This window comes from Euleptes europaea, chromosome 10, assembly GCF_029931775.1.
Source record: "Euleptes europaea isolate rEulEur1 chromosome 10, rEulEur1.hap1, whole genome shotgun sequence".
NCBI lineage: Eukaryota > Metazoa > Chordata > Lepidosauria > Squamata > Sphaerodactylidae > Euleptes > Euleptes europaea.
The window spans coordinates 7795621-7856568 of record NC_079321.1 but is presented as its reverse complement, the minus strand read 5'-3'; the positions used below and the strand labels follow the sequence as shown (position 1 = coordinate 7856568).

Here is a 60948-nt window from a genome sequence, read left to right as displayed (position 1 = left end):
TTGCGGTGAAATTAAATGTCTGGTGATTTTCACATGCCGTTTGACCCTTGGGTCGGAGGAACGCGAATATAGAAACTTCAGGGAAGGGACTCCGATAGATGGCATCCTGCCAGCTGGCCGCCTTTTGTCTTGGGTGGGTGGGATGCCCTGTCCAACGTGGAGGGAAAGGCGCCCTCTCCGAAGCATGGAGAGAAACTCAGCCCCTGCTCCGATGTCGCGACACCGTTACACTGCATCATAGTTCTGTTATTTGGAGGCTGCGTAAGCCCTGTCCAACATGGAGGGAAACTGTCAATAGCACTAGAAAAGAGCAAGAGTCTAGTAGCACCTTAAAGGCTCACAAAACGTCCGGCAGGGTATGAGCTATCTGAAGAAGTGAGCTGTGGCTCACGAAAGCTCCTACCCTGCCAGAATTTTTTTTAGTCTTTAAGATGCTACTGGACTCTTGCTCTTTTCTAGTGCTATTTTCTAGTTGGTCACTAGATGGCAGAAGTAGGCAGATTATGGATACAAAGTCCAGGCTTTAGGATGCTCAGGAACATTAACTCTTTAATGTTCTACGCAGGAGTTCGATTTGATCTAGACCAGGGTTTCAAGTATCCAGCCCAAGGGTCATACCTGGCCCACCACATGCATGTATCTGACCCTGGGGACCCCTACAGCCTTTAGCCTATCAGGAGCTGGAGCCATGGCTACGCACTGTGACTGCATTTTAAAAATCTTTAGGCACCATCCCTAGCCAACTGCATTCTTTCAGGTTCTCGGATTGGTTACTGCGGGCCAATCTGTGACTGTAGAGTTGCCAGCCTCCAGGTGGGGCCTGGAGATCTCCCGCTATTACATCTGATCTCCAGACTGCAGAGATCAGTTGCCCTGGAGAAAATGGCTGCTTTGGAGGGTGGAGCCTATGGCATTACACCCCACTGAGGTCCCTCCCCTCTCCAAACCCCATCCTCCCCAGGCTCCACCCCCAGCTCTCCAGGAATTTCCCAACCCAGAGCTGGCAGTAGGGTTGCCAGGTCCCTCTTCGCCACCAGTGGGAGATTTTGGGGCAGAGTCTGAGGAGGACGGGGTTTGAGGAGGGGAGGGACTTCAATGCCATAGAGATAGGGTTGCCAGGTCCCTCTTCGCCACCAGCGGGAGGTTTTTGTGGCGGAGCCTGAAGAGGGCAGGGTTTGGGGAGGGGAGGGACTTTGATGCCATAGAGTCCAATTGCCAAAGCAGCCATTTTCTCCAGGCGAACTTGTCTCTGTCGGCTGGAGATCAGTTGTAATAGCAGGAGATCTCCAGCTAGTACCTGGGGGTTGGCAACCCTAGCTGGAGGATAAGTTGTAATAGTGGGAGATCTCCAGCCACCACCTGGGGGTTGGCAACCCTAGGTGACCCCTCTCTGCCATCATAGCCATTTTCAAACTCCAACTTTATGCCACAGCAAATTGCACAAGGCGAGTGGAGAGGTTGTTTGGTACAGTCTCCCAGAGGTCCGTGGTAGGTCACCCAGCCTGAGGGGACAAGAACCACTTCCCTTTGGGCAGAAGTGATAACCTGACCACTTGGACCCAGAGGCTCCGACTGACTTGCTTCTCCAGCCCTTTCTCTTAGTACTGGGTGAGGTTGCTTAAACTCCATCCTTTGGCCCAGTTCCTGGCTCCTTTCTGAATGAGCTCCAGAGCCCTTGGGTTGCTGATGCCCCAGCCTGGCCTCTACGGGCGCCTCCATCCAGCCTTTCTTAGCGAGGGAGGAGAAACATCCTCTCAACCAGATCCCCCCAGCCATGGTGCAGATCCACTGCCTCTTGCTCATGTGCATCCTTTGTGAGTGATCGGCAACTCCACTCTCTTGGGGCCACCACAGCAAAGACCTACCTCTTCGATTCACCTGGTGGGCTTTCTCTCTGGGTAGTCATAGGGTCCCCAGGCAGGTGAGGTGAGTGAATGCCAGCCCCTTCACCCCGTCCCTCCTTGCTTCTCCCCCCCATACCTTGCTCTTTCTTTTCCCTTCCCAGTGCTTTCTACTCCCACCACTCAAAGCCCATTCATTCTCCATTCTCCTTCTTCCTCCGCAATCCACACCCCATTTCTTTCTCCCACCCCATTTCTTTTCCCTTCCCAGTGTTTTGTTCTCCCACCACTCAAATCCCATTCCATCTCCCTTCTCCTCCTCCGCCATCCACACCCCCATTTCTTTCTCCCACCCCATTTCATTTCCCTTCCAAGTGTTTTCTTCTCCCACCGCTCAAAACCCACTCCTTCTCCCTTCTCCCTCTTCCTCCACCATCCACACCTCATTTCATTCTCCCACCCACACCCCATTCTTTCTTCTCTCCCCTCTCCCTCTCCCTCTCCCTCCATCTCCTTTTCTCCTTTTCTTTCTTGTTAGGGGGACATTTGGAGTAGGGTCACCAACCTCCGGGTGGGGATTGGAGTTCTCCCATAATTATGGCCGATCTCCATACCACACGATCAGTTATCCAAAAGAAAATGGCGGCTTCAGAGGGTTGACTCTATGGAATCACATCCCTGCTGGACTCCTTTCCCTCCAAAACTCTGCCTTCCCCTGGCTCAACCCCCAAATCTCCAGGAATTTCCCTACCTGGAATTGGCAATCCTAATTTGGGGGTACTTTGTTTTTTTTGTTTTTTTTTAAGTTTTATTTTATTTTTTTATTACAGAAATGGGGTAGAGGGAAGGAAAAAGGGGAAGAGTAAAACAGTCTGTCTGCAACAGACGAGCATTCTTATTGGTCACTGATATACATTTCACAAACATTTTACATTTTCCTGTAGCTAATTACATCATCTAATTTCGTATATTACGTTTATCAAAGAGTTATTACTTGAAAAAAGCAAATAAAAAGAAAAAAACTTGTCTGTATGTTAGTTAATGTATGAATATAAAACGGCTGCCATTTCTAAAATTCATTCTAGCCATATTTACATATTCAAACAATCCGTCTGCAATAGACGAGCATTAGTGTATGTATCAAAGACATTGTATCTTTTCATATAGCTAGATGCATTATCTGACTTCTTATACTGAATTTACTAGAAGGTTATTACTAAAAAAAAAGGAAAAGAAAAGAGTTTATCTATGCATTGGTTGTTATATAGGTATGAAACGGCTGCCATTTCTCATTGAATTGTTCCAGAGACTCAGTATCAGTTATATATATATATTCGAACATCTTGTCTTTCCATTCGTCTACATCAGGTATAGGAGCTCCAGGGCGCAGAGTGGTAAGCTGCAATATTGGAGTCCAAGCTCAGCTCACGACCTGAGTTTGATCCCGATGGAAGTCGGTTTCAGGTAGCCGGCTCAAGGTTGACTCAGCCTCCCATCCTTCCGAGGTTGCTAAAATGAGTACCCAGCTTGCTGGGGGTAAAGGGAAGACGACTGGGGAAGGCACTGGCAAACCACCCCGTAAACAAAGTGTGCCTAGTAAATGTCGGGATGTGACGTCACCCCATGGGTCAGGAATGACCCGGTGCTTGCACAGGGGACCTTTACCTTTACCTTTTTACATCAGATATAGTCGTTTGTTTCCAGCTTCTTGCTAAGACAACTCTCGCTGCTGTTGTAGCATATTTAAACAAGTCTGTAAGTCTCTCAAGTAGATCTACCGGACAGACCTAATTTGGGGGTACTTTGGGCTGATGTCAGATGGTGCAACTAGATATTGCCCAGTGATTTCAGGGGGCAGAGTCTGGGGAGGGAGTTATGACATGGGAGACAAGGGATGGGGTGAAAGGGCGGCCCCTCATCATCTGTTGCGTAGGGAGCTTGGCCAGTCACCCATTTGAGATGGACACCCCAGATCTATGGGGTGTGGTTAAAATGCTTAAGGCTGTTTAGCTTGGAAGGAATGCGGTTAAGGGGAAACATGATAGAGGTCTATAAAATTATGCATGGTATGGAGAGAATGGACAGGGAGAAGCCTCTCTCTCTCTCTCTCTCTCTCTCTCTCTTTCTCTCTCTCTCTCATTATACCAGAACACAGGGTCATCTGCTGAAGCTAGAGGGTGAGAGATTCAAAACAGATAAAAGGAAGTATTTCTTCACACAACACATACTTAGATTGCGGAACTCCCTGCCCCAGGATGTGGTGATGGCTCCCAACTTGGAAGGCTTTAAGAGGGGAGTGGACATGTTTATGGAAGAGTGGGGTATCCATGGCTACTAGTCAAAAAGGATACTAGTGGTGATGCATACCTATTATCTCCAGGATCAGAGGAGCATGCCTATTATCTTGGGTGCTGTGGAACACAGGCAGGTCACTGCTGCTGCAGTCGTCTTGTCTGTGGGCTTCCTAGAGGCACCTGGTTGTCCACTGTGTGCACAGACTGCTGGACTTGATGGGCCTTGGTCTGATCCAGCGTGGCTTTTCTTATGTTCTTATGGTACACTTTCTAAATTCCCAAATTCCTAAGGATGTAGGAATCAGTCTGCAAATACCACTGAGATCTTGGGCTCCTGTCCTCTCCCACCCATCTGGACGTTATTTCTCTGCTTTCAGCCATCTTTCACAGTTCAGATCTTTCACAGTAGTGCGGGCGAAAACGCACGGTTGCTTTAGCCTCCTTTATTCCCTGTTTCAGCCAGGATTCAGCCAAGATCGAATGCACGTTCGGCGAAACACATGCGTTCGATCCTGGGGAAATCCTGGCTGAAACAGGGAATAAAGGAGGCTAAAGCCACCGTGTGTTTTTGCCCCAGATGTGTTTTCCGACCTCACTCAACCTCGTTTTCAGTTCAGCCAAGAAGCCTCATAGGTCAGCTTCATCTGATCAGTCTGTCTCTACTGATTCCGTCATGGCTAGGAGGAGGAGGAGAAGAAGAAGAAGAAAAAGAAAAAGAAAAAGAAGAAGAAAAAGAAGAAGGTTTTTATATGGAGACTTTCTCTACCACTTAAGGCAGAATCAAACCGGCTTACAATCACCTTCCCTTCCCCTCCCTACAACACCTCGTGAGGTAGGTGAGGCGAGAGAGCTCTAAGAGAGCCGTGACTAGCTCAAGGTCACCCAGCTGGCTTCATGTGGAGGAGTGGGGAAACCAGCCGGGCTCACCAGGTGTCGGAGGCTGCCTGACAACAGATTCAGACTCTGACGGAGACCAGATCCAGGGACAGAGTCCTCCTTCCCCACCCACACTGACAGAGAAAACAGCTGATGACGATGTATTGCCAAGACATACCTTAAAGTCACCGGCTACAGAGCAGCCGAAAGAAGACCAGACGCCGGCCATCCCAGGAACATCAAGGAAGCTGCCCAGGGAGCCGGGAGACCATGAGGAACAGATGTCTCCTGGGACTCGTCGAAGGAAAATGGGCCAGGTCCTGGCAGAACAACGCCGGCGTTCAGCCAGGTTGGAACAACAAAGAAGGAACCGGGACAGCCATGAAGATAGTGAGTGAGTCTTTACAGAAGCTGCCTCCCCCAGACAGCTGCAAGAGGGCTGAGTCAGCAGAAGCTGTGGAAGCAACGCGTGGCGAACCTGCGGCACTCCACTCTGGCTGACGCTGTATCGACTCGGACTGCTTTCTCGACCCTGAATTCTTCTGGACTCCCTGCCTGACCTTGGACCGGCCCGACCCTGACTCTGCCTTTCGCTCTGACGGATTGCCTTTCACCCTGACTGACCTTGGACTGTTACTGGACTGCGTTATTACTCCCATTCCCAATTAATACAGCTGCCAGCTGTAGAAGCCTCGGCTTCAGAAACCCCAGCCTGTTGCCCTGCCTGCTGCAGGCCTCTTCAGAGCACCGTGCTGCTACAGGAGCACCCCGCCCTAGTGGGCCAGCACACCAGGTTAGTGTCCACCGCTCATGTGGAGGAGTGGGGAATCGAACCCAGTTCTCCAGATCAGAGTCCACCGCATTAAATGTCTTCACATTCATTAAGTGTCTTCATATTCATATAATCGTGAACACATAGACACCACTTGTCTTGAACAAAAGAAAAGGGCTTTACTCAGCAGGCGTAACTCACTCATATTCTGGAATGAGACTGAAGCCTAACCAACACAGGCAGGATGGTGCTGCTGCAGTCATCTGGTTTGTGGGCTTCCTAGAGGCACCTGGTTGGCCACTGTGTGAATGGACTGCTGGACTTGGTGGGCCTGGGTCTGATCCAGCATGACCTTTCTTATGTTCCTATGTAAGAGGGGAGTGGACATGTTCAAGGGGGAGAGGGCTATTCATGGCTACTAGTCAAAGTGGATACTAGTCATGATGCATACGTATTCATGATGCCTATTATATTAGGTACTGTGGAATACAGGCAGGATGGTGCTGCTGCAGTCATCTTGTTTGTGGGCTTCCTGGAGGCACCTGGTTGGCCACTGTGTGAACAGACTGCAGGACTTGATGGACCTTGGTCTGATCCAGCAGGGCTTTTCTTATGTTCTTATGTTCTCCCCCTAGTGGCTGTTTATACACTTTACAACAACATCCTTCAAGTAACTGAGAAAAAAAGTTGTCGATGGCCATACTGGCCCCAACAAAATCCAAAACAAACCAAATTAGGGTTGCCAGGTTTCCCCTGGCCACCAGTGGGAGATGGAGGGGTGCAGGGTTGCCGGATCCAGGTTGGGGAATTTCTGGAGATGTAGGGATGGAGCCTGGGGAGGACAGGGAATTCAGTAGGGTACAATGCCATAGAGTCCACCCTCCAAAGCATTCATTTTCTAAAGCGGAATTCATCTCTGTAGGCTGGAGATGAGCTGTAATACCAGGGAATCCCTAGGTCCCACCAGGAGGCTGGCATCCCTAAACCATGTGATGCCAGCATGGTGTAGTTGTTAAGAGTGGTGGTTTGGAGTAGTGGACTCTGATCTGGAGAACCAGGTTTGATTCCCCACTCCTCCACATGAGCGGCAAAGGCTAATCTGGTGAACTGGATTGGTAGAGAAAGTCAGCATACAAAAACCAACTCTTCTTCTTCTTTCATTAGGGCCAACCAAAATGACACAGACTGTGGTGCCAGCTTACAGGTTCAACAGTACTCTTTATGAGGCAGATGATGAAGTGTGAGGAGAGAAGGGAGGAAAACAGGGGCTGGTAGAAGCTTAGAAAAGACAGGAAGTTGTGATGGGGAGGAAAGGGGGGAAATTGGAAACAGGATGAGATTCCCTTCCCGTAAGGTTGCCAACCACCAGTACTAGCTGGAGATCTCCTGCTATTACAACAGGTTTCCAGCCAATAGAGATCAGTTCCCCTGGAGAAAATTGGCTGCTTACCGTTCCTGTAATTAAGGGAGGTGGCAACACCTGTGCTAGTTCACACCCCTAATTAAATTCACACGGCGATTCCTGGCACTCTCCACTACTTCCTTGACTGACCCTCCTTTCCCATCTAGCCTCCATTGTCCTCACAGGGCCACTGCCAGGTAGGGTTGCCAACCTCCAGGTACTAGCTGGAGATCTCCCACTAATACAACTGATCTCCAGCCAACAGAGATCAATTCTCCTGGAGAAAATGGCCACTTTGGCAATTGGACTCTATGGCATTGAAGTCCCTCCCCTCCCCAAATCTGCCCTCCTGAGGCTCTGCCCCAAAAACCTCCTGCTGGTAGCGAAGAGGGACTTGGCAACTCTACCTTCCCCTGTGAATCTCACGGGTCCCCTATTGTATAATTCTAATGCAGGACCTATCAGAATATCTAAAAGGTTTTAGAAAATTTGGTGGCTAACCCATCCAGGCCTAGATTTTTATTCAAAGATAATATTATTTGCCTAATTGCCCACATACCAAAAGGGACCTTTATTAATTCTCTATCTTCCTTGCCTACCTGTTAGATATTGTGTGTTTGTAAATTGCCATCAGGTTGCAGCTGACTTACAGTGACTTAGAGTTGCCAACCTCCAGGTACTAGTTGGAGATCTCCCGCTATGACAACTGAGCTCCAGCCAATAGAGATCAGTTCATCTGGAGAAAATGGCCACTGGCAATTGGACTCTATGGCATTGAGGTCCCTCCCCACAAAACCCTGCCCTCCTCAGGCCCTGCCCCCAAAATTTCCAGGTATTTCCCAACCCGGACCTGGCAACCCTACCCCCTGCTTTTAAAACCATTTTGGATGTCAAAACATGTTGATGGACCAAAAGTAAGGGGTTGGTATTTCAGGCTGGTTTTTCAAGCTGGTTTTTCAGGTTTTTCGCGTTGATCTTGGAAGCTAAGCAGGGTGGGCCCTGGTTAGTACTTCGATGGGAGACCACCAAGCAAGACCTGAGTGGCTATGCAGAAGAAGCCAATGGCAAACTACCTCTGAGGTCTCTTGCCTTGAAAATCCCACAATTGGCAATTGGACTCAATGGCATTGAAGTCTCTCCCCTCTCCAACCCTGCCCTCCTCAGACTCCACCCCCAAAATCTCCAGGTATTTCCCAACCCAGCGCTGGCAAACCTACTCCCCCATGAGAGATTAATATAAGGGAAAGAAAAACTAATGGTCTTTTCATCAAGTAAATTTCAGTACTAAATAGGCTGACCCTACGTTTTTTTATTGCAACAAGAGATTAAATTTATACACCTCTTTTAAACATTAACCCCTTCAGGTTTAAACACGGATTTTGATCTATCCTGTTATTTACAAAAGTTTATACATAGTTATAAGAATATCTATGAGTGCTGTATCTCCCTAGACTTATTAGGATACTGCACCTTTAATCAACTCAGTTTGCAGATTCAGTCACTCATACCCAAGATAATGAGTTCCACCTGGGATTTAGGTCCATGATCTATTTACAAGAAGGTTGTAGGTGTATTTGGATTAAGCTAAACTGTCACGCAGCAAATGAAATTAAGGTAAATACATTTCATGATGCTTAAGTACTTACATTATTGCGTGTTTGCATATTTGGTATTTTAACTTTTGTATAAACATATTGCTAGTCAGTTTTGTTATTTGGGCACTTTAGGCTGAAGAAGCCATTATTGGTGAAAGTGTCTATGACCTGGAAGACATTTCCGTTGTTTGTGCCAGCTTGGTCCTCGTTTGAAACTCCTCGCAACACCTTCGGTTTGCGGCTTACAGCGTCTGTTCATTGTCACAGACCCATGATGAAGATTTCTTTTCTACTTCCGAGGACCTGCTCTTACAAGGACTTTTGAAATACTTTTGAAATACACGGAAAGTCTTATGGACTTATAGGGAAACTTTTGACATAGATTTCTGTACATAGTTATATAGTTGTTCTTGCTGTTTTCGCAATTGTTTCTCTGCTTGATGTCTGTTCACTTGTAGATATTGTTGCACTGTCTTGTGAGTAATTCAGTCTCTCCATACATTATATGTTTTGAATACGAGCTGAGTGCTGATTCCTGGTTGATAACCTAACCTTATTGCACTAGGGATTTGTTCTGTAGTACCTGGCGGTTGGAAACCCTACCTGGCAGTGGCCCTGTGAGGACAATGGAGGCTAGACGGGAAAGGAATCTGAAGAGGGTCGGTCAAGGAAGTAGTGGAGAGTGCCAGGAATTGCCGTGTGAATTTAACTAGGGGTGTGAACTAGCACAGGTGTTGCCACCTCCCTTAATTACAGGACCGGTAAGGGGATTACCAAGAAAGTAAACCGGCTTGCCAAATGCCCAGTGAAGGAGCCCTATTAAGAAGAGAAGAAGAGGAAGAGTTGGTTTTTATATGCCGACTTTCTCTACCACTTACAAAAAATCACAAAATCTCACAAGGTTGGAAGAGACCACAAGGGCCATCCAGTCCAACCCCCTGCCATGCAGGATCCCACAATCAAAGCGCTCCTGACAGATGACCAACCTCTGCTTAAAGACCTCCAAAGACGGGGACTACACACACACACACCCACACACGAGGCAGGGCATTCCACCTTCGAACCGCCCTCACTCTCAGAAAGTTCTTCCTAATGTTTAGCTGGAATTGCTTTTCTCTTAGTTTAAATCCATTACTCCAAGTTCTAGTCTCTGAAGCAACAGAGAACAAGTTAGCTCCCTCATTAACATGGCATCCTTTCAAATATTTAAACATGGCTATCATGTCATCCCTTAACCTTCTCTTCTCCAGACTAAACAAACCCAGCTCCTTAAGTCTCTCCTCATAGGGCATAGATTCCAGACCTCTGACCATTCTGGTCGCCCTCCTCTGGACCCGCTCCAACTTGTCAACATCCTTCTTAAATTGTGGAGCCCAAAACTGGACACAGTATTCCAAGTGAGGTCTGACCAATGCAGAATACAGTGGTAGCATTACTTCCCTTGATCTAGACACAATACTCCTATTGATGCAGCCCAGAATTGCATTGGCCTTCTTAGCCACCATATCACACTGTTGACTCATATTCAGTTTGTGGTCCACTAAGACCCCCAGATCTCTTTCACATGTACTGTTGTCAAGCCAACTATCCCCTATCCTGTACCTGTGCCTTAAGTTGTTTCTGCCTAGGTGAAGTACCTTACACTTCTCCCTATTGAAATCCATTTTATTGTTTATGGCCCAGCTCTCCAGTCTATCAAGGTCATTCTGAACTCTGACCCTGTCCTCTGGGGTATTAACTGCCCCTCCCAACTTGGTCGATTCTGCAAATTTAATTATCATGTCCTCTATTCCATCCTCCAAGTCATTTATAAAAATGTTAAATAGCACCGGTCCCAAGACAGACCCCTGTGGCACTCCACTGGTCACTCCTCTCCAGGATGAAGTTGTGCCGTTAATGAGCAACCTTTGGGTTCAGTTGGTCAACCAATTACCAATCCACCTGACAGTAGCAGTGTCCAGCCCACATTTTACTAGCTTTGCTTCAAGACGATCATGGGTGACTTTATCAAAGGCTTTACTGAAATCAAGGTACACTACATCTACAGCATTCCCTTCACCTACCATACTTCTCTATCCAAAAAAGATATGAGATTAGTTTGGCATGACCTGTTTTTGAGAAACCCATGTTGACTGTCAGTGATCACTGCATTTCTCTCTAAGTGCTTACGGACCATCTGTTTAATTATCTGCTCTAGTATCGTACCTGGTATTGATGTCAAGTTGACTGGGCGATAATTGTATGGGATTTCTTTTTCCCCCTTTTTAAAGATGGGGACCACATTTGCCTCCCCTTTTGTTGCTACCGTATATACTCGGGTATAAGCCGACCCGAGTATAAGCCGACCCCCCAAATTTGAGGCCAGAAAAGGGAATTTCTTATTGACCCGCGTATAAGCCGAAGGTCAATAAGAAATTCCCTTTACCGGTAATGCTGCACTCTAAAATGGCGGCCGCCATTTTAGAGCGCAGGGACGATCTCGCCTCTGCCCCGGGTCGCCCTCCCGCTGGCCTCCTGGGCCCTCCAGACCCACCCCGACCCCAGTGCCATCCAAGGGGGGAGGGGGAAGAGTCCCTGAACCCCCTACTCACTGGGAGAGGGGGCGAATCGGCGCTCTAAAATGGCGGCCGCCATTTTAGAGTGGGAGGAAGAGGCCCGGAGGAGGCCTGCGGATCAGCTGGAGGCCCGCGGATCAGCTGTAGAGCGGGAGGACCAGCCCGGGTAAGGTGGGGGGGTGGGGGGGAAGAAACTGCCGCTGCCACCGCACAGCAGAAGGCGCGGTGCGGTAGGGGTGGGCGGGAGAGAATCAGCTGGCTGGCGGGAGCGCATTGGGGGGGTTGGGGGTATCAGCTGGCCGGCGGGAGCGCGATTCAGGAGGCTCCGAAGGAGAAACTGCCCAATTACAGTATTCACCCGTGTATAAGCTGAGTTGGGATTTTTCAGCCTTTTTTTGGGCTGAAAAACTCGGCTTATACACGAGTATATACGGTATATTTTTAACTCAAAACAAATTCATAACACATTCATAACAACTGTTCCATCCACCATCATGTGTTTTAACTGTGTCTTTGTGGTGTTTAATTGTTGGTTTTTAATTGTCTTTATATCCTATATTTAGGGCTGCCAACGCTGGCTCTCCTGTGTCATTGAAGTCCCACCCCTCCCCAAACCCCGCCCTCCTCAAACTGCACCCCCAAAATCTCCAGGTATTTCCCAACCCGGAGCTGGCAACCCTATAAACGGCCCATGTGCATGCTTCTGTTTGCTGGTTTTCGGGATCGCTAACATGTCATATTCAGGGAAGGCAAAAAACAAGGTGCTTAGCACTTTCTAAAACTGAAAAATTACAAGCAGAAAACCCACAAGGAAGCCACAATGCCCCCCGTATCCCCTTCTCCACACAATGCTTTCTCTCTTCCTGGCAGCCCCCATATCCTTCCCTTTCCCTGCTTCTTTCTCTCTTCCACACTCACCAACCTATCTTTCTTTTATCTGCCCCCTTCAGCTTTGTTTGTTAGTTATTTCATTTATACCCCACTAAGGTTGCCAGGCCCCTCTTTGCCACCGGCGGAAGGTTTTTGGGGTGGAGCCTGAGGAGGGTGGGGTTTGGGGAGGGGAGGGGCTTCAATGCCATAGAGTCCAATTGCCAAAGCGGCCATTTTCTGATGAACTGATCTCTGCAGATCAGTTGTAATAGCAGGAGTTCTCCAACTAGTACCTGGAAGTTGGCATCCCTATACCCCATTTTCCCCCCAATGAGGACCTAAAACAGCTTACATCATTATCCTCTCCTCCATTTTATCCTCATAACAACCCTGTGTGGTAGATTAGGCTGAGAATGAGTGGTCCAAGGTCACCCAGCAAGCTTCCAGGACTGAGTGGGGATTTGAACCTGGGCCTCCCAGCCCCTACTCTAATGCTCTAACCACTACACCAACGTGGCTGTCAGCTTTTCTTCCTTCCTTCCCTCCCCTCCTTCCCCCTGGCAGCCTCTCCTTGGGAAAAGTCTGGCTAAGCTGAAAAAGTCATATGATAGCAAGTAGCCCAGGTGAGTTGTGCGGTGGCCACTCCCAAGTCCAGCCAAGTCACACAAGTCATCCAGTCATAGCCATCACTGTGCCTGGGTGAGTGGTGCAAATTGAATGGTAACCACATGCCCAGTGGTTGCTGCTGGGCCTGGCCCCAATGAGTCTTCCCTCCAGGACAGGAGGAAGAAGATCTGGGGTGGACAGGGAAGCCCAAATAGCCCTGAGAACAGTCCACCACTACCCAGCCTTTTACCAACAGAAACCAAGGTCTAAAGGTTAGCAATACTGTTGTGGGTTACCTAGAAACCCCCACAATGGCCATTGAAATCTCAGAGGACATCTGTTTCTTAAAGGTATAGGCAACACCAGTGGTGGACTGGGTCTAAAAATATTGGTTGCCAGGAGACAAAGGGGCCCCACCCACAACTATAAGGCTATCATTTTTAAGATATTGTGTAATGCTTAAGGGGGCCCACTTCATTAGGGGCCCACAGGGCCCTTTTGCCATCGGGCAAGCTGACACAATGGCCAGTCCGCCACTGGGCAACGCTTCTCTCTTTTTTTTTTTCTCTTTTTTTTTTGAGGGTTTTAATTCAGACAGACAGACAGACAGACAGACAGACAGATATTGGTGACAAGTTACAGCTGACTTATGGCAACCCCTCAGGGGTTTCTCAAGGCAAGAGACGTTCAGAGGTGGTTTGCCATTGCCTGCCCTCACATCTTGACCATTGTATTCATAAGAACATAAGAAAAGCCGTGCTGGATCAGACCCAGGCCCATCACGTCCAGCAGTCTGTTCACACAGTGGCCAACCAGGCGCCTCTAGGAAGCCCACAAGCAAGACTACTGCAGCAGCATTGTCCTGCCTGTGTCCCACAGCACCTAATATTAATAGGCATGCTCCTCTGATCCTGGAGTAGGGCTGTATACAAGTTGTTGATTTTGTCTGGAATACATTCATTATATATAATTACAGAAGAACATTCACACCTAGCTTTGGCCCTCAGGTAGGCTTGTTCTTGACCTCGGGGTACTTGATTCTGGAGTTTTTAGGGTTAAGATTTTTTTCCCTGTTTCGCTGTTGGCATATAAGATTAGACACACCTTTCAGCATTTTGGATGACTGGAGGCGTTTGTTTTTCTAAGCAGGACAGCTCATAATGCACCAGAGATGACTTTTTCACAGCATGTCAGGGACAGTCACTGTTCTTTTGTTACAAATCCTCATCCACCAAGAAATGCCTCCTCTGCGTAAGCAGACAATGGAAGCACATGCAAGAGAGGGCGCGTGAAGCAACTGCTGCCTTATCCTTCTGCTTATTGAGCATAAACAATACCTGAAGCTTAGTGTGCCGGTTCGTGACATCACATCCCCTCTGGAAATGAATCAAGAGACAGAGACTATGAGGAGTCAGCCAGAGGGAGGAAGAAAAGGCTTCAAAAATCAAAAGTCCACCTGTCCCTTCAGCGTCTGGAAGGAAAAACTAATATCTCTCCTTATTTAAAAATATAGATTCAACCATGGAAGGAACCTCTCAAGCGCCTCTTCTAGAGTTGCCATCCTCCAGGCGGGGTCTGGAGATCTCCTAGAATTTCAACTAAACTCCAGACTGCAGAGATCAGTTTCCCTGGAGGCAAATGGCAGCTTTGGAAGGTGGACTCCGTAGAATTACATCTCTGCCAAGTTCCCTCCCCACCCCAAACCCCCACCCTCCCCAGGCTCCAACCCCAAATATCCGGGAATTTCTTAACTTGGAGTTGGCAACCCTAGCCTCTTTACATAGTACAAGATATTTATATTGGTTGTAAGGTTGCCTACCTCCAGGTGGTGGCTGGAGATCACCCGCTATTACAACTGATCTCCAGCCGAACGGTTCCCAAAACCTTCAGGTATTTCCCATCCCGGACCTGGCAACCCTAATTGGTGGACTAGTATGCAAGGACTTTGAATCAGGCATTCGGGGGGGGGGTTGTGCCTCCCGAATGTCTAGGGTTGCCAGCTCCGGGTTGGGAAATAGCTGGAGATTTTGGGGGGTGGAGCCTAAGGAGGGTGAGGTTTGGGGAGGGGAGGGACTTCAATTGGGTATAATGCCATAGAGTCCACCTTCCAAAGCGGCCATTTTCTTCAGGTGAACTGATCTCTGTCACCTGGAGATCAGTAGTAATAACGGGAGATCTCCAGCCAACACCTGGAGGTTGGCAATCCTATGAATGCCCACAGGGCCCTTTCCTTCTCATGACCAGGCTGCGTGGGCAGAAGGGGTTGCTGCCCTCCCCACTGTGCCACTCTTCAATCCATTTACAAAAGCGTGTTACTTAAATGCAATGTATTGCAATGGATTCAACAAGAACGTGTCCAGAGAAGGGCAACAAAGATGGTGAGGGGTTTGGAGACCAAGTCCTATGAGGAAAGGTTGAAGGAGCTGGGTATGTTTAGCCTGAAAAGGAGAAGACTGAGAAGGGACGTGATAACCATGTTCAAGTACTTGAGGGGCTGTCATATAGAGAAGGGTGCCAAGTTGTTTTCTGTTGCTCAGGAAGGTCAGACCAGAACCAACGGGTTGAAATTAAATCAAAAGAGTTTCCGTCTAGACATTAGGAAGAATTTTCTAACAGTGAGAGCGGTTCCTCAGTGGAAGAGGCTTCCTTGGGAGGTGGTGAGCTCTCCTTCCCTGGAGGTTTTTAAGAAGAGGTTAGATGGCCATCTGTCAGCAATGCTGATTCTGTGACCTTAGGCAGATGATGAGAGAGAGGGCATCTTGGCCATCTTCTGGTCACTAGGGGTGTGGAGGGGGGAGGTAGTTGTGAATTTCCTGCATTGTGCAGGGGGTTGGACTTGATGGCCCTGGTGGTCCCTTCCAACTCTATGATTCTATGATTCTAAGAGCGGAGCTCCGGGGCTGATGAAGGAGCAGGAAGCAGCGTGGAGGAAACATTGGCTGCCGCTTCTGCCCCTGTTTCCCGGCTGTGAGGAGAAAAAAGCATAGGAGTCCTGAGAGGGAGCTCTGGTTCCAGGTTTGGAGGGGCCCTGGGCATCGGTAGGGAGGCCAGCCTCCAGGTGGGACCTGGGGATCCCCCAGAATTACAGCTCATCTCCAGACTACACAGCTCAGTTCCCCTGGAGAAAAGGGATGCTTTGGAGGGTGGACTCTGCGGCATTGTGCCCCACTGAGGTCCCTGTCCCCCACAGGCTCCAGCCCTAAATCTCCAGAAATTTCCCAGCCTGGATTCTCCCTACCCATGTCATCCTCTGCTGGTGGCCGGGGGGGTGGGTGGAGAAGAAGAAGAAGAGGAGGAGGAGGAGGAGGAGGAGGAGTTGGGTTTTATGTGCCGACTTTCTCTACCTTTTTTCAGGAGAATCAAAGCAGCTTACAATCTCCTTCCCTTCCTCTCGCCACAACAGATGCCTTCTGAGGTAGGTGAGGCTGAGAGAGCTCTAAGAGAACTGTGACTGGCCCAAGGTCACCCAGCAGGCTTCATGGGGAATCAAACCCGGTTCTCCAGATTAGAGTCCACTGCTTCTAACCGCTACACCACACTGGCTCTCTAGGCATAGAGACCCTAGGCATAGAGTTCCCAGGGGGCCCCCTCCCCTCTTCAGTCCACCAGGCCCCCACACATGCTCCCTTCCCCCACCTGCATACTTTCCACCTGCCTGTGTGTCCTCACACTGCCCATGCTCAATACTGCCTCCAGCCCTTTTCCCAGTGGCACTGGGTAATAGCTGGCAGCACAGTGGAGTGCTGCCCATAAGTGTGTGGGGGATTCAACAGCAGTGGACCCTACCAGAAACCGAGGGCCCTGGCAGCTGCCCCACATAAGTGTATGCAGATGTCAGCCCTGCCAGGAAGCACAAAACTCCCATTGAAGGCCCAGTCAAATGTCTTTGTGTGATTGCCCAACTCGACGATGTAGCAATGTGTAAATACTGAGCACAGCAGATAGCAACCTTTCATCACAATTTAAACAAGGGTTTTGTTACACCTCCAGGTGGGGGGGGAGGAGGAGGAGGAGGAGGAGGAGGAGGAGGAGGAGAAGAAGAAGAAGAAGAAGAAGAAGAAGAAGAAGAAGAAGAAGAAGAAGAAGAAGAAGAAGAGTTGGTTTTTATATGCCGACTTTCTCTACCACTTAAGGGAGACTCAAACTGGCTTACAATCACCTTCCCTTCCCCTACCCACAGCAGACACCCTGTGAGGGAGGTGGGGCTGAGAGAGCTCTAAGAGAGCTGTGACTGGCCCAAGGTCACCCACTTGGCTACATGTGGAGGAGCAGGGAAACCAACCCAGTTCATCAGATTAGCTTCCACCGCTCATGTGGAGGAGTTGGGAATCAAACCCAGTTCTTCAGATCAGAGTCCACCGCTCCAAACCACTGCTCTTAACCACTACACAATGCTGCCAATGCTGCAAATGCAATGCTAAATACAAAAAAGCAGCTTGGGGGTTCAATATACAAATTCACTGTAAAAACCAGCATTTGAGTTTGACATGTATTTGTTTGCAGATACTGCAACATCGTTTACAGCATTTTCATGCATGTTCTTCATCAGTGAAGATCTACCTACCATCATATGGCAAGCTGAAGAATGACCGAAATGCGTAACTATCCGGAATTCGTGTTCTTGCCGGATCCTGCTCTGCCAGATCCTGCAGGGATCCCTTTCTGCTGTAGGGTTGCCAACCTCCAGGTAGTTGGACAAGGAGAAAACATTGTAATCCGTCTCAATTGGATATTGCTTAGTATTTCCATGGCATTGTAGTTGATATGTCTTGTTGCACTTAGTTGTGTATAGTTTGTTTCTATAAATAGCATTGTTTTTTCTTAAACTTAGAGCTTGTGCGGTTTTCTCCTTGCCCAATTGCTGTTGTTACAGCACTATTCTACTTTTTGTACTAACCTCCAGGATTCCATGCCAATTATTGTACATATCTGAACAGGACTGAGGGACAATACGGATAATAGTTAGGGTTGCCAGCTCCAGGTTTGGTGAAGGGAGGGACTTCAATGCTGTAGAGTCCAATTGCCAAAGCAGCCATTCTTTCCAAGTGAACTGATCTCTATCGGCTGGAGGTTGGCAACCCTATTAGGGTTGGGAGACCACTAAGGAAGCCCAAGGTTGCTATGCAGAAAAGCAATAGCAAATTACCTCCATTCATCGCTTGCCTTGAAAAACCCGAGGGGTCTCCATAAATGACTTGATGGCACTTAATTATTATATTATTCTTACACCTCAGTGTAGGATAAACCACTGGCAGGAAGGTCAGTCTGTTACTTCTGTAAATGAATTTTGGCTACCCTCCATTAATACATGAATAGTTTTGTTTCTATGCTTGAATTTATTGGGAAACGCCAGGAAATAATCTAATTTTTTTAAAGGACCCATGACAAATCGGTCTGGTCCCAGGGGCAGGAATGTAAGCCACTGTTGGACGCTGACTCATTTTGCAATCCAGGAAACAGAGGAGGTATATATACATGCTAAAACCACCAGACTTCCAGCACCTACTTAGAGATACTAAGCACCAGCCCTCTTCGAAATAAGAAGGTAAGAATTGCTTCTTCTTTTGCCATTGTGTGCAGCTTGATATGCAAAGATATATGCATTGTGTGCAAATATGCATTGTGTGCAGCCTGATATGCAAAGAGATGGTTAGCAGTTCTTACTTTCAGAAGGTAGGTTGGTCTGCAGTAGAAGAGCTGGATTCGAGTCCTGGAGCCCCTCGGAGACCAACAAGATTTCTGAGGTATAGGCTTTTAAGAGGAGAAACGCCTGTCGTCAGCTGAACTTAGCATTTCATGGCAGTGATACAACTGCCACGCGATACAAATTGTAATATTGCTAAGGCTATAGGGTCAATGAGGAGGGAAAGCAGCTTGGTATAGCCCGCTCATCAGATCTCGGAAGCTAAGCAGGGTCAGCCCTGGTTAGTCTTTGGAAGGGAGAGCACCAAGGAAGACCAGGGTTGCTATGCAGAGGAAAGCACTGGCAAACCACCTCTATTGGTCTCTTACCTTGAAAACCCCATAAGGGATCGCCATAAGTCGGCTGCGACTTGATGGCACCTTTACACATACACACACACACACACACACACATAGGGTCAATACCATTAGAAAGAACCACAAACACACTTGCCTCCGACACCAGTGTTGACCGCCTCTCCTTGCTCAGATGCTTGGAGATGGCTTTAAAGTTGAATGACTGGGAGCCAGCATGGTGTAGTGGTTAAGACATAGGAGACAGAGTCCACTGCTTCTAAGAAGCGGTGGACTCTGATCTGGACAACCGGGTTTGATTCCCCACTCCTCCATGTGAGCGACTGCAGCAGCATTGTCCTGCCTGTGTGCCAAAGTACCTAATATAATAGGCATGCCCCTCCGATCCTAGAGAGAATAGGCATGCATCATTACTAGTATCCATTTTGACTAGTAGCCATGAATAGCCCTCTCCTCCATGAACATGCCGACTCCCTTCTTAAAGCCTTCCAAGTTGGCAGCCATCGCCTGGGGCAGGGAGTTCCACAATTTAACTATGCATTTTGTGAAGAAATACTTCCTTTTATCTGTTTTGAATCTCTCACCCTCCAGCTTCAGCAGATGACCCCACGTTCTAGTATTACGAGAGAGGGAGAAAAACTTCTCCCTGTCCACTCTTTCCATACCATGCATATTTTTATAGACCTTGACCCTGTCTCCCTTTAACTGCCATGTCTCTCCCCTTAACTGACTCACATTCTAACTGCATCTGAAGAAGTGAGCTGTAAATCACAAAAGCTCATACCCTGCCAGCAATGTTGTTAGTCTTTAAGGTGCTATTGGACTCTTGCTCTTTTCTACCCTCTCTCTAAGTGAGTGAAAAGCAAGCCACACTGTAAATGCCACTTGGACGTCCACAGTCAAGGCTGAATCTAAAAGCCGCTTTCCCCAGCCCCTGAGCTGCAAAACTGGTCATTCCAGAGAAGTGTGACCCAGTCTGTCATTAGCTGAACCCCACCTCCTCCAACAGGCAAACCCCACCACGAGAAAACCTCTATTTTGTCCAGACTGACTTTCAGTTTGTTTGCTCTCATCCAGCCCGCTTGCATGACCAGACCCCAATTCAGGCTTCCTCCATACCATCTGAATTTAAGTTGACAGAAGAAGAAGAAGAAGAAGAAGAAGAAGAAGAAGAAGAAGAAGGAGGAGGAGGAGGAGGGGGAGGGGGAGGAGGGGGAGGGGAGGGGAGTTGGTTTTTATATGCTGACTTCCTCTACCACTTAAGGCAGAATCAAACCGGCTTACAATCACCTTCCCTTCCCAAGGTCACCCAGCTGGCTTCGTGTGTAGGAGTGGGGAAACAATCCAGTTCACCCGATTAGCCTCCACAAACCCGGTTCTCCAGATCAGAATCCACTGCTCCAAACCACAGCTCTTAACCACTACACCACGTTGGCTCTAGAGAGACCGAATGACTGAATACTGACAGCAATGCAATATGTTTTAATATTTTAGATGTTCTGTGATATTTATATGTATGTATTCTGTTTTAAGTGGTAGAGAAAGTCAGCATATAAAAACCAACTCTTCTTCTTCATTCCTGTCAATGCTTTGCACACAGAGCAGTTTTTGAAAACTATCTGGAAATTCCCCTGCCTTCATTTTTTTTACTTAGAAACTACCAACTAGCTTTGATGAGCCAAGATAACCGAACAAGCCTTCCCCTGCAGGGAAATTTTCCTTGCTTCCTACATCTCCACACTTTTTCAGTGTGAGCTAATCCACCCGACTGAAGTAGGTAAACTTTAAAGCTTGCCCCGAGTTTCGCCGTCATGAACTCAGTCACTCCTGTCGGGGACAAGGGAAGGGATGCTTGCCAGAGCGTGGAGGAGCAGTCACCTTGGCAACCATTTATGGAGCCTTGTGGATGACGTGGGCAATTGATGATACCCTGTCGGCCCATCACAGATGCCAAAAGACAGAATGTGCTAGGCTTCTGCCAGACTTTACGAAGGGAAACACCAAGTATACTAAGGTGTCTTTGAATACAGTGACAAGGGAGAGTATCTATCAGGAGCCACTGGGACAGAATACAGTTTTGAAGGCTAAGTTGTAGAGAAGTTGGCACTGGAGAATGTAAGTTTTACCTGCTCGAGGAGCTGAGGAAGGTGAGATCCATGTAGAGGTGAGGTCTAGGTGAGGTCCATATGAGGTCCAGGTGCTATGGAACACAGGCAGGACAGTGCTGCTGTGGTCGTCTTGTTTGTGGGCTTCCTGGAAGCAGCTGGTTGGCCACTATGTGAACAGACTGCTGGACATGATGGGCCTTGGTCTGATCCAGCAGGGCTTTCCTTATGTTCTTATGTTCGTGTTAGGGAAAGGGAAGGTTCCGGAGAGAGATCCAGGGGAAATATGGCTGGGGGGCCATCTTGAGAACTCAAACCACAACTTATAATGGCAGCGCCGGGTTTCAACTGGACAATTCTATAAACAGCAAAAATAAGAGAAAAGGCTTTTTGTTTTCAGAGATGGCTGTGACCGTTGTGTTGATGATAAGTCTTGCGGCCGTACTGCAACCATCTGCCGGACAGGTAAGTCACTCGACTTCTGTAGAGTTCTATGGCTGGTTAAAGCTTATTAAATCTTTCACATTTAAATCAACAGGGTTTGTAGAAGTGCTTAACTCTGGCTAGAATTATGTCTTTCTTTTCCCTCCTGTTCTTAGACCGAGGTCTTGAACAATAAAATCATAAAACTTAAACGAGACCCATCTCTAAAAACACCTCCCTTCGTCTCTTCTCTGCAGCCTCCAGAAAACGAGCAACAAAATAAGTATGCTGAGGGTCAGAGTCCTCTAAGAGGAACTGAACCTTTTGCTCCAAAGTTGCTCGAGGAGATGTAGACCCTTTGTTAAAACATGGTATAATCCATTTTAGCCTAAGTTGGTATATGTAAGGACAGTGCAAAAGGATATGTACCAAGGAGTACACTGACTGAAGAGGGGAGGGTCACAGTCAGTCTGAAAAAGGGATCCTTTGCATACGGCCCAGCAAAACCATTCAAAAAAGGCAATTAAATCTTGAACGCATAAAGATTCTACATAACTTTAGACCAGTGGTTCCCAACCTTTTTTTGACCAGGGACCACTAGGATTTTTTTGCTCGGTGCAGGGACCCCAAGGTTCAAAATAAAAATTCAGAGAATTTGAAAATAAACTTTAATCATAAGTGTTATTAAACTTAGAATAATATTTGAAATTTTTTTTATAATAGAGAACTTTTAATTGAAAATATTAATTTATTATGGGTTTATAACTTTGTTTCACGGACCTTCATTTAGTTCTCGCGGACCCCTGGGGGTCCACGGACCCCCGGTTGGGAACCAGTGCTTTAGACTAACCAGAGATAACAGGCCCAGGGCAAGTGGAGAACATGTCCTCCGAGCATCAAAATGAGTGTAACTCTTATCTCTAGCAGCTAGAATTATGTCTTACATTTTTAAAGATTAGAGTTTGGTCATCCTGAGTCACCAAATGCATTGCATTGCTGTGACCCTCCCTGAACCCACTAAGAGGGAAGAAAAATCCCACCCAAGTGCTGCAAAATGGTTCCCGCAAGCATCTCGTTCTACCGTGGCGGGTGTAGAATTTACATAGATGGCCCAGGTCCGAATCCACCAGATTCTGATGAGGATTTCCCCTCCCCATTAACACCTGGACTTGCCATTTGCCTGGTGTCAGTGAGCAATCTCCCGTTAGAATAATTCAGATCCAGGCAGGGATCACGCTACTTACCTTCACATTGTACCTCGGTAAACATGAAGTGATCGGCTTTTATCCGGGGCATCCAAAAGAACAATCCAAATAAGTATTAGAAAAACAAAAGTTTTTCTAAACTTTTCTAAAACATGGTGAAAGCGTACTAGAGGGCATGAGAAAACAACACTCCAGGTTCAGAATTTTTATAATGAGACACAATACAAATATTAAGACAATCTCGTCAGACCTCCATAGCTAAGCAAGGTTGGCCCTGGTTAGTATTTGGATAGGAGGTCCAGTGTTGTTACACGTAGGGTTGCCATCTCCAGGTTGGGAAATATCTGGAGATTTTGGGACTGGAGTCTGAGGAAGGCAGGGTTTGGAGAGGGGAGGGACTTCGGTGACATAGAATCGAATTGCCAAAGTGGCCAGTTTCTCCAGGGGAACTGGTTTCTATCGCCTGGAGATCAGCTGTAATAGCAGGAGATCTCCAGCCACCACCTGGAGATTGGCAACCCTATGCTGCACAGAGGCAGGCAATGGAAAACCACATCCGATAGTCTCTTGCCTTGAGAACCCTTCGGGGTCACCATAAATCGCCTGCGACTGGACGGCCCTTTCCACCAGCAGCAGCTAGCAAACACCTGTTTTAAAAACAGATTCTTCTTCAGAAAATTTGCTGGCTATTGACTGTAATCTTGGTTATATGCCTTTTTTCAAAAGACCTCGGTCACTGCAAATTCCTGTGGCTGACAAGAGCAAGACATGACACGGTGTTTGCTAGCTACCTGCGGTTATGTCATTATATAATTATATTTGTATTGGATCTCGTTATAAAAATTACAGACTTTCACTTTGTTTCTCATTCTCTCTAGTGTGTTTTTGTGCCCCTTTTTTAATGTGGGGCGAGACAGACCACCATAACACCAATTTCAGGGGGTAGGGAAATGTGAACTTTACGGTGATATGAAGACACTGGTAGGGTTGCCAGGTCCCTCTTCTCAACCGGCGTGAGATTTGGGGGGCAGAGCCTGAAGAGGGCGGGGTTGGGGAGGGGAGGGGCGTCAATGCCATAGAGTCCCATTGCCAAAGCGGCCATTTTTCTCCAGGTGATCTGATCTCTATCGGCTGGAGATCAGTTGAATTAGCAGGAGATCTCCTGCTACTACCTGGCAGTTAAGCAACCAAAATAAACACCTCTGTACTACTACCACAGGTAAGGAACTAAGTACAGGAAAGGCTGATGATATTCAATCAATCAATCACAAGTTTACAAAAACAAGGTGTATTAAGTGCAGTGAATGACATACAACACACAAATCTATATACAATCCTATGTTAACAGTCCTAAAGGGTACAAGTCTCAAAAGTTCCACTATGAGTAATCTTCATAGAAGAATGGCGAGGGAATTTGGTATAAACAGTCCCATACAGGTACAAGTATCCAACAATGAACTGCAACAAATCTTCATAGAAGAGTAGCAAGGGGGACGATCGTTTCTGTTCTTCCTCAGCCCCGTTTCTGCATGCAAAAATCCATTTATAACTTTTTATAACTTAATTTCCTTATAGGTACACCATTTCATAATGAATAGCATTTCATAATGAATAGCAAAAATCCATTTATAACTTTTTATAACTTAATTTCCTTATAGGTACATCATTTCATAATGAATAGCAAGATAGTACATTACTTACAGTCAAAGCCAATTTGTATGCATTCAAAATTCTCATATTATTTCCTTTCTCCCATAGGGATGAAAAAAGCAGCTATGCCAAATAGCATACGTAGGGTTTCCAGCTCCAAGTTGGGAAATACCTGGAGATTTTGGGGGTGGAGCCTGAGGAGGGCGGGGTTTGGGGAGGGGAGGGACCTCCACAGGATGCATTACCATACACTCCAAAGAGGCCATTTTCTCCAGGGAAACTGATCTCTGTCACCTGGAAATGAGCTGTAATCCCTGGAGATTGTCAGCCACCACCTGGAGGTTATGGAAATCCCTATACAGGAAAATTATTTTTCAGTACACAACCACTAATCACTCTAAATATTCTTTTTCAAACTGTATTACACTTTATACATATCAACGTATGATGAATTATTACAGTAAGACCTGTAAAATACCTGTAGCAGGAAAGAGAGGGCCATCCTAGATGGTTCAAATTGGCAGCCAGTCTTGCCACAGGTCCAATGATCCCAAGCGTATTTTCCTTTTCATTGACAAAGCGCTCTCTCTTACCTTGTTCAACACTGGAAAAGCTGTTTGGGTCCAACCCGTTGGCTACTAAAAGAGAACACATATAGTTAAGTGAAAATTGTAACAACTACTGAGTCAAAGAAAACAACGTGAGTAATAATGAGCAAATACTCTGTCCCTGAACTAAACTTAGCTCCATCTGCTATTCGATGAAGAGGCAGCGAGAACGCAAAGGACCCCCTCAAGAAGTGTAAGTATGCTTCAGTCATTGCATTGGATCCTATGCAGCCCAAATTTTATTTATTTAGACGGTTTCTAACAGCTCATTCCTGAGCGGAACGCCTGTGCTGGGCTTAGGAGGCAACCCAGCAGAGTTGCCTCCTAAGGATGTACCGGCAACACCGTAACCTCTGCCCAGCGCCAAAAACCCATGCAACCCTATGAGGTGGCGCATCTTGCCAGAAAAAAGGGGGTGTGGAGCCTGAGGAGGGTGGGGTTTGGGGAGGGGAGGGACCTCCACAGGATGCATTACCATACACTCCAAAGCGGCCATTTTCTCCAGGAAAACTGATCTCTGTCACCTGGAGATGAGCTGTAATCCCTGGAGATTGTCAGCCACCACCTGGAGGTTATGGAAATCCCTATACAGGAAAATTATTTTTCAGTACACAACCACTAATCACTCTAAATATTCTTTTTCAAACTGTATTACACTTTATACATATCAACGTATGATGAATTATTACAGTAAGACCTGTAAAATACCTGTAGCAGGAAAGAGAGGGCCATCCTAGATGGTTCAAATTGGCAGCCAGTCTTGCCACAGGTCCAATGATCCCCAGCGTATTTTCCTTTTCATTGACAAAGCACTCTCTCTTACCTTGTTCAACACTGGAAAAGCTGTTTGGGTCCAACCCGTTGGCTACTAAAAGAGAACACATATAGTTAAGTGAAAATTGTAACAACTACTGAGTCAAAGAAAACAACATGAGTAATAATGAGCAAATACTCTGTCCCTGGACTAAACTTAGCTCCATCTGCTATTCGATGAAGAGGCAGCGAGAACGCAAAGGACCCCCTCAAGAAGTGTAAGTATGCTTCAGTCATTGCATTGGATCCTATGCAGCCCAAATTTTACTTATTTAGACGGTTTCTAACAGCTCATTCCTGAGCAGAACGCCTGTGCTGGGCTTAGGAGGCAACCCAGCAGAGTTGCCTCCTAAGGATGTACCGGCAACACCGTAACCTCTGCCCAGCGCCAAAAACCCATGCAACCCTATGAGGTGGCGCATCTTGCCAGAAAAAAGGGGGCGTGGAGCCTGAGGAGGGTGGGGTTTGGGGAGGGGAGGGATCTCCACAGGATGCATTACCATACGCTCCAAGGAAACTGATCTCTGTCACCTGGAGATGCGCTGTAATCCCTGGAGATTTCCAGCCACCACCTGGAGGTTGGCAACCCTAAATACATGTATAGAAACAATTCAAAAACGACAATTAAACACAACATAGACAAAGTTAAAACACATGCTGGTGGATGGAGCGGTTGTTACAAATGTGATATGCATTGGGGGTTTTTAATAAAACAACAACAACAAATGTGATATGCATTGGTTTTGCGTTAAAAATATAACAAAAAGGGGGGGAGGGGAAAAGAAAGAAAAGGGAGACACCAAAGTGATGGACAAAAATAGAATGGATTTCAAAGTAAACGGGATAGGGAACATTTGTTCATCTCTCGTGGTGAGCAAGGAACTGGGAGATAAAAGGCAAGTGTTGAAATGTCACAACGCAATGTATTCGAAGACATGATAAAGCATGAACGTGGAAAAAAATAAAATGTAACTGTTACTTGAAATGAGTTTTGGGAAAGGTTCTGGGATAGCGGTAATAAATAGAATTGATGTGAAATGCCTAATAAACAGCAGATAATCAACGTGAAATGCCTAATGCAAATTTTGTGACGTTTATAGTTAGTTTCCTAACTCAAGTGAATGGACATCAGCTTGTTTGGTGCGTGCAATAAATGTTTCACAAACATTCTTTTTTTAAAAAATCATGGGGGTGAAATTATGGGTCTCCTCTTGCCCACTGCAGCCTTCCATGCACTTTGAAATTATGCTTCTGTGGGTCCCTGGATCCCCCCCTCCACACACAAAAACCCATGTAGGAGACAGCGTGAGAATCTGCAAGAGGACAGAGAAATGGCCAGAATTGCCAACAGAAATGCCGTTCTATTGGGGGAAGGGCTGTTGTGCTTACAGAGCGGCACCCCAGTTTTTCTGGATTCTGGAAGCTTCAGAAAACTCCCTTAAAAGTAGGGTTGCCAGCTCCGGGGTTGGAAATACCTCGAAATTTTGAGGGTGGAGCCTGAGGAGGGCAGGTTTGGTGAGGGGATGGATTTCAGTGGGGTATGATGCCATAGAGTCCACCTTCCAAAGCTGCCATTTTCTCCAGGTGAACTGATCTCTGTCACCGAGAGGTCAGTTTTAATCCTAGGAGATCTCCAGTCACCACCTGGAGTTTGGCAACCCTAAGGTGGAGCCTGGGAAGGGCAGGATTTGAGGGAGGAACCTCAGCAGAGTATAATGCCATACATTCCACCTTCCAAGCCAGCCATTTTCTCCAGACTGATCTCTGTCACCTGGAGATCAGTTTTAATCCCAGGTGATCTCCAGCCACCACCTGGAGACTGGCAACCCAACTTAAAAGTGATTTCCCATTGATTTCCCCTAGATTTCAGAGCCGTTTCAGTAACCCTTGAAACGCAAATGGCTAAAAAACTCAATTAACTCTACTTTTGCTCTCTGGTGAGCTCTATTTCCTCCATTGTGAGAAGGCTACTGTTTTCAGTTATTTATTTAAAAGCATTTATTAGCCACCTTTTTATCTTACACAACTCAAGGTGGCTTAGAATAGAAATAAAAATACTAAAAAACAGAATTTAAAACCAAAATTTAAGACTGCCACCAAATTAATCAAACGCTGTCCTAAATAAAACCATCTTCGACTTCAGCCGACTTAGATTATGCTCTTTCAGTTAATCATCTCCATTCGTATCTGAAAAAAAACTACAAAGTGCTTTTTTTCACCTTGGCTACAGTTCTAAGACAGGCGGAAATGAAATCAGATCATGCTAGGGTTCACCACCGGTGGGATGTTTTTTGGGACGGGATTTGGGGTGGGGAGGGACTTCAATGTCATAGAGTCCAGTTGACAAAGCAGCCATTTGCTCCAGGTGAACTGACCTCTATCAGCTGGAGATCAGTTGTAATAGCAGGAGATCTTCTGCCACCACCTGGAGGTTGGCAACCCTAGATCATATGCATTTGATTAAAGCGCACAATGGAAATATTTTTGGAACCATATCATCAGATGCAAAAAGAAATATTTACATAATGCTCTCTCATTTTAGGGGCCTATCGCTTCCTTGTCGACTGATCGTGCTGATCAGCAAAAGGAGATTACTAACAAGCATAATGCTCTCCGGAGAAGCGTGAAGCCAAGTGCCAGCAACATGTTGAGAATGGTAAGATGGAAGAAGCTCAAGTAATAGAGGATGGGTCTGTGTGTTGACACATGCTAGAACCTCTCTCTTTGACTGCAGGAAACATGTGCACCATGTTTTTTTAATGTATTGTAAATTGTTTGGAGTTTCTATCACCCCCAAAAGTGGTGCGGTCCAGGGGGCAGAGTATTAAGCTTTGATCCAGAAACTGTGATTGCGGTATCTTTGAGAGCCAGCGTAGTGTAGTGGTTAAGAGTGGTGGACTCTAATCTGGAGAACAGGGTTTGATTCCCCACTAGGGTTGCCAGGTTCCTCTTCACCACCGGCGGGAGGTTTTTGGGGCGGAGCCTGGATGGCAGGGATGGGGAGGGATTTCAGTGCCATAGAGTCCAATTGCCAAAGCGGCCGTTTTCTCCAGGCGAACTGATCTCTATCAGCTGGAGATCATTTGTAATAGCAGGAGATCTCCAGCCAGTACCTGGAGATTGGCAACCCTATTCCCCACTCCTTCACATGAAGCCAGCTGGGTGGCCTTGGGCTAGTCACAGTTATCTCCGAACTCTCTCAGCCTCACCTACCTCACAAGGTGCCTGTTGGGGGGAGAGGAAGGGAAAAGCCTGATTGTCCACACACACACAACAAGGCACCTTGTGAGGTAGGTGAGGCTGAGTGAGTTTGGAGCGAACTGTGACTGGCCCAAGGTCACCCAGCAGGCTTCATTTGGAGGAGTTGGGAGACCAACCCAGTTCTCCAGATTACAGTCCACCGCTCCTAAACACCAAGAAAGTCCAGGGTCACTATGCAGAGGTAGGTGATGGCTAGGGACCAGTACTGGAACAAATGTGGAGTTTAAATCACCCGTTCCCCAGTACTCATGTTGAATGTACCTTGAAAATGATTCAATGCACACATCAATAAGTCTGAAGTGTACATTGTACATGGGTTTTTTGTGTGTTCACTGTCAACTGAGAACAGGAGTACTGGTAGAAGACAACTTCGTGTGTTTGTATGACTGTGCGTATTAAGTGCCGTCAAGACCCTATGAATGAATGTCCTCCAAAATGTCCTATCGTTAGCAGCCTTGCTCAGATCTTGTAGACTGAAGGCAATGGCTTCCTTTGTTGAGTTGATTCATCTCATGTTGGGCCTTCCCAGCATGAGAGCCAGCATGGTATAGTGGTTAAGAGTGGTGGTTAAGAGCTGTGGACTCTAATCAGGAGAACTGGGTTTGATTCCCCACTCCTCCTCATGAGCTGTGGACGCTAATCTGGCGAACCGGGTTGGTTTCCCCACTCCTCCTCATGAAGGCAGCTGGGTGACCTTGGGCCAGTCCGTTCTTTCCGAACTCTCTCAGCCCCACCTACCTCACAAGGTGTCTGTTGTGGGGAGGGAAGGGGATTGTAAGCCAGTTTGATTCTCCTTAAAAGGGAGAGAAAGTCGGCATATAAAAACCAACTCTTCTTCCTCCTCTTTTCCTGCTGCCTTCAACTTTTCCTCCATTTCTCATTTTATGATTTCAAGCTTACCTGGATTCACACTTATCACGTTCCATGTTCCTATTATATGTGTCGAACAGCTTTGGGCTTTCCTTGGGCATCCATTCCTGACAACAAGCCCTTTTATGCTGAGATCCTTGGTATGCTGAGCTAGTTTATGCAACAAACATCCTCTTGACTTCGCTAGTTTATGCAACCAACATCCTCATGACTTCTCTTGTACTGACAGCTAATGATAGCAAAGAATGTTGTCCATTAAGAGAGTGATGTATATTCATGAAGTAACTGGCACAGAGGCAGAGGCTGTGCCATCCTACGCGAGCATTTCCCATCAGTGGGAAGGGAGGTTGTTCAATCGTAGGCTTGTGATGTAAGAGTCAATAATACGCTTGTTACGCAAAAGTCGGGTTGGTTGGGCAAATTCGCTTTAAGCCAGCAAGGCTCGGATTAATAAGAGGCAGTGGGGATTCAGGGATGAAGTTGGCTCGAAACAGAACGATACACTTCCTCACTGCTTGGACAAATAAACCTCAAATCCCATACCCTTGTTTTCAACACTGAGGGAGAAAGGGGCTACAGAAAGAACTCCAATGTTTTCCCATCCTCTGTCTATGCACGTAGGAAGAGGAGCGATTAAATATAAGCGTACTAATATCATTTGAGGAGACAATCTTGACCAAAATGAGAAGACAGAGTTTGCAGTGCGCCTACGAGCCCTGGTTAACGGGGGAACCAGGCTGGCTCCGATAACCGGGGTTAGCATTCAGCAAATGCAAGGATCTCCAGGGTCAGAGGAGCATGCCTAATATACTGGGTGCTGTGGAACACAGGCAGGACAATGCTGCTGCAGTCGTCTTGTTTGTGGGCTTTCCTGGAGGGACCTGGTTGGCCATTGTGGGAAACAGACTGCTGGACTTGATGGGCCTCGGTCTGATCCAGCAGGGCTTTCCTTATGTTCTTATGGAGGAAAGGGCTATCCATGGCTACTAGTCCAAGTGGATACTAGTCATGATGCATACCTATTCAGGATCACAGCACCATTACCTTAGGTGCTGTGAAACACAGGAAGGATGGTGCTGCTGCAGTCATCTTGTTTGTGGGCTTCCTTGAGGCACCTGGTTGGCCACTGTGTGAACAGACTGCTGGACTTGATGGGCCTGGGTCTGATCCAGCAGGGCTTTTCTTATGTTCTTATGTCCCCAACATTTTTCAGCCTGTGAGTGCCTTCAACATCACCCACTTTAAGATTTTACTGTCTGCTCTTTTGGAAGGGAGATATACATGTCTCCCTTATTCTCAACATGTTTGCCCATGCCAAATAGACAGTTGAAATAGCCCACCATGTGTTTGTTTGTTTGTTTGTTTGTTTGTTTTATTCGATTTCTAACCCACCCACCCCGGCAAAGGCTGGGCTCGGGGAAACAACATTAAAAATCAACATATAAAGTTTATAAACAGTATTACATACATATAAATATCACACAACATCTAAAATATTAAAACATATTGCATTGTCCTCAGTATTCGGTCACTCGGTCTCTCTAGAGCCAGCGTGGTGTAGTGGTTAAGATTGGTGGTTTGGAGTGATGGATTCTGATCTGAAGACGTTTGATTCCCCACTCTTCCACGTGAGTGGCGGAGGCTAATCTGGTGAACTGGATTTGTTTCCCCACTCCTACACACAAAGCCAGCTGGGTGACGTTGGGCTAGTCGCTGAATTCAAGGTCAGGTTCTGTTCCCAGGTCAGGGCAGCAGAGGTCGAGGAGTCCAGAGAACTAGGAAGTTGGGTCATCTGCTGAAGCTGGAGGACGAGAGATTCAAAACAGATAAAAGGAAGTATTTCTTCACACAACACGTAGTTAAATTGTGGGACTCCCTGCCCTAGGATGTGGAGATGGCTGCCAATTTGGAAGGCTTTAAGAGGGGAGTGGACATGTTCATGGAGGAGAGGGGTATCCATGGCTACTAGTAAAAAATGGATACTAGTCAGGATGCATCCCTATCCTCTCCAGGATTAGAGGAGCATGCCCATTATTTTGGGTGCGGTGCAACACAGGCAGGATGGTGCTGCTGCAGTTGTCTTTCTTGTGGGCTTCTTAGAGGTACCTGGTTGTCCACTGTGTGAACGGACTGCTGGACTTGGTGGGCCTTGGTCTGATCCAGCAGGGGGTTTCTTATGTTCTTAAGACTCTGCAGAGGCAGGCAATGGCAAACCACCCCTGAATGTCTCTTGCCTTGAAAACCCCACCAGGGGTCACCATAAGTCAGCTGTGACTTGACACCAAAAAATATATATGTTCAACAAGAAAGCAGCTGGTTAAGTCTTTTTTATTAATTATGTCTGTCCTATTGAAGTCAACCTGTTTTGTGCCTTTGACATTTTATTGTATGTCATTGCGCTGACCACCACTCAGTCTGTGTGTCAATCTTGGCTGATCGGTGATCGTCGCAAAGGAAGACTGAAAGTACGTGGGCAGATGATCTTGTGCATTTTTACCTTCTGCTTTCAGAACAGGTTGTGGATGTGTTTTTTGCTTTTGTTTTTCTTCATTCAGGAATGGTCTCCGGCCGCTGCTGAGAATGCTAAACGCTGGGCACAGCAATGCAACCAAAATCACAGCCCATCAGATAAAAGAACCGTCAGTAAGTAAAGCTGCCTGTCACAAACAACTATGCACATGCATAACCATCTTAGTATTTATGTAGCCACTTGATTCTATCTTTCTTTCTTTTATTGTCTGATCTTATGTCTACAGTCTTGAGCACTAACAATTCTAACAACAAAGTAACAATAAAAAGAGAGTAATAACCAAAACAATAAATATACCTGTAATAACTAGGGCGTCAGGTTGTCCAGATCTAACTAACTATTAGATTTGATTACATAGGGGGAAAGAACTTGGCAACTGCCAGGGTATTATTATGATCACTTCCAGCCAAAAGGGTCTGTAGCTTACAATGGACTCCTCCACATGAAGCCAGCTGGGTGACCTTGGGCCAGTCACAGTTCTCTCCGAACTCTCTCAGCCCCACCTACCTCACAAGGTATCTGTTGTGGGGAGAGTAATGTAAGCCACTTTGAGACTCCTTAAGGTAGAGAAAATTGGGGTATAAAAACCAGTTCTTCTTCTTCCGCGTTTAAGGGTTTGTACTGTTGATTTAAGTTTTTGTAAACATTTTCCTTTCTTCCAGATGGAATAGGATGCGGTGAAAATCTCTACATGTCAACTGCACCTAATTCATGGTCTAAAGCGATCGATGCTTGGTTCAGCGAGGTGAAAGATTTCCGTTATGGTCAAGGAAGTGTAACAGGCGCTCAAACGGGCCATTACACACAGGTAGCCCAAATGCTGCTTTTATCTTATATTTATTAATTTAGTAATCAAAATATTTATACCCTACTGTGTTGGCTAGGATGAGCACGGCCTTGTCAAAGTGGCGTGTTTCAACTGGCTGATCCATAAAACTGTACTTGGGGATATTTTTAAAAGAGATTGTGTCCGAAAAGTGCCAACAAGTCGGAACCGATTTATAGTGACCGCTGGTGGGGTATTCAAGGCAAGCGGTTTAAACAGATGTGGTTTGACATCGCCTTCTTCTGCAGGGTCTTGCTTCGTGGTCTCCCTTCCAAGTATGGACCTTGCTTAGCTTCCAAGATCTGATTAGATCAGGCTATACCAGGCTGCCTCTCCTCTACTTATGTAAGTTAAATAGGAGCAGCCAGTGTGATGCAGCGACAAAAAAAGCTAATGCGATCTAGGAGTGCATCAACAGAGGCATAACATCCAAATCGCAAGATGTCATAGTTCTGCTGTACACTGCATTGATCAGGCCGCACCTGGAGTACTGTGTGCAGTTCTGGAGGCCTCACTTAAAAAAGGATGTGGACAGAATGGAGCAGGTGCAGAGGAGAGCGACAAAGATGATCAGGGGCCTGGAGACCAAGCCCTATGTGGAAAGGCTGAGGGACTTGGGGATGCTCAGTCTGGAGAAGAGGAGGCTGAGGGGGAACATGATTGCTCTCCTTAAGTATTTGAAGGGCTGTCACTTAGAGGAGGGCAGGGAGCTGTTCCTGTTGGCAGCAGAGGAGAGGACTCACAATAATGGGTTTAAATTGAGGGCGGAAAGGTACCGGCTGGATATTAGAAAAACATTTTTTAAAGTTAGAGTTGTTCGACAGTGGAATCAGCTACTTAGGGAGGTGGGTGAGCTCCCCCTCACTGGCGGTCTTTAAGCAGAGGCTGGGCAAGCACTTGTCAGGGATGCTCTAGGCTAATCCCGCATTGAGCAGGGGGTTGGACTAGATGGCCTGTATGGCCCCCTTCCAACTGTATGATTCTATATGTGCTATCAAGTCACAACCGACTTATGGTGACCCCAGCAAAGGGCTCCAAAGGAAAGTGAGCAGCAGAGGGGGGTTGCCATTACCTTCCTCTGCAAAGTCCAAGTACTGACCCTGCTTAGCTTCCGAGATCTGACGTGATCGGGCAATACTAATACCATTCCACATCCCAAAAAGAGATTAGGTCAGTCTTTTTCAGTTGCAGGGGCCATTTCTACAACAGCAAGTCTTCTGGTATGTAAAACTAAGCAAGACTCTCAAGCTATGTATGGTATCCCAATAAGAACAGTATCCTTAGGGGAGGCGGCTGTGGCTCAGTGGTAGAGCATCTGTTTGGCATGCAGAAGGCCCCAGGTTCAATCGCAGGCATCTCCAGTAAAAAGGATCAGGCAACAGGGGATGTGAAAACCTCTTGGTGGATGGTGTAGTGGTTAGGAGCAGTGGTTTGGAGCGGTGGACTCTGATCTGGAGGACTGGGTTTGATTCCCCACTCCTTCACATGAGCGGCAGGCGCTAGTCTGGTGAACTGGATTTGTTTCTCCACTCCTCCACATGAAGCCAGCTGGGTGACCTTGGGCTAGTCACACCTCTCTCAGCGCCACCTACCTCACAGAGTGTCTGTTGTGGGGAAGGGAAGGTGATTGTAAGTCGGTTTGATTCTTCCTTAAGTGGTAGAGAAAGTCGGCATCTAAAAACCAACTCTTCTTATTCTTCTCTGCCTGACCCCCTGGAGAGCCGTTGCCAGTATGAATAGACAATACTGACTGACGGGCCAAGGGTCTGATTCAGTAGAAGGCAGCTTCATGCATTCATCATCACTTTCCCAGTGTTTTTTTTCCCCTCCTCGGACTTGCAAAAACAGTTGTCAAATACCACAATGTAAGGGGGTGGGGTGGTGCCTTCAGTTAAGTATGTTGCACAGCATACTTCTGAGGATGGTGGAGGAGAGAACAGTGTTGTAACCCACTTTGGGTACTCATTGGTGGGGGGGAAGCAGGGTATAAATATCTGAGTCAGTAATAAAAGAGAAGTCATTCCCCAGTCCTGGATCCCACCAAATATGTCTACAGATGGAAGGTTTTCCTCCAGTGTGGCATGGCCTCCCTGTATCCCCCTTCATGGTATAACCTAAAATGCCCCCAAAATGTTGATCTTATGGTATAGGAGACCCCCAACAACAGCAAGAAAGGGGAGTCAGAAGTAGGGTTGAGGTAGGTTCTGTAGTAGCCAGGGGAGATCAGGAGAAAATTGTCCTTATTTTGCTGACATAAATGCCCTTCAACTGGCCAAAGATGCTGGATCAACCCAGTACATTTAATGCCATTTTTCTGGCATGTGTTACAGGTAGGGTTGCCAGCTCTGGGTTGGGAAATGCATGGAGATTTAGGGGGTGGAGCCCGAGGAGGGTAGGGTTTGGAGAGGGGAGGGACTTCAGTGCCATAGAGTCCAATTGCCAATGTTGTAAGCCACATAGAGTCCACCTTCCAAAACGGCCATTTTCCCCAGGTGAACTGATCTCTATTGCCTGGAGATCAGTTGTAATAGCGGGTGATCTCCAGCCACCACCTGGAGGGTGGCAATACTAGTTGGAGGTCAACCATGGGAGAGGGAATCAGCAGAAATCACCTGTCTTGCAAAGTGTGGAAATGGTAGGAGGGATCCAACCCACAGTCTAGAGACGGCACATACATTTCACATAGGGACATGTGCTTTCATTTTTAAAGCCAGGAGATAGAGCTTCACCAATTCTGATTTTCTCTGCTTCAGCAATTTCTCCAGACACTCCTGGTCTCACAACTAGCTCGAATGCCTGTCAATTGGCTTTTCCCAGAGGAGGGTTGCCAACCTCCAGGTACTAGTTGGAGAGAGCAAGCGTGATGTAGTGGTTAAGAGCGGTGGTTTGGAGCGGTGGAGTCTGATCTGGAGAACCGGGTTTAATTCCCCACTCCTCCACATGAGAGGCGGAGGCTAATCTGGTGAACTGGATTTGTTTCCCCCCTCCTCCACACGAAGCCAGCTGGGTGACCTTGGGCCAGTCATACTCTCGCAGCCCCACCTACCTCACAGGGTATCTGTTGGGGGGCGGAAGGGAAGGGGATTGTAAGCCGGTTCGATTTTTCCTTAAGTGGTGGAGAAAGTCAGCATATAAAAACCAAGTCTTCTTCATCATCATCATCATCATCTCCTGCTCTTACAACTGATCTCCAGCTGATAGAGATCAGTTCCCCTGGAGAAAATGTCCACTTTGGCAATTGGACTCTATGGCCTTGAAGTCCCTCCCCTCCCCAAACCCTGCCCTCCTCAGGCTCCGCCCCAGAAACCTCCCGCCAGTGGTGAAGAGGGACCTGGCAACCCTTTCCCAGAGGAAGAAAAACCTCTTGCATTGCTGTCGTTGCCATTTGTCACAGGTACACTTCCATGGCACAATGGTAGATGCTCGGTCCCATTGTAATCGGTTGTTTATATTCTTTTTCACCTGCAGCTGACTTGGTACCGGTCCTACTTGCTTGGCTGCGCGGTCGCCCACTGTCCTCGGAGCAGATTCGCTTACTACTTCGTTTGCCACTACTGCCCGGCGTATGTATCAGTTCTGGATTTCGGGGTTTATTTGTTGCGGTGAGGAAGCAACTAACTGGGGAGGGGAACAACTTGGCCATTCTGCTTTCGCTTTCAGGTCAGTTGTGAGAACAGCAGAAGGAAAGGCAGGGGCCGTTTATGTGGGGCTGTGTCCCTGCTGTCACCCCCACTGCCTGCTTCAGGGCTTAATTTTGAATATGCCTGCCTTTCACGACCGTCAGAGGTCACCGTGCGCTCCCTGGGCGTTTCTGCATGCTTTGCCCGCATTTTCTGCATTCTGGCTAAAACAGCATCCAGAAAACATGGGTGTGATGCGGGGAGAGAGCGAGGAGACCTCTGACAGGTTGGGAGAGGCTTGCGTCATCAAAAGGAAGCCCCGAAGCAGTTGGCGGGGGATGACCCTGGGGAAACATTCCTGCATAAATGGCCAGGGTTATTTGGGGGAAGCCTTCTTCTTGTTGGCCTCCTCTTTCATTATTATTTTTTTACCTTTATACCTTTATTGAATGCACAGTTATTTTTCTGTGCCAAGCTCCATCACTGAACCTGGCAGAGATCACTGTGTCCAACCGTTTGCTTTGAGAGCCAGCATGGAGCTGTGGTTAAGAGCGGTGGACTCTAATCTGGAGAACCGGGTTGGATTCCCCACACCTACACGTGAAGCCAGCAGGCTGACCTTGGGCTAGTCACACTCTCTCAGCCCCACCTACCTTAAGGGGTGTCTGTTGTGGGGAGGGGAAGGGAAGATGATTGTAAGCCGGCTCGATCCTTAAGTGGTAGAGAAAGTCTGCATATAAAAACCAGCTCTTCTTCTTCTTCCTTCCCCTTCTTCTGCTTCCTTCTTCTGCTTCTTAGACTCCCTAGCTTGATCTCCAGGCCTTCTGTGGTCCACCCCACCCCCAATACACCATAAAAGGTTTATTTTAAGAGTTGTCAACATTGGCTGTTACAGAACTTGCCTTGAGCAGCTTGGAGATGGGGTCAACTCACCAACTATCCTCCCCTCCCCCACCCATACACATCATAATTCTTGACATCTGTCATTCCAGAGGAAATATCATAGGCTCAATCAATAAGCCATACAAATCGGGAAGGCCTTGCGCGGACTGCCCAAACGCTTGTGACAACGGACTCTGCAGTAAGTACCCAGATACCAAAATGACAGCATTAGACTAATGCTCTAAGAGTCTCTGGTTCAATCCCAGACTTTGGCAGGGGTGGTATTCTCTAATACAGCCACAGTCTGGATCCAATGATGGGAAAGGAAAGCAACAGGGGAGGGGCTGTGGCTCAGTGGTAGAGCATCTGCTTGGCATGCAGAAGGTCCCAGGTTCAATCCCCAGCATCTCCAGTTAAAGGGACTGGGCAAGTAGGTGATGTGAAAGACCTCTGCCTGAGACCCTGGAGAGCCGCTGCCAGTCTGAGTAGACAATACTGACTTTGATGGACCAAGGGTCTGATTCAGTATAAGGCAGCTTCCATGTGTCCATGTGAAAATGTAGTTAGCACAGTTCCACTTGAAGAGCAAGCACAATGGCAGCGGCAAAGCAAACAATTTTGCATCCTGGGTTAGTCCTGGATTTTGAGGCCTGCCTCATTTGGAGATTCAGAGTGAGAGTCCTTGGCCTTTAAGGACTCTTTAACGCTTGCCCTTCGGCACCTGCCTCTGACTACCACTGAGAGGAGGAAAAGAAGTCCAGTCACCCTGGAGGGACCTTCTCAGAAAAGCTGCTCCCAAATCTGGAAGTCATCGTGACAGTAAAGGAATGTGATCTTTAGGGCTGCCAACTCCACGTTTGAAAATACCTGGAGATTTGAAGGTGGAGCCAAAGAGGGTGGACATTCGGGAGGGAAGTTCTCCAGATCAGAGTCTGCCGGTGCAAACCACCGCTCTTAACCACTACACCACACTGTAATAGTACAGGATTAAGATTAATAGCCGTGTTAGTCTATCTGTAGCAGTAGAAAAGAGATCAGTTCCCCTGGAGAAAATGGCCGCTTTGGCAATTGGACTCTATGGCATTGAAGTCCCTCCCCTACCCAAACCTCCTGCCAGTGGCGAAGAGGGACCTGGCAATCCTACCAGTGTGGGAGGTATTAACTAACCCTCTCCAACCGCTTATTATCATCCCCAAATCCCCTTTATCCCGACTGGGAACATACATGGTAAAATTGTGCACCTCTTCCTTCAGATGATGAACTGACCTCTATATCATGCAGCATTGCAACTCTTACAACCTTGAATCACAAAACCTTTACAACAGTATCAGTTATCTTATGTGGTAGCTTAGTTCAGTTATCTGTAGCCACCTGGAACACTAAAAAATATTTTGCTGTAATAAACTTTCTGAATTCTTTTACCATATGCAAAAAACTGCATTGCATTAAGTGACACCCTGGTATAACATTCTCAACGAACCTAGATCTACTAACAGACAACCATTGAGAGGTAGAAATGATAGATATGACAGTGAAACCTCCAACTCCAGCAGGGCTTCCAGTAGGGAATACAATTTGAGATTTAGACAGGGAAGAGGGCGAGGTAACTCCCGCCCCACACCCCTCACCAGGCAGGCAGGAACCGCAAAACTTAGTTGTTAATTTATCAAAACGCAGACTTACTCAGCAAGAAAACAAAGTTTTACAATTAGGTTTAGGATATGTTCCCGCACCTCAATATTCTTCACTTCAGACCAGAATTGATATATTTAAACTCACCCATTTATTGAAATTAAAAGAACAATTTGGCAATGATAGCAATCCAACCACCCGAGAAAAGTTCAAACCGAAATCCAAATATGTCCCAAATACTACGAACCACTTAATAACAACATTCAATGAGGTGGTTCTATGGGACATTGAATGCATGGAAAAACGTAAAATTTATAAACAGCATAATTTTACATCTCAAGATTGGGAAACTTTAAAAGCTTTATCTGAATATCAGGATATTGTAGTGAAACCGGCTGATAAAGACGGCTCTACCGTAATTCTCAGTAAAGAGGACTATTTAAACAAGGCATTACGACAACTGAATGATAGACAGTATTACCGTAAACTATCTCACGATACTATGGAAGAAGTCCAACTGATTCTTAGAACAGTAATTAATGATGCCTTATCTCTTGACTACATTACAGCAGAAACGGCTGAATATTTATGTAATAAACATCCCAAAATGCCTATATTCTATGTTCTCCCAAAGGTGCATAAGGGACAAATTCCCCCACCTGGGAGATCAATAATTTCCGGGATAAATTCATTACTGGATCCCATAGCAAAATATTTGGAGTCCTTTTTACACACATATGTCCTAAGAACTGACTCTTATATTAAAGATACCAGCCATGTAATAACCACAATAGAAGGAATGAAGATCCCCAATCACTCTGTGCTAGGTACTTTAGATGTCAATGCACTCTATACAAATGTGCCCACAGACAGAGTAAGGCATGCAGAGATCCATTCTCCTGGAGAAAATGGCCACTTTGGAAGGTGGACTCTATTACATTATGCCCCATTGAAGCCCCTCCCCTCTCCAAACCCTGCACTCCTCAGGCACCACCTAGGGTTGCCAACCTCCTGGTACTAGCTGGAGTTCTCCTGCTATTACAACTGCTCTCCAGCAGAGATCAGTTCCCCTGGAGAAAATGGCCACTTTGGCAATGGGACTCTATGGCATTGAAGTCCCTCCCCAAGCCCTTTCCAAACCCCGCCCTCCTCAGGATCCAAAAACCTCCCACCGGTGGCAAAGAGGGACCTGGCAACCCTAGCTCCACCTCTAAAATCTCTAGGTGTTTCCCAACCCAGAGCTGACAACCCAATGCAAAGAACTGCATTATATTAAGTGACTCCTATTTGGAAGCTGTATTTATTAAAAGTGGTAAAGGCTTCATATGGACGCCCCATACATTTAGGATTCAAGGAACCAGGAACTTGCTTGAAGTGGTCACTGGGAGTTGTTTTGCTTTGATTAATGCCTGACCTTTCCTTTCCAGCAAATCCTTGCAAACATGATGATAAGTACAGCAACTGTGCTGATTTAAAAAGATCTCCTGGATGCAACAATGCACAAGTGAAGGAGTGGTGCCCTGCTTCTTGCCAATGCACCACGGAAATCAAATAGCACACCAACTCTACAGAAACTCTCTCCTTTGCTGAAGAACATCTTGTTACAGGCTTTGACATATTTGAGCACATGAACTATGGAATTAGTGTTGTACATATGCAGAAATATTCAATGTAAAACCAAACTACACATACGAACTACAAACTATATAGCAGAGGCTTAAATTTCCTTTTAAAAGGAAAGAGAGCCTGGATATTCTTTGCCAGAGGCTGATGTTTCTGAATCACCCTGTCAAAGATTTCAGTATCAGTGCAGATTTGCTAGCTGCACTTTCCCCCCTTTTTCTATGACCTTTCCCAGCCTTTTCAATGGCTAGAGAGAAAAGCCTTTGCAACATTTCCTGCATTCTTTAAGCTACAGGACAGAGTGCTAACTTCCTGCCTTTCCAATGACTTCAAGTGCTGAAATGCTCTCCATTCCAAGGGTATTCTGTGCTAACTAAGATGTAATGATGTAATGTAAACAATATATTGTATTTTAAGATTTAAACATGAAAACATGATGCTAGAAATTAATGAATAGGTTCAATCTCAACGTATTTTTCTGGAGATGAGAATGATGGTAAAATTGAAAATATAGAGATGTGCGTGTGTGTGTGTGTGTGTGTGTGTGTGTGTGTGTGTGTGTTAAGTGCCGTCAAGTCGCTTCCAACTCATGGCGACCCTATGAATGAAAGTCCTCCAAAATGTCCTATCTTTGATAGAGAGATAACAAAACTCAAAACTGACTGTTTAAGGTTTAGCAAAATACCCTGGTGGAAGAGGAAGTCCTTATTTGGTAATCTAAAGAGAAGCCACTGAGCATGTGCAATACAACTGTCTCCTGCTCGACCTCTAGTTTCAAGCTCATTGAAGGTGACTGAAACAGTATAAATACAGGCAGGGAGAGGGCTAGAACTTCAGACCTCTAAGGGAGGCTCAGAAGATAGTATTGGTATGTATGACTTTACAAATATATTATTCTAGAATGTGAATTAGATACTTTGAACTAAATCAGACTTCAACTGTTATATTTTAAGTGTTGGGTTTTAAAACTGAATAGTATGTAGAACTTGCTTGCTTTACTGTATACATTGTTACTGAATTTTAAGACTTCGTAATACTTGCATATACACACATATATATATACATAATTACATTGGAACACATCAGTAAAAAGAGTTATTTTTTTAAGTGAGCAGTTGAGTCCTGCTTAGTAGGTGACTAACTGAATAAGATACCACTTCTCAGGAAGGGGTCGATTCTAAGAGCATAGTCACTCGAAAGGCACTGACCCTCTTCAGTCTTCTCACTAAAAACCATGCCACCCTTCTGTGCATTGCAGGAGAAACGGACGGTTAAACACAACTGAAATGTGGTAAACGGGTTTCCAAAACTGAAAAGTCTTGGATTTCTTAGTACGGATGTATTTTCATCCGATTGCGACAGAGAGAGAGAGAGAGAGAGAGAGAGAGAGAGAGGAGAGAGAGAGAGAGAGAGAGAGAGGAGAGAGAGAGAGAGAGAGAGAGAGACCATTTTTCGGGTGGGAAAAGTAACTCTAAAAGTGTAATGGTGACTAGAGAAATAACACAGATACCCAGAGACATCCCAAGAAAGACAACTCTGCAACAGCGAGAGAATCCACAACCAACGTAGCAACTTTGATAGACATACCCCAGGTAATTCCATGGCACCCACCCTCCAGGGGGTTACGGACCAATATCACCAGACCGCTCATGTAAAAAAAGCACCCTCTCCAAACAGTGGTCTGTGCCCTAGCTCTCCAGTAAGCAAAGTTTCTAGACTTCCTCCAACAAAACTGCCACTTAGGCTGGAGCAAGGCTCTTTCAGGTGGAGGAACTTAGCATCATAGAGTTGGAAGGGGCCATAGAGACCATCTAGTCCAACCCCCTGCTCAGTGCAGGATCGGCCTGGCACATCCCTGACGAGTGTTCGTCCAGCCGCTGCTTGAAGATTGCCAGAGAAGGGGAGTTCACCACCTCCCTAGGTAGCCGATTCCACTGCTGAACTACTCTTACTGTACAAAATATTTCCTTAATACCCAGCCAGTTTTTTTCCGCTCGTAATTCATACCCATTATTGTGAGTCCTAGCCTCTGCTGACAACAGGAACAGCTCCCTGCCCTCCTCTAAGTGATGGCTTTTCAAATGGGTAAACAGAGCAGGCTAGCCTGATCTCGTCAGATCTCAGAAGCTAAGCAGGGTCAGCCCTGGTTAGTATTTGGATGGAAGACCACCAAGGAATACCAGGTTTGCTGTGCAGAGGAAGGCACTGGCAAACCACCTCTGTTAGTCTCTTTCTATGAAAACCCCAAAAGGGGTCAGCATAAGTTGGCTGCGACTTGACGGCACTTTACACACACACAAAGAGAGCAATTGTGTCCCCCCCCTCGACCTCCTCTTCTCCAGACTGAACATTCCCAACTCCCTCAGCCTTTCCTCACAGGGCTTGGTCTCCAGGCCCCTGATCATCCTCGTCGCCCTCTTCCATACCTGCTCCATTCTGTCCGCATCCTTTTTGAAGTGAGGCCTCCAAAACTGCACACAGTACTCCACGTGTGGCCTGGCCAATGCACTGTACAGTGCGACTATGACATCTTGAGATCTGGATGTCATGCCTCTGTTGATACACCCAGAGACCGCACTAGCCTTTTTTGCATCACACCGACCACTCATATTTAGCTTACGGGCCACCCATACCACAGGATCTTGTTCACTCATGTTGCTGCCCAGAAGTGTCTCCCCCATCCAGTATGCACGCTTCTCATTTTTGTGACCCAGAACTGGGCAATTATCCTTGTTAAACGCGCTCCAGCTGAAGGCAGGATTCTGACCAACAATGGCAGAATGAGCCCATGATGTGAACCGATCCGTTCCTCCTGCAACACCCCCCCTGGCAAACAGAATCATCACTGCATGAACTGTTCTGGATGCCTACTGGAATGTATTAAGTTTCCAAGTGGCCACTGCCGAATACTGAAGCCAGGCCAATGGGTAAGAGAATATGAAATAGATGCCAACTGATTGCTGTTGTCTTTGTTGTGATTTTATTCTTAAAAGGTTGGGTTTGGGAAATAAAGAGAAATGGATAGTCTCCTAAAGCACTTTGTTTAAATGGATGTTAAACTTCTTTGGGAATCCATAAATAAGAGAATTTGGTCTGGATTCTTTTTTTTTCTTTTCTTTTTTTGCCATGATTTTACTAACTGCAGTTTCTGTAACGGTGATTGTGGTGAATGTGAATTCCCATTGGATTTGTGATTAAGGAAGAAGAAGAGTTGGTTTTTATATGCCGACTTTCTCTACCACTTAAGGAAGAATCAAACCGGCTTACAATCGCCTTCCCTTCCCCTCCCCACAACAGACACCCTGTGAGGTAGGTGGGGCTGAGAGAGCTGTGACTAGCCCGAGGTCACCCAGCTGACTTCATGCATCCAACAGTATCTCTTGCCAGCATCCTACAATCATATGCTTATTCATAAGCAGTTCTTGTAATCTCCCCAAAATACAATTGCTAATTAATGCCTCTGCAGACACTCTTGATAATATATGGTGGATCTGGCTATATAATCCAGAGGTGGGGCAGGCACAGTCTGCACATGTGGAATTGGATGAGTAGGCAAAACGGCATCTACCGAGACACTACGCAGTACAGGGTTTCACAATTCAGGTGTCATTTTGTGTCTTAGATAATCCCTTAGACAAGGCAAAGTTTATCATCAGAGAATCTGCCTGTTTAGCTCTCTGTGGGGAATGCCGGACTGGACTGAAACGTGGAAATATGGAAAGTACACAAAATATGGAAAGAATACAAAGAAGGCAACAGTGGCCGCGTGCCCACAAATGAAGCTGCTATTTCATGAAAGAATTATATAAACACATGCATATGAGGAGAAAGTGGGTCTCTGGCTCCTTTCCTGTCTTAATAACTGATTTTATTCACGGAATATTTGCACGGGAGACCACATGCTCTGAAATACTGACGTTCAACCATAAAGAAACCTCCCCTGCCCCAAAAGAAGAAATATTCGCTTTGAACGCAGTGAGATCTTCAGTGTGTCTAAAACGAGCCTTGGAGTGATTCCAAGCACATGTGTGTATATATTTCTTTTGACCAATAAAGCTATCTCAGCACTAACCCTGGTTTGTTAAGCAGTTAGGGAGTTAGGTAAGAGTACAGCGCAGTAGCATGGTACACCTGGTAGAATTATTGGTTTGAGTCCCCCCCCCAAAAAAAAAAATCTCATGTAATGCTTTCACAAGGAAATCTGCCACGTGCCGCTGCAGGTTGTTATTCAAGAAACACAAATCCAAATTCTTAGAGAACTAGTTCCTCATGGGCAGATGACTCACCTGGGTCCGTAGGACCATCTGTCCTCTCCCCGGTTCTCCGGTAGTCAGCTTGAGTAGTATTTCAAGGACCTAATCTGCTTGTAATTTGGTCCAATTTATTGTACATCTTCTGTATCATTTTCACCAATTAAAAAGGTTTGCAAAGCTAAAAATCTGTAGTAATTTTGGGAAGTGAGTCATCAGTTTAGCCTGTGTGTTTTGCAGTATCTGGAGAGGGAACATGGCTTAAGTCCATGATTGAATTCTGCCTCCCCTGTTCATGCTGCAAAGTCTATTTTTAACAGAAAAAACATTTAATTTTTTTTTTCCAGTTTACATTGCTTACTTTGTTTTGTTAGGGAATCCTCTTGGTCACTGAATGGATATTGCCTCTTTTTGCTCAAAGTTTCTTGAAATGCTTTTGCGTCCAGAAAGCAAAGTAGAGGTCAGCTAATTACCACTTGAGATTCCTTATCTTCATATCAGCCTCTCTTGCCAAAGAAAAGAGCAGTGAAACATGAGCTTCTTGGAAGGAATTCTTCTCAGGACGCAATGTGCTTGTTTTCTTTCTGCATAAAGGTTTTCTCTCTCCCAGAAAACAAATCAGAAAACTGAAAGAATTAAAACAAATAGATAAGAAATAAGAGCACACTGCTGACAACGCCCAGTCGGACAATGGAACAGTAGAAGAAGAAGGAAGAATCTGGAAGAAGGAGGAGGAGGAGACGTTTTCTCCCTCTCCCATAATACTAGAACGCAGGGTCATCTGCTGAAGCTGGAAGGTGAGAGATTCAAAACAGATAAAAGTATTTTTTCACACAACACATAGTTAAATGGTGGAACTCCCTGCCCCAAAAATTTGGTGATGGCTACCAACTTGGAAGGCTTTAAGAGGGGAGTGGACATGTTCTTGGAAGGGTATTCATGGCTACTAGTTAAAATGGATACTAGTCATGGTGCATACCTATTCTCTCCAGGATCAGAGGAGCATGCCTATTATATTAGGTGCTGAGGAACACAGGCAGGATGGTGCTGCTGCAGTCGTCTTGTTTGGGGGCTTCCTAGAGGCACCTGGTTGGCCACTGTGTGAACAGACTGCTGGACTTGATGGGCCTTGGTCTGATCCAGCAGGGCTTTTCTTATAAGATAAGGAAGAGGAGGAGGAATTAGTTTTTATATGCCGACTTTCTCTACCACTTAAGGTAGAATCAAACCAGCTTACAATCACCTTCCCTTTCCCACAACAGACACCTTGCAAGGTAGGTGGGGCTGAGAGAGTTCAGAGAGAACTGTGACTGGCCCAAGGTCACCCAGCTGGCTTCATGCGTAGGAGGGGGAAACCAACCCGGTTCTCCAGATCAGTCCACCGCTCCAAACCACCGCTCTTAACCACTACACCACACTGTCTCTTAATAAGAAATGCCACCTCCAATTGTTTTTCAAGCCTACAGAACTAGTTGGACTGCCCTTGGAATCCAGCCTTGTCGTGATGCGGTTTGCTTCCTTACTCAGAAACAGTCTTCTTCCAAGATTAAAATATTTATCATCCACTTGCGGGTGGACTTAAGGGGTAGTGTATATTAAATAGGAGTACTTTGGCAAATCCAGTCATGTTTCATTCATTATCCTGGCTCCAAGCCAGTCCCATTGAAATTAAGTCATCATGTGCTATGGGCTTCAACGCAAGAGCATAAGAAATGTGTGGAGACAACGTGCTTACCGTTTATACATCCAACATGGATCTCTGTTTTGTTAAGTCACAGAGTGCTACACCTTTCCAAATTGTAAGCTCTAGTCCCGTGGTAAACCCATAAACAGACTCGATAGACCCACAGTCCAACGTAACCTGATTTATTAGGAATACTCTACAGGTAGCAGAAGCTGAGAATCAAGAGGTTACTAGTAAAGGTCAATTGTACATCCCATGGCATATATAGAAGGAGTAAAGCAGGCCAGCTCCGGGTACCATGGCAACCCCCCCTCCCAGAGCAGGTTTGGAGCTGGAGGTAGCTTCCCACGGCAGACAGTCGAAACATCCCAAGAGTGGTATAACACAGCCACCTTGGCCAGCATCTGGCAAAACCACCACATACCATTCACAGACCCATGCCTGACACAAATGTATACATCTAACCCCCAAGCCCTGTTCAGTTATTATGTCTGACCACACCTATGGGGCAAATGAAAACTAGTGTGGTTAAGAGGGGTGGACTCTAATCTGGAGAACCGGGTTTGATTCCCCACTCCTCCACATGAAGCCTGCCGGGTGACCCTGGGCCAGTGACAGTTCTCAAAGGTCATTTCTGCATGGGTACTTGGACTCATGTTTGCCCCGTCTGACTCAGTTGTTCCCTGGAGTTCTGCATGCATTTTCCGTCCACTAGCGATGACCTCGCTGCCAGCCCTCACGATGTCTGGGTCTTCCCATTCTTCTGTTAATCCCTCTCCCCTGAGCTCAGCCCGGCTGAAATCTCCATGCAGAGGGCAGAGCACTGGACACAGAAGCTTGCTTTCTCTCACAGCCAATCACAAAGCAGCGTGCAAAGAGGCAGGGATTCAAATGCTTCCTGCTTCTTCGAAACTCTTTCTGAGCAAAAGAAAGGCTTTTTAAAGCCGAGGGTTGGATTGCTCCCCCCTTTCCTTTCAGGTTGCTCCATTCAATTTTTTGTTCTTAAAATGCTTTTTTATGCAGCAATTGGTTTTTTTTGGGGGGGGGATCGTTTCTCACAGTGAGCACTGCAAAGTAAGCCAATTACAAAGCAGCACTTAAAGGGGCAGGACTTGATTTGAGCTTGGAGACTGCTGGTGTAGAGATTCCCAACTGGAAAGTGTGGGTCCAGCGAGCAACGAACCTCAGGTAAAACTCCCATGTGTGAATGACTTTAGAGCTCTCTCAGCCTCACAAGGTGTCTGTTGCGGGGAGGGAAAGGGAAGATGATTGTAAGCTGCCTTGAGACTCCTTAAAGGTAGAGAAAATCGGGGTATAAAAACCAACTCTTCTTCAAATGCCCTACATGTGATTCTCGATACCCATGATTGTCAGAATCTCGCAGTGTTCCTACATGTAAAAAGTGTGTTCCCTCTTCGCGTCAACATCCCGATATAAAACCCAGCCTCTCAAGTAACCAGTGCCTTGGGGGGTACCCTGGTAAGGCTGCCTCTGAGCAAGCACAAAGGGCAGGGCTTCCAATAACTTTAGCTCCCCCCGGCGTGAGCATGTCCTTAGCGAGCGAGAGCAGTCTTTATTGCGTGGGTGGGATTTCAGACACAGCCCGCTTCCTTAAACAGGCAAGAAGCTTAATTACTAAAGATTAAGTTAGGGCACACAGCTGGAAATAGCTATCACAGTAGGAGAACTGAGCTCTAAGGAAATAAAAAGAAAACAACAAACTATGTTGCATTACAGGACAGATCACGATGGGTAGCCGTGTTGGTCTGTCTGTAGCCGTATTGGTCTGTCGGTAGCTGTAGAATAGAGCCAGAGTCCAGTAGCCCCTTAAAGACTTACAAAATTTCTGGCAGGGGATGAGCTTTCAGGAGCCACAGCTCACTTCTTCAGATCCTGAGGAATGTGTTTGCTCCATCTAAGGTAACTGTCTTGTAATGCAGTAGAAAAGAGCAAGAGTCCAGTAGCCCCCCTTTAAAAACATTTCTGGCAGGGTATGAGCTTTCGTGAGCCACATAGATGGAAATTAAGAAATAAAATTAAGAAAAAGTAAGCGCTTTGGGTACCCCGCTGGGGTGAAAGGTGGAGTCTAAATGAAATAAATAAGCAAATAAATACAGCAAATTATAAACGGTGTCTGCTGGTATTGAACTGCATAGAAAAACAGCAACTTGCTTAAGGCCGTGCTGTGAATTCATGGAGGAGCTGAGAACTACTAGCACGTAGCTGTTCCTACCCCAGGTTAATACTTGGCTGGTCAATGTGATCTATTTTTTCAGGAATTTCCACTATACTTGGTTCAAGAATGGCCAACTTGAAAATATGTGGTTTTATTTTTATTTTTTTACTGCAGTGAAAATACTGGTTTTAGTTAAGATGTACATTTTCAAATATATCTCCAGGATATTTGTAAGTGTGTGTGTTTATGTGTGTATAAAGTGCCATCAAGTCGCAGCCAACTTATGGCAACCCAGTAGGGTTTTCAAGGCAAGAGACTAACAGAGGTGGTTTGCCATTGCCTTCCCCTGCATAATGCCCCTGGTGTTCCTTGGTGGTCTCCCATCCAAGTACTAACCAGGGTCAACCCTGCTTAGCTTCTGAGATCTGATGAGATCAGTCCAGCCTGGGCCACCCAGGCCAGGGATCTGGATCCTTAGAAGAGGAGAACTTAAGACTTAAGTGAGATCTGTAAGCAAAGTCAGCGTAAAATGTCAGTCACTCGCCACTACAGGCAACCTTGCAGAGAAAGGTAGGAATCTGAAAAATACTCTGCCTCTCCTGAAGTCCTAATTATGTTTAACTGTAACCTCACGCCAGAACCCGTGCATGGGACACACATCAAATGCTATTAGCGCCGGAAATCAGATCTTTTCCAACCCATATCTTACTCTGAGCGACTGATTAAGCTCTCGGCCCCAAAACTCAAGCAACGTGGAAGCTGAAATGTGTTTCAATCAGACAGTTCTTCGTTATCACTGGATTTTTCCACAGTGCCGTCCCCAGAGTTTTCATTTTCATACTCGGCATCATCTTGTTCGTAATGATCGGAGTCAGCCTTGGCTTCCTCTTCCTCCTCCTCTTCTCTTTCGCAAGACCGGACCTCTGATTTGTCTTCCTCGTCAGCAGATTCTCTTTTTTAAAAATGCAATTTCATTATCGCAATAGGGGGGGAAAAAACAAAGAAGATTCACATCTGGGACCTTTTAAAGGCAAAATTCCTTTAAAGATAAACCAACGAACAGCCTATTACGTATCCAAGTTGTGAAAATGAAATCATACCGTAGACAACATGAGCTCTTGCCAGTGCAGGGTATTGCACTGGCGATCTGAACTAAGAAACAGAGCCCACTTCAATATACAATTCGTTCCTAGTGCTGCTTCCTCCATCCAAATGGCCATACAGGGCGATTACTCAATTAATGCCAATTATTCAAAGCTGAAAGTAACAACCACAAATGGGCATAAGTCTGAACATCAAAAATCACAATGCTCAACAACCAGTGGGAGAACAATTTTAATCTTCCAGGACATTCCATCGCAGTCCTCAAGCAGAGTGGCAGTCCTCAAGCAGAGAAGCTTCAAGGGGAGATTACAACGTGAGATTGCTGAACTTCCATTCATTCACAGATTCAGAACAATGGACCCTCCCCGGCCTGAATAGGGACATCGGATTTTTATTTCACTACACATGTTAATTTTCTGTCCCTAAGCGTTTTGCCCCTGCTCTAATCAAGCTTATTTCATTTTGTGTGGTACCTCTGCATCTTTACTTCTTTCTTAGCCACACCCCTCCCACCTTCAGACTGGGATATAAGGACTCAGGGATCTCCATTCCTACTTGTATCTGATGAAGGGAGCTTTGACTCTGGAGAGCTCATACCCAAAAAATCCTGTTGGTCTCTTATTGGTGCTACTGGACTCAAATCCAGTTGAACTACAACTGTATTAGCCTCAAATTATAAAACCTATAGGATCACAGAGTTGGAAGGGACCACCAGGGTCATCTAGCCCAACCCACTGCACAATGCAGGAATTTCCGACCTCCCCCCACACACACACAGTGACCCATACTTCATGCCCTCCCTCTCATCATCAACATTGCTGACAGATGGCCATCTAGCCTCTGCTTTAAAACCTCCAGGGAAGGAGAGCTCACCACCTCCCGAGGAAGCCTGATCCACTGAGGAACCGCTCTGACTGTTAGAAAATTCTTCCTAATGTCTGGACGGATGTCTAACCTCTAGGGAAAGCCACTGGTAAGAGCTACCTTGTTTCAGCCGCTGAATCTTCAGAGCCATCGCTGGAATGGTCCTGCGTGTGCACTGCTTTAGCAGTCTGGCCTTTCTTTGACACAAATTCTTCACACAGCCCCAGCTCTCGAAGTGTATCAGAGTAATGCTTCTCTGCCGCTATCCTGGCATTTTTCTATATTAAAGGCGGGGAAGGAGGAAAAGAATACATTAAGATGTTACTAAGTTGAAAGAAATTGCCACATCTCTTATACATACCTATGCAAAATGTTACATGTACATCGCTAAATGTAACTTAATTTAAAGGAGAGTCTGATCTGGAGAACTGATTTCGATTCCCCGTTCCTCCACATGAGCGGCGGAGGCTAATCTGGTGAACTGGATTTGTTTCCCCACTCCTACACATGAAGCCAGCTGGGTGACCTTGGGCTAGTCACAGCTCTCTCAGCCCCATCTCCCTCACAGGGTGTCTGTTGTGGGGAGGGGAAGGGAAGGTGATTGTAAGCCGGTTTGAGTCTCCCTTAAGTGGTAGAGAAAGTCGGCATATAAAAACCAGCTATTCCTTTTCTTCTTCTTCTTCTGCCAGAACATATGAACCATATTGGTGGTGGGAAGGTGCCGTCAAGTCACAGCCGACTTATGGCCACCCTGTAGGGTTTTCAGGGCAAGAGACATTCAGAGGTGGTTTGCCAATGCCTGCCTCTGCATAGCAGCAGAGAGAAATGTGTCAGGGAACCAGGGGGCCTGTTACATAGTTGTTAACCCACTAGCAAGTGGAGGGGCTGTGGCTCAGTGGGAGAGCATCTGCTTTGCACGCAGAAGGTCCCAGGTTCAATCCCCAGCATCTCCAGTCAAAAGAACTGGGAAGGAGGAGATGTGAAAGACCTCTACCTGAGATATTGGTGAGCAGCTGCCAGTCTGAGTAGACAATACTGACCTTGATATACCAATGGTCTCATTCAGTATAAGGCAGCTTCAGGAGTAAACAATGAGGAAATACTGTGGCTCAGTGGAAGAGCCTCTGCTTGGTGTGCAGAAGGTCCCAAGTTCAATCCCCAGCATATCCAGTTAAAAGGATCTGGCAGTGGGTGATAGGAAAGATTTCTGCCCGAGACCCTGGAAAGCCGCTTCCAGTCTGAGTAGACAACGCTAACTTTGATGGACCAAGGGTCTGATTCAGTATATGGCAGCTTCACGTGTTCAACACTGGACTTCCTTAGTGGTCGCCCATCCAAGTACTAACCGGGGCCAACCCTGCTTAGCTTCTGAGATCTGATGAGATCAGGCTAGCCTGGGCCATCCAGGTCAGGGTGTGGAACATTTTAGGCATCCCTGACTTCAAACAGTGCAACTCGATGGAATGCTATAGTTCAGACCCAACTCTGTACAGTGACATTTTTAATCTGGCACCCGCCACCTTGGCAGGCAGACGATATCACATGCTCAGTTTGTCAGAGTAATGAATTCTCGATCCAGGTTTGACTCAATCGCAATCTCTGCTTTTCTCAGTGAGACTCGGCAATGCAGAGCAAAGAAAAGACAGCTGTGTAAAGGGCGCAGCCGCACACACGACTGTAAATGGGCAGGCAGCAATTGCTGCCGCCGGAGGACGTGTTGATAAAGGGAATGATGCCTGCAGGGGGGGATGCAGTGGAAGCCTGATGACTGGGAACGATTACCAAAGGGATGCTGGGAGAGAGGTGGAAGGGGAACACACACACAGGTAATTCTCCTCATTATTCTTGAAAGTCGGATCAAAAGTAAAAAAGCAATTTCCCAAAGGAAGGAGACAAATGTAGCAAAGAGATGAGAGAGACATCAATAACCTGCGTAGCTCTTTCCAACAACAGGGGTCTCTTTTCCACTCTTTCTTCCATTTCTTCCAGCTCCCGGAGATATTCTTTCATCCTCTGCTTTTCGTGTTTCCTGTGGGGGGGTTTTAACAGACCATGACAGGGAACAGCATGGGGTTTAGACAGTGAATTTTTGGAACAAAATCAAAATGGGAGCAGCACAACTACTCTAAGGTTACAAACCGGAACCGCCGGATCTACTGCGCTAGAGGGTCAGGGCATAGGGGAGATATCACAGAGTACCTGAATGCTTTTAACTTCGATTTGTACAACTCAGCCAGGCTCTGATGTGGGTCGTTTGCCTCGGCCCGAGTGGTAATTAGCCTCTGTAGTTTTCTTATTCTCTGTTTCTGTTTGGCTCTGTTCTTTTTCTGTGCTTCTTCCAGCTTTCTTTTTTCCTCTCTTGAATCCCTGAATCGGGGGGGGGGGGGGATGAAAACTAAACATATTTAAACCTTGAAACATTTTTGTAAGAATATTGTCAAAGGCTTTCATGGTCAGAGTTCATTGGTTCTTGTAGGAAAGAAAATACCAAGACCACGGTCACACAGCCCGGATAACCTACAAGAACCAATTTTTGTAAGAATTTCTAAGAGATGTACACAATCCAGTCTCAGCTGGGAAAAAGAGTGGGTTATAAATTAAATAAATAAATAAGGCTCAGCGCAGACCTCCAGAAACCAAAGTTTGTCTGCGACTGGCACAGGCCTGGCTGACTGCCAGGCTGGAGTGTTCTCTTCCTCCACCCCTTGCCCCAGGGCACCTGGATCAAAGACGCAAACTGTCAACCGGCCCTGCTCAGTTGTGAGGTCCATATGTGCATGCCTCAGAGCACAGTCCTCAGGAAGCCTTCCAGGAAGCCAGTCCCAATGAATGGACCCAAGGAGAACATAAGAACATAAGAAAGGCCCTGCTGGATCAAACCAAGGCCCATCAAGTCCAGCAGTCTGTTCACACAGTGGCCAACCAGGTGCCTCTAGGAAACCACAAACAAGACGAGTGCAGCAGCACCGTCCTGCCTGTGTTCCACTGCACCCAAAATAATAGGCATGCTCCTCTGATACTAGAGTATCAGAGTAGGACACCGTGTAGACCAGCTCAGGATGGCTCTCTTAATAAAGAGATGGGGCCCTTCAGGGGTTTAACCTGCGGTTAGAGATGCTGGTTGCCCTGACCTGGACGGCCCAAACTCGTCAGATCTCAGAAACTAAGCAAGGCTGGCCCTGGTTAGTACTTGAATGGGCGACAGCCAAGGAAGTCCAAGGTTGCTATGCAGAGGCAGGCAATGGCAAACCACCTCTGCCCTGATCTCGATGGCCCAGGCTAGCCCAATCTCGTCAGCTCTCGGAAGCTAAGCAGGGCTGGCCCTGGTAAGTACTTGGATGGGAGACAGCCAAGGAAGTCCAAGGTTGCTACGCAGAGACAGGGAATGGCAAACCCTCTCTTGCCTTGAAAACCCTATGGGGTCGCCATAAGTCAGTTGCAACTTGATGGCATTTTCCAAGCCCACCACCAAAGATCCTGGTTACTTGGAAAGCAAGTAAACCGAAGTATGTTAAGGTGTCTGCATTCAAACGTTACAACCAATTGCAGTTAACTGGAGACTTTAATTGTAGGGCACTGGTGCAAAAAGGAGGCAGCAAGAAGCAGGGAAGTCTGCAAATTCCCGAGCTTTGTGCCCATAATGAGCCCTTCCGCCCTTCCCTCTGCACCGAGGAGCAAAGCATGCTGCCACTTCCTTCACCGCAAGGATTTGTGGGTACTAGCCACTGCAGTGTAGTGGTTAAGGTGTCGGACAAGGACCTGGGAAACCCAGGTTTGAATCCCCACTGGCTCCATGGCAGCTTGCCGGGTGACCACGGGCCAGTCACACACTCTCAGCCTTGGCCCTGGCAAGAATTTGGATGGGAGACCTCCAAGGAATACCAAGGGCGTGACGTGGAGGCAGGTAATGGCAAACCACCTCCGAACATCTCTTGCCTTGAAAATCCCCAGGGGTCGCCATAAGTCACCTGTGACTTGACGGCAGGGGGGCTGGTCTATATGGAGGGAAGGCAGCATGGTATAGCCTGATCTCGTCAACTCTCAGAAACTAAGCAGAGCCAGTAGTCGGACAGGAAACCACACAGGAAGGCTCTGCAGAGGAAGGCAATGGCAAAGCCCCTCTGCTTCTCACTTGCCTCAAAATCCCCTTGCTGAAGTCGCTGTAAGTTGGTTGCGACTGGACAGCATTTGCGTACCTAAAGGTCTATATACCTAGAGCGACTGTGACTTTGTGGACAGACAGCAGGGATGAACAAAGTTATAAAGAGATTGTTTTGCATCATCTGAAATCAGCGTTTTGATTTCCAGTCCTCTGTCTTACAGATCAGAGCTACCCATTTGGCTGCCCGGTTGCCGCTCCTTGCCAGTTAATGGTGTTTCAAGCATGCACCTGAGCCCTGCGTTTTCAAGCTGGGCTTGAACACCCAAAGCTCAGGCTGAACACTCCCAGGGAATTCCCCAGCAACCCTGGAATATGGGTCACTGTCGGACCATACTGGTGAAGAAATGCAATCCACAAAAGCAGGGTTTGTCCTTACAACTGTTAATATGCAGCTGGTCGCAGCAAGCGAGTTGGAATTCACATATGGCGAGTGCTCTGTCCACCCCAGCAAACAGCTCACCTTATAGCTTGTAACCTTTTTCTCGTTGATTGTGTTATCCTCGGAGATGTGGGTTCTTCATAGTCCATAGTCGTGTTCATAGACCTCATGTGAGGCTGACATCTGGGAGAGGCGTAGGGCCAACGGGTTTCCTTTAGCTTTTCTTCATCTTTCTGGATGTCCTCCAGGATTCTGCCTCTTTTGGATGGGATATTTGGCGTGTGGAGATCGAAGGGTTCGCAGACGGTGATGGGCTTCATAGTCATCTGCCTCCGAAGCTGCTGCTGGAATTTCCGATGTAACGTCTCGAAATCCGGGACCTTTGCTTTGGTCCCTGGTTTAGAGCCAGACGTTTTTCTCTCTTCTGGGCACTTTGGCGGGCTATGCTTATAGCCCAGTCTACTGGTAGGAAGGGATGAACTGTGAAGAAGCTCCTCCGATCTCATCTGAATTCTAATTTCTCGGTACAGCTCTTCTTCCTTGAGCCTCTCACTGATTTCCGGGCTATAAACAAATTTCGGAACCGGATTTGCTTTGAACATTTTGACTTTCTTGTCTGGTGCGAAGAGATCCTTCAGCTGCAACTTCCTCATTTCTTCCTTTAGGGCCTCCCTTTCCATAAAACGAAATGGCTTTTGTGAAGCCAAAAGGATCTCCTTCCTTCGGTCTTTGACCAACTTTCGACGCTCCTCGTTTTGCTTCATTATGTCGTGATAGAGCGGGACCAAGACGGAAGCGGGCACTGGATTGGCGCGGAATTGCTTCTGGCATTCTGCCTCCTCCTCCAGTTGTTTCTTTAGCCGATTGTTCTCCATTTCGATTTGTGCCTTGGATTTGACACTCTTTTTTTTCCTCTTAGCTTCGCGAATAGTCATCTGGAAAGGTTCAGGCACGGTGAGCTTCGGAGACCACGCTTTTTTCTTCTTCCTCCTCCTCTTCAAATTCTGGAACTGGGATGAGCCACCGGCGGTCCAGCGGGGAAAATTCTCCAAAGAAACCTCCTCGGATAGATTTCCAAACCTCAGTGACCCTCCTACACTATCGTTTTCTTCCAGCTTTATGTCAGACACGTCAGAAAAATCAGAGTCGAAAGAATAGTTTAAATCGGGCTCGGAAAATGATTTACGCAGATGCCAGGATTGAGGGGAGCCCTTCTCCCATGTTGATCTGAAAGGCAAGGGAAAAAAAGTAAAAATTACTTTTGGGGAAACAGTCACATCTAATTATGTACATAGATAAGTGCCATCAAGTCACAACCGACTTATGGCGATCCCAACAAGGGCCTTTCAAGGCAAGTGAGAAGCAGAAGGGGTTTGACATTGCCTTCCTCTCCAAAGTCTTCCTTGGTGGCCTCCCATCCAAGTACCAACTTAACGGAAACCCCAGCAAGGGCCTTTCAAGGCATGTGAGAAGCAGGGGGGGGGGGTTGCCATTGCCTGCAGAGTCTTCCTTGGTGGCCTCCCATCCAATTACCAATTTAGTGGAAACCCCAGCAAAGGGCTTTCAAGGCAAGTGAGAGGCAGAGGGGTTTGCCATTGCCTTCCTCTGCAGAGTCTTCTTTGGTGGTCTCCCATCCAAGTATCGTCCCTGCTCAGCTTCTGAGATATGACGAGATCAGGCCATACCACGCCACCTTCCCTCTCAAGACTTAATTAAGAGTGAAAGAATTTCCTGCCTTGGTCTAACAGGATGGAGGAATATATTCAAGGGACCATCAAGTCCACAGAATCCTGCTGGTATATTAGTCTGGTCCTACTAGCATCCGGGAAACCCAGATCCAAATACCCATTCAGCCATAGAAACTCGCTGGGTGAACTTGGACCAGCCGCTTCCTCTCAGCCTAACCTACCTTGCAGGGCTGTTGTCGTGAGGATAAAATGGAGGGAAGGAGAACACTGCAAGCCGCTCTGGGTCTCCATTGGGGAAAAAGGCAAGTGTATAAATGAAATAAATCAATAAATACAGCTAAATCATCCACCCTGAGTCTTAGCCAGAAAGGCAGACTATAATGTAGCTAAATAAATGCAGCAAGAATCAACAGGGTTAATATTCAAACTAGAAATAACACATTCAGGGATTTCTTAAGTGCAGTAGCTCGTCAGATGAAAGGAAGAAGAAGAAGAGGAAGAAGAGTTGGTTTTTATATGCTGACTTTCTCTACCACTTAAGGGAGAATCAAACTGGCTTACAATCACCTTCCCTTCTCCTCCCCACAACAGACACCCTGTGAGGAAGGTGGGGTTGAGAGAGTGTGACTAGCCCAAGGTCACCCAGCTGGCTTCACATGTCAGAGTGGGGAAACAAATCCAGTTCACCAGATTAGCATCCACCGCTCATGTGGAGGAGTGGGGAATCAAACCCAGTTCTCTAGATCAGACTCCACCACTTCAAACCACCGTTCTTAACCACTACACCATGCTGGCTCTCGGAGGTCCTTGGAGTTTAAAATGCATTTGGATGCTTGTATTGAACCGACTTCTAAGCTTCCACATTTTGTACATCACAATATCGCACTACTTCTGTTACATAAAATTCAGTTTAAAGGGCAAAGTGCTCACCATAAGCCACAGTGCCACCCTTAAGATTTACAACCTTGTAAGCCCATTTTACTTCCATGGACTTGGATACTGGGGGAGGGGGGGAAAGAGATGTAGCTCACAGCCAAACTAGATGCAACGGCATCCTCAGGGCCACCACAAGGACACCGACACCGCTTTAAGGTGATTTTTTAAAAATGCCACAAGGGCCTGATCCTGCTTGGGCCCACGGCTTGACTCTCCCTCATTCTCTAACTTACACTGCATCATTCCAGTAGAAGAAGGAAGAGGAGGAGGAATTGGTTTTTGTACCCCATTTTTTTTCTACCTTTAAGGAGTCTCAAAGCAGCTTACAATCTCCTTCCCTTCTCCTCCCCAAAACAGGCACCTTGAGAGGTAGGTGGGGCTGAGAGAGTTCAGGGAGAACTGTGACTAGCCCAAGGTCACCCAGCAGGCTTCATGTGGAGGAACGGGGAATCTAATCTGGTTCTCCAGATTACAGTCCACCGCTCTTAACCACTCTACCATGCTGATGTGTGATGGTGTATATGGAGCCAGCTTGGTGGAGTGGTTAAGAGCAGTGGTTTGGAGCGGTGGAGTTTGATCTGGAGAACCGGGTTTGATTCCCCATTCCTTCACATGAGCGGCAGAGGCTAATCTGATGAACTGGATCTGTTTCCCCACTCCTACACATGAAGCCAGCTGGGTGACCTTGGGCTAGTCACAGCTGTCTTCGAGCTCTCTCAGCCCCACCTACCTCACAGGGTATCTGTTGTGGTGAGGGGAAGGTGATTGTAAGCCAGTTTGAGTCTCCCTTAGGTGGCAGAGAAAGTCGGCATATAAAAACCAACTCTTCTTCTTCTTCTATGTGATGCTGAACTATGTAAATAGGTTCCGTGGGAATTATACTTCGCTGTGATTGCTGACGACACCTCAGCAGGAGAGAGAGGGTTATAAAAGCATACCGATGCTTCTCAGACCGTGCGGCATCCATTTTGGTGAAGGGCTGCACGTCCCTGAGATACAGCTTGTTCTGATACATTTTTTCCAGCTGGGCCATGGTGTCCATGTGCGCGTTCTTCAGTTCTTCCAGCTTCGAGTAATATTCCTGATTTGAGAGGTGCATTTTGGAGGGGTCCAGGAAGCCCTTATATTCTGCAAACTTGGTAAAACCCCGCTTTCTCTCGGGACTGAAATTCAGATCCAAAATATCCTGAAACATAACAAAATCCATTGTTATTTCCTGGTGAGTGATTAGTATTAACACATGAAACTGCCTTATACTGAATCAGACCATCAGGGTCAGTATCGTCTAAGACTGGCAGCGGGTTTCCAGGGTCTCAGGCAGAGGTCTTTCACATCAGTTATTGATGTGCCAGCGTGGTGTAGTGGTTAAGAGAGGTGGTTTGGAGCAGTGGACTCTGATCTGGAGAACCAGATTTGATTCCCCACTCCTCCACATGAGCGGCAGAGGCTAATCAGGTGAACTGGATTTGTTTGCCCACTCCTACACATGCAGCCAGCTGGGTGACCTTGGGCAAGTCACTCTCTCCCAGCCCCACCTACCTCACACGGTGTCTGCTGTGGGGGGGGAGGAAGGGAAGATGATTTTAAGCCATTTGATTCTCCCTTAAGTGGTAGAGAAAGTTGGCATATAAAAAACAACTCTTCTTCTTCTTACTCTCTGAGCCTTTTAACTGGAGCTGCTGGGGATTGAACCTGGGACTTTCTGCATGCCAAGTGTACACTCTATCACTGAGCCACGGGCTCCCTCCTAAATGAACTTGCCTTTTACTGAGTTACACCCTTGGCCTACCTCTTTCATTCAAATGGGGACGCTGGGGATTGAACCTGGGGCCTTCTACATGCCATGGAAATGCTCTACCACTGAGCCACCAGCTCCTTCTTAAATGAACTTGCCTTTTACTGAGTTAGGCCCTGGGCCTACGTCAACCATTCAAATGGAGATGATGGAGATTGAACCTGGGACCTTCTGCGTGCCAAGCATATGCTCTATCACTGAGCCACTGCCCTCCCCAACAAAAAGGAGCACATGCATGAAACCGCCTTCTACTGAATCAGACCATTGGACCATCAAGGTCAGTATTGTCTACTCAGACTGGCAGCGGCTCTCCGGGGTCTCGGTAGAGGTCTTTCGCATCACTTACTCCCTGAGGCTTTTAACTGGAGCTGCCGGGGATTGAACCTGGGACCTCCTGCATGCCAAGAAGAGGCTCTACCATTGAGCCACTGCCCTTCCCCACGTTCAACTGAAATGTTAGCTGGTTGGACTGGCAGCAGATGCCCCAATGGCAGATATGCAGCTCGGGACATTGCGGTGCTCACTTCTGCTTAGACTTTAGAGACGGAAAAGGATCCCCACTGCTTGCCATTATTTTGGGTCTAAAGTTCCTCACCTGTAACAATGGTGTACCTGGCCAGGAAGATAAATAAGTCCTTTTTGGATTGCAGGTGGCATGCGAGTCCCTGCAATTCCACATAGTTATTTCAGGGCATCTCCTACTGCGTGCATGCCTGTTGCCCAGTTCTGCAACCTGCAAAAACACATACATAATAACTCCTGCCAATGTGGTGTAGTGGTTAAGAGCGGTGGTTTGGAGCAGTGGAGTCTGATCTGGAGAACCGGGTTTGATTACCCACTCCTCCACGTGAGCGGCGGAGGCTTATCTGGTGAACTGGATTTGTTTCCCCACTCCTACACATGAAGCCAGCTGGGTGACCTTGGGCTAGTCACAGCTGTCTTCGAGCTCTCTCAACCCCACCTACCTCACAGGGTGTCTGTTGTGGGTAAGGGAAGGTGATTGTAAGCCAGTTTGAGTCTCCTTTAAGTGGTAGAGAAAGTCGGCATATAAAAA

General features: G+C 46.8%; 2 protein-coding genes across 2 annotated transcripts in view; one reads left to right on the top strand and one right to left on the bottom strand.

Annotated features, from left to right (window-relative positions):
• The first annotated feature begins 21315 nt into the window (after positions 1–21315).
• On the top strand, positions 21316–40788 carry LOC130483811 (cysteine-rich venom protein latisemin-like). The gene is made up of 7 exons (XM_056856710.1): positions 21316–21378; positions 28155–28268; positions 32299–32386; positions 32936–33081; positions 36568–36662; positions 37712–37800; positions 40661–40788. The coding sequence occupies exons 1-7, from the start codon at positions 21316–21318 to the stop codon at positions 40786–40788; spliced, it is 723 nt and encodes a 240-aa protein (XP_056712688.1).
• An 8949-nt stretch (positions 40789–49737) lies between these two features.
• FAM161A (FAM161 centrosomal protein A) overlaps positions 49738–60948 on the bottom strand; it is a 17043-nt gene continuing 5832 nt past the window's right edge. Inside the window, exons 2-10 of the mRNA XM_056856708.1 lie at positions 60490–60627; positions 59038–59285; positions 55557–56702; positions 53134–53301; positions 52864–52963; positions 51055–51212; positions 50940–50959; positions 50558–50583; positions 49738–49902 (exon numbers count right to left, since the gene is read on the bottom strand). Coding sequence (XP_056712686.1) covers positions 49738–49902; positions 50558–50583; positions 50940–50959; positions 51055–51212; positions 52864–52963; positions 53134–53301; positions 55557–56702; positions 59038–59285; positions 60490–60627 — 2169 coding nt within the window. The remainder of the gene's footprint in view (positions 49903–50557; positions 50584–50939; positions 50960–51054; positions 51213–52863; positions 52964–53133; positions 53302–55556; positions 56703–59037; positions 59286–60489; positions 60628–60948) is intronic.

What these genes read in the sequence shown, in the direction of transcription:
- LOC130483811 (XM_056856710.1), top strand. Translation starts at nt 21,316, where the DNA reads ATGGCTGTGACCGTTGTGTTGATGATAAGTCTTGCGGCCGTACTGCAA. An exon ending in AAACGGGCCATTACACACAG is followed by an intron (nt 33,082 to 36,567) that starts GTAGCCCAAATG and finishes TTTCACCTGCAG; the next exon opens with CTGACTTGGTACCGGTCCTA. An exon ending in GTTTGCCACTACTGCCCGGC is followed by an intron (nt 36,663 to 37,711) that starts GTATGTATCAGT and finishes CTGTCATTCCAG; the next exon opens with AGGAAATATCATAGGCTCAA.